We start from the raw sequence: 72,089 nt of genomic DNA on the forward strand, positions 1-72,089 counted from the left end.
AAAGGAACGTATCTAAACCTCAATTTAACTTACTGTCTTGGTGAATGGACACTCAAGGAAGAATTAAATGGCAAATCTAAACACAAAAAGAACGAAAAATTGAAGTTATTCAGTGGACTAAACATGGCAAAATATGACTCATATTGTTGTGCTGATAACTATGGTCGTATGACGTTAACAAGTGCGACCAGATTCTGGCATACAATCATAAAGAAATCACATAAGTGTCAGTGTCAGTGTCAGCGTCAGTATTTGGTGTCATCTCGTCAACTGTATAAACATCTCTGGCCCTCCGCCTGTCTCAGACATTGCACTGCACGTTGAGGTACTGCTTTCCGAGCTTGGTTGAGGGTTTGTTCCAACACATCAAGGTTTTGTACCGGAGGATCTGTCTATAATATTCCAAACGTGTTCTATGCGATATGGACTCCTGGCAGGCCAGGGTAGAGTTTATTCTGACGTGAGAAATTCCCAACGACACGTGCACGATGTGGCCTTGCACTGTCGACCATGAAAACTGTCCTTGTGTTCAGTGGATGGTCATTGAAATCAACAACCCTGTCTAAGATACCATTCAAATTTTGTAAGATCGTCACAAGTCTGCAGGCATATGAGACTTAGTAGAGAAAACATTCCACTGAATCAGCATAGTTGACAGATCCAGATTGTAGATAACCTTATCAACTACGGCAGCATCCGACTCATAGAATCATGGGGGCGGTGCCTGATAGTCCAAAATGACTGAGTAACCATGGAAACCGTAACCGTAGAAACTGTAACTACGGAAAACAAGATTTTGTACTGGAAATTGTATGCTTTTGTTTGGCACGTGACTTGAACTATGTATATATATGCTTTTCAATTATATATGAAATGGTTTGCCTAGGGAGGGCATCCTCGATAATCTCAAGGGTATACGTTCCGATAAATCTCCACTGGTTCAGGATTTGGATCGTCTGATTCGTAGTCAGTGAAACGGATTTTATGAGCGCCTCAAACAGGTCACGTTGGTCGTTCTGTCATTAACGTAAACCTGGACGAACCCCTTGATCAATTCCCGAGGTTCTCGCGATATCCAATTATCCGGCCTATCGGAGATCGATTGAGAATTATCGATTGGTGACCTGGAAAACAATTACTATGATAACTGTTATCATTATTAAAACAACCGATTAACATACCGAAAATCAGTGTCTGAAATACGGGTGGCTGATGCCTATTGCAACTGTAGGCATCTTTGGAGATATATAATGAGAATGACGGTATATAATCTAGTACCAATACAAATAAAAAGTAATAACATAACAACAAAACAAATACCAACCAAAACAGCCCTAATACAGCTCTTCGAACCACTTCTGCAAATGTGCAAATTCAAAATTCCTACAAACTGAATTATTCAACCCCCGAGACTATCTACCTGTATATTGTATATGGTCTCTGTTAAACCCTAACGCCCCATTCTGTGTAGTTGATAGTGTTCGTAGCAGTGTATGTGCTTTGACACTTTTGGTAGATCTTTCGTTTTGGTAGGTTTATGATTTCGTTTTTGATGATGATGTGTTTGTTTAAGTTAACTTCCGGGAGTTTAAATGTCGCTTTGCCTGCTTGGTCGGCATGTTTGTTACCAAACACACCAACATGGTCAGGGATCCATATGAACTCTACCTTTTTACCTTAGGCGTATAGATCCCGAGTGGTTTTAGTATTTCGTTTATTAATTTATCTTCTGTGTTCTTTATGCCGAATAATAAGTTTGTTAGACCCCTAGCCGCGCTACTATATCACATGTATCAGTGAAGACAACTGTGTCTTTCGTCTCTACCAACCTAATTAATATTGAATTTCTGCTCAGTATCAGGATGTTCTACCCATAACGTTAGATCTTGCACTCGATAACTTTCATTTTATATATATCATAATGTATGATCTGTGATACCTCTCATTTTTATCTATATGTATGTGTCCTCCTCCGTGTCTCATAGGCCATATTGGCCGGGCACCGTATATCAAATTGGTGTATTTTTATTGTCATTGTGTTACAGTGCGTGACACGAAAATAAAATAATTTTTTTCTTCTTCTTCTTCTTCGAACTTGTCTATACCCGATTATGTAAACATATACTGATACTTAACTGGTATGAAAACATCAGTATAAGCGAGTAACACCTGCCCGACTCTAATTTCTATGACAACATTGTGCTGTAGATCTATGCGATCCTCGTTATGACACGTGGAACTATGGGAACAATGGAACGTTGTTTATATTGTGTTTAACTGGATAGAAAATATACGTTATAAAGGTGTGTAGAGTCGCACTGTTGTAATCAGCTCGCCTGGTGTTAAACGTGGAACTTCACCCAGGAAATGCCACACACTTAAGACAGCCCCAAGAAGGATAAAAGATTTCTTTGAACTACTGTATCAGCGGAAAGGTAAAATCTCCAAATCATCAGCGTCACGATTCGATCAGCAATCGTATCACAGGTTGGAATCTGTCCAAAGAGAGAGTCATATGGAAGTCTTATCAGGTATGCTGACATCTTTGATGCCAATAGTAACAAAATGTCAACTGTAAACTCATTCTTGGTGAAGGCAAGGATTTTATGGATGTCAACTTCTTCATTGTGATGGACACGGCGTTTCTGGGTATAGTCTTACTCCTTCATCAGATGAATGGTGAACATACTCCGAAACATCGTGTCCATCAAAATTAAGAAGTTGACATCCATAAAGTTCTTGCCGTTCTGTGTATCACTTCTACAGTCCGTTTGGCTCAAAAGCGGACCGATGAATTGCAATCTAACTCGAAAACTAATAAACATAACATACTCAATGAAACGCTGATCATAATCAAAACATCATACCCACTCTGTAAGGTTTTTGCAGAATTTTTGTCCTAAAAATAATAATGTTGTTTAACAAACTATCATTAAAATATTGACACAGTTTACTGTTTGTTGCGAGGGAGGAGTGCAGAGAAAGTGACAGCCAGGTGTTCGAGAAGCACGTTCACAGACACAGTTATTTATTCATTAACCTGTACTGTGCCGTCTCCATCCGTTCTCGAACACCTGGCTGTCCCTTTCTCTGCACTCCACCCTCGTAACAAATAGTGAACTGTGTCAATATTTTAATGATAGATTGTTAAACAACTTTTTTATTTTTAGGACAAACATTCTGCAAAAACCTCACAGAGTGGGTATGATGTTTTGATTATGATCAGCGTTTTATTGAGTATTTTATGTTTATTAATTTTCGAGTTAGATTGCAATTCATACGTCCGCTTTTGAGCCAAACGGACTGTAAATGCCGTTCAAAGACTGATTTTTCAAAATGTATTTTATCACCTATACGTTCGACAAATGCATTAATTTTTTTGTATATTGCTTGGCAAAACACGTAACATCGCAGTCTGGGAAACTGGCACTCCGCAATGACGGACCCAACAACTGGTTGTGGGTAGTGTGATCTTACTATTCACACTTTGCTAAGGATCAAATCATGGATTCAACAGACAACTTTGATGTGGGGTCAAATTGGATTTAAATATCTAAGCTTATTGTAGGCATGGATCCTAGGCTTCAGTGTGTCATTTCATCTTGTAGATCCCATACCTGCTATTGACAGGTGTTGTGTACTTGTCAATGACTAGTTCCATGATTATTTTGCAAAATGGTTGATTGGTGCCATGAAAAGCATTTTTATGGTTTTTATGGTTACAGTGCATTAGGTTAGATTAAAGTGACTGTTTGCCTAAAGAAGGGTTACCAAATTATTATTATTTATCCAGTTTTAAATGGATACAATTTCAAATTATGAATCTACGTTTAAGTAAACTTGTGAATTTCTGTGATCCTCAGCAAAGTGTGAGTACTATATATCATTATGTATATCACATCAACTCAAAACGTTTGCAAATTGCACTAAACGCTTGTATTATTGCGTAAAAGGTATATCAGACTCAAAAAGGATTCTTCAAGGTAAGAAACTAAGCAGATCTCTGACTATAATACAAGCAAAATTTGTACGATATCTGTATGTATATAGATGTTCGATATGTGATACTTACGTTTACAAAAACACATGAATAATTCCAATCGTTGTGTTCATATCGGATATCTACAGATAAAAAAATAATATTCAGCGCTATATTTAGACAAACTGCATTATTTGTTCATGCATATTTTCTGAATTTCGATTTCAAATTTATCCATACGAACATAACAAAATGTTTTAATGTCCTCTAAGGCGCCATAATTCGCTGTGCATAGTTAACGCGTGAAGCTTACGATCGCAGGTTCGAATATGTATCAAAATTATATTTCTTAATTATTTATTACAGGAGCTGCTTTACCTTAGCCCACCAACCACATCCCTGACCTGCTGGAAGACGACAACTGAGCCTGTGTTAAGTCAGCGCCGTAGGCTGGCATCCGCTTTGGTTGAGAGGACACTGAAGACATCGTAAGTCGCCGTGTGGCTACTTTCAGCACACATACACCTTCACGTGTACGGATACGCATTTGGTCAATTGCCAAGCTACTACAAACAGATTTTACTTCAGAAGAACGATTTCAGAAGACTTTGTCTATCTCAACAGTGGTGGTTTACTCTGATTCATCATGGCGAAGGTCATGATTTAAACGTTCCGGTGAGTTCAAGAAGATAGGGACGGCGTTGGAAGGAACTGTGACGTTGCCGACTTTAAAGGTGGAGGAGACAGTCATCTTTGTCATCAATGTGTAGTTTGAGGACACTGAACTCTTAGAATAAAATCTAAGTATTATCTATATTTGAGGAATCTTCACTCTGGATGCGTGGTTGATGAAGGACAAAAGCATGGCACAAAGCAGTGAAGTTAGGAGTAGTTCTGTGGGCAGTAGGATTCACATAGCGATTGTCAGCGCACCACAAACTACACAATCAGCTGAAAAATCTTTGTTTTTAGAAATTTCCCATGCATGTCTGAGAGAAATAGACAGTTACTCCACTACACATAAGGATTCTAGGTTTGTGGACATTTTAAACGCCAACTTAAATGTTATACAACTGCACCAGTCTGTCAGGATAGAAGAACGTATTCGCGTTACAATTTCAAAAGTTAAATCAAAATACAAAAAGCTGACTGGTGTGAAAAAACAGGCATACGTAAAGCAGAAGTACAAGTTAAGATTGTTACAAGAAGAAGTTGTTAATGTGAGGCAAATGAGAGAGACTGTTCAAACCCTCAGTCAGAAGAATACTAGTCGGTTCTAGACATGTTTGTACCCAACGAGAATGGCGAACTCGTACCTAAAATCATGTTCATATTCGTATCTGTTTTGAAGCATTTTGGTCGATCTGTACCAAAGTCAGACGATTCGTACTTCAAACACATGCTCATTTTGCATTTCAAACATGTATTTACAACATAAACAAATCAATATCATATATTCATCTGTTGCGCAAATGTGGCGAAATGATTTGATAGTAAATTATGATATTTGGCGGATTACATTTGACCACTGAAAGGCAGTGTGTGTTTTTCTTTTGATGGAGATGTGACAATGAATGACAACAAAAGCCATTCCCTCTTTAATATACTTGTAGTATCCGGGTCAAATAAACCGGGTTAACGCATTTGCCCTTGGTAGCGCATTGTTTGTTTGAATATATACTGACTGACTGAGTTTAGTTTTGTTTGAATATTATCACGGCGGGGACACCAGAAATGGGCTTCACACATTGTGCCCATGTGGGATTGGACCCGGGTCTTCGGGTGACGGCCAACGCTTTAACATTAGCTACCCCACCGCCCCTGTTTGTATATATTTACATGTAGGCTTGATCTTGCTCGGAGTAACAAGACGTTAACATCCGTGATTGGACTATTCACGTGAAACAAATCAAAGTCCTCCATGTTTGTGGGGAACCATTTTTGGTCATCCTCGGTGATTAAGCCAGATGAGGGAAGGTGTAGGGCGAACATATCGGGGTTGATATTTTTCATGCGATGCCCTAGGGCAAAATATCACTTTGTCATGGTGACGTGACGTCATGAACAATGATATGACGTCACATTTCTTCTATGACGTTGCTTTCTACATGCAGCGACGGCAGGTAGACAGCCTATGTTTGAAAGTAGATTTGGGTTTATTTTCCTCAATTTGACGACTTCGGAAATAAACAGAATATCATATTCGTGCCCATATCATACTATGTCTACGACACTCGTGCCTAAGTATCGGTATATCTCACTCTCTCGGTCGGGAAATACCAACATTTAGGTACTCGTGTCGTAAACATAGTATGACATGGGCACTCATATAATATCCTCTATTAACGTCATGTTGGAGAGTATTTCACTTATATAGCCACCTCGAAGTACGCGTGTGAGGGAGTAAGGAGTGTGAGTGAGTGAGTAAGGAGTGTGAGTGAGTGAGTTTCGTTTTATGCCGCACTCAGCAATATTCCAGCTAATCTTCCAGCTAGTCTGGCAGCAGTCTGTAAACAATCGAGTCTTGTCAAGATAATCCAGTGAGCATCGATCTACGCAATTGGGATACGATGGCATGTGTCAACCAAGTCAGCGAGCCTGACCACCCGATCCCGTTAGTCGCCTCTTAACAAGCACGGGTTAATGAAGATCAATTTTAACCCAGACTATCACGGGTGCATCCATCTTGAATTCTGGCAAGATTTAAGCAGCAGCATCAGAAAACTTGGGAATCGAACGTCTTCTTGGTCAGGATAAGCGAACACTTTATCCAGTAGGCCACCCCACTGAAGCATCTGAGTTGTGGGCTCGTCGCACATGGGTGGAGATGATTCCCTCTCTTGACTTGGGGTGGATGGTTGGGGGTGTAGTGAAGGTACTGGTCTGTGTGGGTTGTTTAGCGATATGTCGTGGTACTAAGCTTGTCCTTCAGTATCAGTACATCCAGGAAGGACAGTTGGACTCTTCTTCCATGGTGATACCCGTGAAGATCCGGTTAGAATATTGATCTTCAGTAACCCATGCTTGTCGTAAGAGGCGACTAACGGGATAGGGTGGTCAGGCTCTCTGACTTGGTTGACACATGTCATCGGTTCCCAATTGCGCAGATCGATACCCATGCTGTTGATCACTGGATTGTCTGGTCCAGACTCGATTATTTACAGACCGCCGTCATATAGCTGGAATATTGCTGAGTGTGGCGTAAAACTAAACTCACTCACTAACTCTTCCATGGTGAATACGTGGGTTTTGGGAGTTGAGGTGGACCAGTAGAGGGTTGGGGTTGTTGTCGGGGCATAGGGTGACAAAGGTATCATCCACTTTTCGAAACCAGCAGAGGGGTGTTATGAAGGCTGTTCCCAGGGCTTTTTCTTCTATTACTTGCTCTATAATGATGTTAGAACCTATACCGAAACGTCGCTCTGACTGTAATAATGAGATTTTTCATCCATATATTATTATCCTTCCTTTCTGCTCCAACTTCTAATTGCCTCTCAAATAAGGGCGTGGGGGTGCTTGTTCTGGTCAGGACTTATGGTATGTATGATGCTAGGAGTGAGTATGGTTTTACGCCGCTGTTAGCAACATTCCAGCAATTAATGGTGGGGACACCAGAAATGGGCCTCATACATTGTACCCGTGTGGGGAATCGGACCTGGGTCATCGGTGTGATGAGGGCGGTGGGGTAGCCTAGTGGTTAAAGCGTTCGCTCGTTACGCTGAAGACCCGGGTTCGATTCCCCAAATGGGTACAATGTGTGAAGCCCATTTCTGGTGTCCCCCACCGTGATATTGATGGAATATTGCTAAAAGCGGCATAAAACTAAACTCACTCACTCACAATTCGGTGTGACCAGTGAACGCTTTAATCACTAGGCTACCCCACCGCCCACTACAATACAAAGACTACTAGGACTGGCTGACTGAGTATGATTTTACATCGCTTTTAGCAATATTCCAGCAACATCACGGTGGGGGACACCAGAAATGGGCTTCACACTTTGTACCCATCTGGGAATTCGAACCCGGGTCTTATTCGGCGTGACGAGCCAACCCTTTAACCACTAGGCTACCCCACCGCCCCAGACTACTAGGAAAGTATATTTATGAATCATTTCAGATACTGTTATATAATTATCTATTTGCCAATCCTCACCACCTGATAACAGATAATTGCATAATATTACCAAGCATGATAAGAGGTCTTCATGGCTTGTGTCAATAAAATCTCATGGTTCCATCATACCTGACTACATGTGTGGGGAGGTGTTGAACAGACTCAGACTATGTGTTCACAGTAGGGTGCAGCAACACAGCAATATAGTAGTGTATCACAATACAAGGCTCACCACACACCACATCCACTTAAGTTACATCACTATTGGACAGTTATCATACAAAGCTAAATAATCAAAAACTACAAAACAAGTATAATATTATTAATCATGGTAACTGTGGTTACCGTTTTATTTTCATGATGACATTTTCATCATAAATATGAACATGAATGTGGATGATGGAATGTATAAACAATAACTGAACACAGGAAAGGAGATATAAATAGCTAGCTGATTATTGCAAACATCCTCTGTAATGCGTTTACAAAACAGTTACAACACCTACCTGTTGTAACCTCAGTTACCTTCAAATGAAGCTATTCTTTCACTTCTTACATTTACAGATAAGTCAATACTCTCTTGAAAACATTTTCATTTGAAGAAAATTGACTTTGAATAAACATGTCCTTCTTAGTGGAAAAACAAATATGAAATTTCATCACAATATATTTGCACAACATATTTGGTTTGTCACATGGAGGATGTGGAAAACTTTGTAAATAATTTATGTGAAAACACTGTATCTGTAACAGCGTAGGGAAAATTGCAGTCTTTTAACACAAATACAACACTATGCCTGACAAAACAGAGAAAACATTACATTGAATCAGAACAGCTCCAGGTCGCTGGAAACCTTATCAACTGCAGCATCATCCGACTCTTGAATCATGGGAGAGGTGACTGATAGTGACAATGACAACAGAGTAACCATGGAAACCGTAACCATAGAAACTGTAACCATGTAGAACAAGACTGTATAAAAGCATAGAGAACCACCGAACATGTGTATAAAATACCTTGATTATCTATACATATATCAAATATACATAACAGTCGTCGTGAGTTGTTTTTCTTCAACAACTCGGCAAAGTGGTTTAAAGCGTTGCTATTTATTGGTGCAAAATAGGCGACTTTGCTTACATTGTTGCAATAAATGTACACATATATATATAAATACTGTGCAATAATGCAATACACACTACAGTATAAAATAAACATATGGACTTTAAATAGAACCACTTTGGTAAGCCATAGCAATCATGGAGGTGCATGTTTTCATTCATAAACACTCAATGGGTTAATTTACAGTTTTCTAAATGGAAAATTCAACGTGAGGTTTTTTCAATATTGCATGTAATTGTAATGGTATTGTGGTTCTGGGCAGGTTAAATATTCAGTGAAGATACACAATGAGTGAGTGAACTTAATTCATTAAAGATGATATCAAGTTCGGATCTGAAAGTTTGTAAATCTTCACACATACAACTATATGGATATTCCTGCAGTATATGTAACTTTCACAAAATATGTTTTGTTTTTGCTTACAGCTTGCGTTTCCAATATGTTTACTCAACTTTTGAGAGAGATAGTCCTATTAACTGTTCAGTATAACATCTCAGTATCCCTATCAAATGTTGACTATCATATTTGGAAAGTAAGAGGAAGGGAATAAAAACAATTATTATACTGAAGTTCAAAAGATATGTGGCTATTCCAATGGACAAGAGCTTTCATTAACTCTGATGTTTGTACAGTCTCCTAACAGAGTCTACAGTCCGTCTCTATGAAGTCAATTCTCAATATCTCTCTCTCTCTCCAGGGCCTCAATCCACAAAGCGATCTTAGAGCTACGACTGTCATAAGGCTATGTTAAAGTCTGGCGTTACGATCGCCTTAGGTTTACGATCACTTTGAGGAACAGGGCCCTATTCCTGAACCTGTTTGGCCCTGAAAGTTTGGTCGTAAGTCATAACACAGTAAATACCACCAAAATTACACACTTAAACAAAACATTCAATAACAAAGAGTAAATAAAAGGTCTCCTACACAAAACAAACATAACCGTGATTTTCTAAACATTATTGAAAATCAAACAAATAAAATTCAATATTAACAACAACACCATAACAAATAGAAACTCCTGACCTGGCAATATTGAGTGAGTGAGTGAGTATGGTTTGATCCCGCTTTCAGTAATATTCCAGCAATATCATGGCAGGGGACACCAGAAATGGGCTTCACACATTGTACCCATGTGGGGAATCGAACCTGGGTCTTCCGCATGACCAGCAAACGCTTTAACAATTGGGCTACCCCACCACACCTCTGGCAATATTGGGAATATCTACATAACTTAACCCACTCAATTTGGACCATCTCTTCTGGAAACAAACAAAAGTGGTTTTCAGTCATATTTTACTTTGAACAAGAAATTGGCACTGGACACTGGAATAAATTAGAATTTTGGGTTTCCTTAATATTTGTGGCACTGTAAAAGTTAATTATTGCACATTTAACATAAAATCCTTAAAACTCATCCAAAACTGTAAAATTCATAACAAAACTATTAAAAGCAAAAAACCTTCTAAAACTGAAAAACGTTGTTTCATGATTTTTAAGGAAAATATCGTAAAATGTTTTTAAAACAAAACTAAGAGGTCAGTGAATACCAAACATATTTTTTGTTATCAACCAACATACAAAATATACAATATAGGAAGTATTCCCTACAAAGATAGACCTGAAGTGTCTAACTGAAAATTCTTTTAAAAAGTCCTTGTCTCTAGAAAAACATACTCTTGTTCTGCCATTCAAACTACATAACTATGTGCGCTATGTTTGTTAAGCTGTCAGATAGTGATATTTAACCTATGAGATGCATAATTACAAGTTCATGGATGAATAAGTCTGAAAAAAGAGAAACTGCAACAAAAACTAATTGGTTCAAACAGTTGATGACAATTTCATCAAGTTTTTTATTGCATCCATTCTTCACATCCATAAGCCAATCTCAAGCAAACTGGATCATAGGACCACCCATTCATCTCTGCCATAAATAACCATGTGAATTCTCTTCAACAACTTTGTCTATCCCAGTGAACAAGATCAGCATAATTACTTTAATGAGTCTTTTAATTAGCTATGTTAACACTGAGCAAAAATAGACAAATCCTTAGACATCCGGTGAGTGCAGGGAACCAACATTTTCAAATGATATTTTCAAAAATATATTATTGATGAAGATATGTTAGAAAAAAATATTTGATAAAAATATAATTGAAACAATATAGCCTAAAATATAAAATATTCAAAAGTGTGTATCCAAGAAATAGCCGAGTTTAATGCCAGTCTTAAATAGTAGTTTAGCTCCATCATGACCTAGCCCTTGATAGACAAGTGAGTAATACAAAAAAACAATTACCTTTCTAAACTGATTTTGCTAATATCCTGTAACATACATTGATGTATTTTCAAAATGTATATACCTTCTTAAACCATTGAAAATTTACCATGGTCTCCGAAAATTGAGATAGGCTTGACAGAGTAATTCCCTTTTACTTGACGGAGTAAATCCCCTTTACATTTGTTATCAAACCTGTGTCAAATGACATAATAGGAAAATAATTTGTCAAGTATTCAAGCTGTAGCTTTAGCAAAATGATGCATTCAATGAAAAATAAATGCTAGTAGAAATATTCATAATACATATACACCTGTTTAACAGTCAAGTTTTCAAGTAACAGTATACAACCTTGTGAATTGTCTCCTGACATTTGTCTAGAAGAATGGACACATGTTCAACCAGGTCTTAGAAAATATAACCCTGACTATGTCAGGTCCTCAATGATCTTTTCATTTTCATTTCCTTTGGAGACACAAAACAGGAATGATTCAGAATAGCAAATATGTCTTGACAGAACTCGAAATAACACTTAACATAATTGGTAATATAGTGGCAAGACCTATATCAATATATAAGCCTATTTCTTAATAAAATATCAAAAGCTTCTCTTTCATGGGTTTGGTAGTTATGTTTGGAAGTCAATAAACAAATCGTGCTTATTTTTCAGTTGTAGTTAGTTGTGATCAGATTAGTTGAAGTATTTGAAAAGTGATTGGAAGGTCGAAATCGTCGAAATCAAAGAAACCAAATGCAAATCTCCATAACCAAACAAAACTGATTTGGTTCGGGTATAGTGAGTGAGTGAGTTTAGTTTTACGCCATACTCAGCCATATTCCAGTTATATGGCAGCGGTCTGTAAATAATCGAGTCTGGACCAGACAATCCAGTGATCAACACCATGAGCATCGATCTACAAAATTGGGAACCGATGACATGTGTCAACCAAGTCAGCGAGCCTGACCACCCGATCCCATTAGTTGCCTCTCACTGGTTCAGGTATATGCTGCTACTTCGAGTAAAGAGTGAGGAACTGTGCAGACAGCTTACTTATTGAAAAATAAAGGCTGAAATAAGTTTTTACTGGAAATGTGACTGAAAAATGGCAAAATGGCACCAGTCAGTTAACCTGGACAAACAATCATTTGGCTTGATCCAATCATCAACAATAAAACTAAAACAAGCCAGGTGAATTTTATGTACTTTCTTTTTAAACAGTTGAGTGACACTAAATTTGTTGTAATAAAATACCCTTTTAGAAAACAAGAGATTTTTTAGACTTTGATTTCAACAGGGTTTCTCAAAAGACATTTCTGCCAAACATCTCCTTTTGGCCTCCTACAGTTTTGTCATTTTGATAAAGAACAACCGAACAAGTAATTATATGGTTTGGTCTAAGCCAACTAATATCCTGCAGATATCTGAACAGTGATAACTGTGACTGTAAATGCTATATAAACTAAAACAAACAGCTGGTCAAAATGAATTCATGAATCAAATTATACCCTGTGTTTTACACATTGAAGTATTAAGTGCTTAGAATCTCTTGATAATCACAAAAGAATACAAAACTCACAGCAACACATGAGAAAATTCATGCCTGGACCACAGACGGCCTAGAACCACTGGATTGTATCTGAATTTGTTCTGGTCCAAAAAACAACAAATCATCTCCGGAATCGCTTTCAAAAACAAGGCTTAAAAACACATGACATTTACAAAAATATCTAAATCCTAGTATCAAAAGATGAACACAATATTGGACAAAAAAACATGACAAAAAATGTTTGTGGTTTCCTCGTGATGTGATCCAAGGCATCCACACATCCAGATGACCTTGAGGAACAGCTAGGTGGGCATTTTGAAGGTCGTCATTGTATGACTCACCATTCAGAGATCAAACATCAATGAAGATTCAAAAATCAATCAATCATCTTGTTTCTGTTGTAATAATGCCAAAATATACCTCTTTCATTCATTAAACTGCCTCTAGATATCAGCTAGGGTGTCAAGCAAAGAATGCTGAATCAGCAATTTGTTCATCTGAGACTGTTTGCCCTAACATTAACAAAGACACTAAATTATAACCATCATTATTCAAGTGAGTTCAGTTTAGACAAAGCATATCTTTTCTAAGAACAATGTACTTTTATAATGAGTCTCAAAGTCTCCATGGTGAAGTATATCTATCAGTGTTATTCAGACCTGAGGTAATCAGGGTTTCCCACAATTAGCAAAATATCACAAAACATGTTACAAAAATCAATACATACAGGTAAAACGTCGTCAAGAAGGAATGATATCAGATGCTGAAACAAGTATTTCATTGGTTTGTATCCATTAAGCAAATAACATGACCAGAATGCTTGTTGAATGTAAACAGCTCTGTACCACAGGGAGAAGGATACACCACCCAGACCCCAATATGTCAAATAGGAGATATTACTTTTGTCGAACATTTTACATTTGGCCACACCTTTAGAAATGTGTGTTAACATAACTGCAGTACTATATTAAATGGGACATCCATATCAATGTCCCATTTGTACCCATTGGAATCAAACCTATTGGTTTTGTTACTGAATACCTGTACCACAGCACCACACTACCCTAGTCAGAAGTGCTCCAGACAGATTCAAACAGTGACTGATTTAAGGTCAACCTTTTAGAATTGACTGTTTATAATAATTACAAAACATCAACAATGACGTCATGAGCACCATGATGTGTACACACTGCATAAGCCAGAAACATCATCGACAACACCCAGTGAAATATCAACAGTCTCGTGTAACAATGAATCCCTGTCCTGTTGGCCTGTACAGAACACACTGACATCAGAGATATAAACTCGGACGTTATTCAAACAAAAGATGGTATTGAGTTTGAAATAAAGCATGATAGTCGAGTTTGTTTCAAATAACCCCAGATTCAAACCTTACAGACGTCACTAACTTCCATTACCTTTTTGGTATTTAACATACTTAGTGCCCTGTAGTGCCCTATATACTGAGGGAAACAAATAAGGGAACATAACTTCATGGCAATGTTCCTTTATCTATTCTCAGACTTCCTCCCACAGCGCTTTCAAAGTTGGTGATGAAAACTTGAAAATATTTAAGGAACACTTGAATTTCCTTGTGTTCCTTTATTTGTTTCTTTCAGTATATTTTTAAGACATTAGTACATTTCCTGGTTTTACTGACTGCCAATGGCCTTAAGATACTAACCCCTTATAATTATTTGAGGATGAACCATTCAAATTAACACATGTTCACTGTGACATATTGCAAGTTGTTCATAATAAGCCAGCTAGTTTTAGCAATCTGTTTTTTCTTTACACTCTGTGACTTCAACCAGATATCAACTACTAGTATATAGTATATACATGCTGTTAACCAATCACATCAAAGGTCAGACTGACCTCACATACATCAACCATATACCATAGGTACTTATCCTTGTTTAATCTTCACATCAAAGGTCAGACATACCTAACATACATTCACCAGGTACCTTGATGCATCAAAGGAACTTGACCATGTCCAATCTTCACACAAAAATAATAAAAATTGGCAGGTAGAGAAAATGATAACTGAGACACATATAGGATTCCAACCAATGAGAAGCAGATCCTCGCTAAAGTATGATAATTTTCTGATACCCTTTGGCTAACAACTCCATGCATAAATGGTTGGAGTATATAGTAAATCTAATCATGTTCAGGGCACTAAGTATCTTAAATACAGCATTGAAATCCCTTACTAATGTCAGCAGTGTTAACCATTCTTACAAAAGAACCACAGTTGAAAACTGAATAATTATGAGATATATGATTTCCTGATTACAAACATAAATACATATTTTCTTTACAATAATCACAAACGCGTATTTAATATCAAAAACCATTAATGCCAAATGAAACAATACCTGGAGGTGTAATAAATGAACTATGTACATACTGTAGACTTGTGGTACATATTAAAGTATCTGCTTAGCATAGCTTACAGAGTATTTGACTGGACACCCTTGGTAGAGTAACCATGGCAACCAGATAAGGAACATTTCATGAAATCTCACCTTTGGTGCTAATAGGCACTAATAGCAGCAATAACCAGAAACACAAACACATGTCTGCCAAATAATCAACATGTTGTATCCCAAGTCATGAAATAAAAGTCACAGCATATTCATTTTGCATGACAAAGATGATACTAGTAGTTCCATGGGAACAGCATATCAAGTGGGCAACAGTTTCTGACAGTTCTTTCTCTGTCTTTGCACCAGGTGCTTCATGTAATATCTATGCACTAGATCAGTCCTTTGTTAAGTTGAGCAACTGTATTTCACATATACCTTTTCCAATTTAACTTTAATATGTTAAAAGGATAAAAATTCAGTCGTGTGTTCCAGGCTGAACATGTTAAAATATGCCATCATTTGGATGTTTACACTCAGTTTGTTTCACATTTGTTGACTCTCATGTAAAACCCTTGAATCACTTGATCAGCAAGGTCAGGCTGATGGATTGGACCCATGAAACAACACCTCTAATTTACATCAACTGTACATATAAAGGACAGTTTGGTCCGTTCCACAGGTACACATCATACATTGAAGTTAAGCAAATAAAATGGAATATGCCTTGTCAGAGACTTCAGGGCAGCTTGACCTTGAAAATCAGTGATGGCTTGACTCGATTCCATCCTTCTAGTCATGCTGGTGGAGACCTTAAGGAGCAACTATGCCTTGGCTCAATTCAATCCTTCAGGTCCTTACCTTGAAGTCTCTTTTGTGTGCTTGACCCTCTTCTATCCTTCTGACATGACTTGAAGAAACATTAAAGCAGTTGCCCTTATTCCAAAACTCAGATCAAGCTGACCCAGTTCCATACTCTCTGAGGTCAAGCTGACCTTGATCAAACCATGGCCATAATTCCAACTCATGCAGCATCACACCGTGTTGGTATTGGTTGATCACATCATACACGTCACACCGACTGTAGTCATTCATCCCCTTGTGTAACCTACACATGCTGTTAACCAATCACATCAAAGGTCAGAGTGACCTCACATACATCAACCATGTACCATAGGTACTTATCCTTGTTTAATCTTCACATGCTGTTAACCAATCACATCAAAGGTCAGAGTGACCTCACATACACCAACCATGTACCATAGGTACTTATCCTTGTTTAATCTTCACATACTGTTAACCAATCACATCAAAGGTCAGACTGACCTCACATACATCAACCACGTACCATAGGTACTTATCCTTGTTAAATCTTCACATGCTGTTAACCAATCACATCAAAGGTCAGACTGACCTCACATACATTCACCAAGTACCTTGACGCATCAAAGGAACTTGACCATGTCCAATCTTCACATAGTATTAACTCAGAATATACAGATCAAACCAACAAATATCCATTACGTGTCTCGAACCATCAAAGGTATTTGACCATGTCCAGCCTTCACATGCTTTTAACCAATCACATCAAAGGTCAGACTGACCTCACATACATTCACCAAGTACCTTGACGCATCAAAGGTATTTGACCATGACCAGTCTTCACATGCTGTTAACCAATCACATACACCAGTCAGTGTGACTTTACATGTCCCGCTTTACATGTCCCCCATCACTGTGTTCTGTACAGCCCCAGACCACACAAACTGTTGCAACATCATCACTCAAGCTGGTATCACATTCTAGTACACAATGTACAAATACTGACGAAGAATTTCACAGAGACTTGGCCACAGGAACAAGATCTAGCTGAATGTTGGGTGAACAAGGAGCAGTAAAACACCCAGGCTAGAATCCACTGATGCTCAATATCAACAAAATAACTTCATACAATCAACATACAATAACATGGTCATGAGAGTCTGATATGTAAGTTGAGTGCAACTCAATCTTCGAGTAGACTACTGTGACCCGCACATCACATGACACGTCAAAAAGACTGTCAAAGGTCACACGACTAGTTTGTACATAGTTTCTGATCACATGACATTTAAATGATGCCACACTTGGCAATAATCGTCCTCATGTTCTTTACTGCATATATACCATGCAAAATCTTCATTTGAAATGTCATTTATGCTGCTAAACTTCATATAGAAGCATCTGAAATTCACTTTATGAAACGTCTTAGTGGATGCTTAGCAACATCTTGAAATTGTGTCTCTACTAATTTGCATTGTTTTCGATCGTCACATGACTATTTGGCGACCGTTTCCGTGTATTGTTGCGATGCCAACAGTAGCCGGTACCTAAGGCGTAGATTACGGGATCGAACGTGTGAGTTCATGATTTCTTCTGTGTAGCATGCTGGGAACCAGCCCCGTTCACCGTCACGAATACGCTCTCCCTCATACCACTCTGTGTCAATAAAAAGAATTTGTATAAGTAAATCACATATAGGGAAAAAAGTGTGAGAGAGCTATATTCACATGTTTCAGTCAAACCTCAGAGTGTTTTAATATAGCAGGGAAAACACAAAACAAAGCGGTCACACATTAACACTTTGGCAGAAATGACGTGCACCAACATGGTGCTGATAAACCAAAATACTTGGACCAAATCAGCAGAGTCAGGCTTCCACGGTGCACATCAGTATACTGTCATTTGTCTCAACAACACATACAGACTGTATTCAAAATAGAGACCTGGTAAGCAATCTCATGCTAGTCCATTTGTAAAAATACAATAGTCATGATAATATTAGCATGAAGAGAGACATATATTTTAAACTCATAAATGCTCCAAAATTAATGATTATAGAATTATCTTTATCATTACATTAATAGGTAGCTCTGAATATATCATTGAGAGGGTGAATATTGTGTTACAGCACAATCAGGAACCTTCCATGGCTACAGTTGCAGCCTGTAAATAACCCAGTCTGGGGAAGTACAAGGGCAATGATCAACTGAGATATCGAGCCAAAACATAAACGTAACCCATAAAGTCACCTCTTACTACGACCATATATTTCTGGGAACTATTCAGAATCAGAATCCCTAGGGTGTCAAAGATGTACGATGGGATACTCACGGTCCTCAGTCTTCTTGTAGACGTTGACCACATCCGACTCCTCCAGACTCAACTCGTCCGGTTCCTGGGCTACATACTTCTTCACACACTGCACCTGGGGGGCAGTCTGCAACACCACAGGGGAGTGAGTTAGGTTTAACATCCCTCTGTACATAACAGTTACTTCACAGCCTGTCCACTATATGGTTTCAGGAAAGCCAGAAACAATACAGGTCTAAAGATAATAATAGTAATGAGAATATTTATAACTCCTTTTCCAGGCTAGGTATCCTGCTCAAAGCGCACAATCTGATCATTATTACCCCGGATAACCCAAGCTGCCTGTTAGGCGCTAGAAGGTTAATAGTCTCACGACTTATTTCACCGGGTACCCATTTCCTGCTGGGTGAACAAACTCACTTGCCTAAGGTGAGACAACATGTATCACATGTGCTTCGTTGTGGGGCAGTCCTACAAAACTCTCAGGAGTTAAGCTGCCAACATGGTCACCAATCCAAAGGCTGTCTGAGCCCAACGTTGCTTAACTTCAACTGATTTGTGACCTGAGCGCTATGCACAGGACAACGTGCCACCACAAAGATACGCTTTTAACATCCCACTGAACATAAGTAACTTCACAGCCTGTCCACTATATGGTTTTAGGAAAGCCAGAAATAATACAGGTCTAAAGATTTTAAAGCTTTTATACAAATACAACAAGAAACATGCTATGTGATTCATAGACTTCAGAGTTGCCTAAGGGATGCAACTCTGTACAGCGAATAGCTGACCATGAAGGGCTGTGTGACTTGAACTCCCCTGTGAGCAGTGTTTGAGCTTCAATGAAGTGTCAGCTGTGTATGGCAGGAGCCATAATCAGGATTTAAACCCACACTTTGCACAAGGGAGACAACTCTGAATGTTCCTGCAACTTTCCTCTGTCTTCGTCAATACAGTAGTACTCTCACCAGAAAATGGCTTCACCAAATGTATGGAATTGGGGAACTAAAACATGCCATCATGCAACAGCTCACCCGAACATATGTACAGAGGTCAGATCTGTCAAGCTGTACATACAAAAGAAGAATCAGTCAAGCACCTGCAGCCTCCATCTCCATGGGTTACATGGATAATGATTGTTCACACACTGTTGTCAACTTCACTCTGCAATACTGAAACTGCCTTATGCAGTACCCCATCAGTGTCATAAAGCTCAAACAACTAAACCATTCTACATCCCAAGCGTAAGTCCCAAAACATTCAAAGTAAATTTAAACATACCATTATTTTTAAGCGTAGAATATGTGTTATTTTAACTTATGGCTAAATTGTCTAAACTTGCTGACAGCTGAAGGGATGGTGTAAATCCAGCTAGGGTCCATGCAGGAAGCAAATGTACTGTAAGTCCCCATGGTCCCTAGTATGGTGATCTACCTTCAGTCGTTTGCAATATACAGCCTGTTTTTATATTGTATTGTCATTTATAGTTCCAATATTTTAGATTTAATTGCTAGTTTTAAATGGATATCTGTGATACACTAGTAGTTTTACTGTTCTTCCTCAACAGGTTTTTTTAATTTCTAACTTTATTCATCTTTAATATAATTATAAAATGTTCTCGTCACGATATGGCTGCAATATTGCCGATGTGACGTTAAATAATAACTCACTCACTCACTCACTACATCCCAAGCACCTGCAGCCTCCATCTCCATGGGTTACTCATAATGATGTTCACTCACTGATGTCTGCCTCTACACTGCAGTAATGACACCGCAGAACCCCATCCATCACACCTATACAACCCTCCACCACCCCACCCCTGGACCCTTCTCATGCCAACGGGTTACACTTATGATGTAAATCTCACCATTGTTTTCCTTTACACAATGCAAAACTGACAGTGACTTTAACAGTACCCATCCATCACCTCTGTACACCCCTCAACCCCTACCACCCCACCACACCCCACCACCCTCCCCACTGCAATGGGTTACACTTGTTATGATGCCAGACTCACTGTTGTCCTCCTTTACGGACTGCAATACTGACATGGCCACAGCATCTAGCTAAAGAAGATACTGTACAAGCAGATGACTTTCGTCTATTGTGAGTCAGTTGGGTTTTATGCTGTTTCAGCAATATTCCAGAAGCAGGGACACAAGAAGTGGGTTATACACAGGCCTACCATACAAACGGTGAACATATCATCAAGTCTAAAAACATCCCGATATCAAATTTACAAGATTAGACTCAAGTGACGAAAAAACAATTATGTACCAAAGCCTATTCGTCTCCCCTCGACGCCATCTTTGACGATTTGTATGCCGTTTCGGGATGCTATGACTGCCGTGTTGGGATGCTATGAATGCCATTTTGTACGCTCGGCGACCGTTCTCGCGCGCTCTTGAAGCTGATACGCGAGTTTTGTTTCCATTTCAAAAGATTTGTCTTCCATTACAGATGTATTGTTTTGGTTTTAGAGGATATTGTTGCAGTTTTGGTGGTTTTTGTTCTGTTTTGGTGTATATGAGTTCAGTTTTGATGATTTGTTCACCGTTTGTATGGTAGGCCTGATACACACGGGAGTAAAACGAGGTACACTTTATCAGTAACTCAAACATATCACACCAGGAGCCACTGAATATGGGCCCTATTTTGGAATTAAAGGTTGATCTTAAACAAGACAAATTTTCAAGACTGATGCAAAGTCAGGTCTGATAATTTATTGTATTGACTTGAGTCAACAATAGATATAATTTCAAATGCTTTTCCCCAAATGTGAGCAAATCCGATGTCTCCTATCCTTCGTACCAGTAAACTATATTGCAACAAACAAATTTGTATGCGTGTTGAATCTGCTTTATGTCTCTTTATATAATAAAACAATCACATAGGCCTCATGTTTGGTCAGTACTTGACTTTACTGAGTTTAGTTTTACGCCGCTTTTAGCAATATTCCAGCAACATCACGGCAGGGGAGACCAGAAATGGGCTTCACAAATTGTTCCCATGTGGGGATTCGAACCCGGGTCTTGGGCGTGACGAGCCAACGCTTTGACCACTAGGCTACCCCACCGCCCCACTTGACTTTAAGGAAAAGATAATAGGGCTATCAGCTGAGGACTTTGTCCTCATTCATTATTGGAGTTGGGTTTGGGTTTTTTTTCAGGTAAAAAAGACTGGTTTTGACCCTTATAGAGCCTACTATTGCATACATTTAACTGCTGGGCTTCTGTCCTAAGGTGGGGCAGAATTAGGAAAAGGACAACTCTGGTTTAAGTCACTCACCCCAGTCTTCATAAATTCTTTCTGTTTCCGATGTCTGTACTGGAGTGACTGCATCAATCCACCGAGTCCTGTCGCTCCTGGAAACCAACATGGGATTAGAGGGTTTAACATATAGAGGATATTATATGAGTGCCCATGTCATATTTTTGTTTACGACACGAGTGCCTAAATGTTGGTATTTCCCGAGGGAGAGCGAGAGATATACCGATATTTAGGCACGAGTGTCGTAAACATAGTATGATATGGGCATGAATATAATATTCTGTTTATTACCGAAGTCGTCAAATTGAGGAAAATAAACCCAAATCTACTTTCAAACATAGGCTGTCTACCTGCAGTCGCTGCATGTAGAAAGCAACGTCACAGAAGAAACGTGACATCAAGTCACCATGACAAAGTGATATTTTGCACTAGGGAATTGTATGAAAAATATTTACCCCGATATGTTCGCCATCGTAGGTAATAAATCGTATTATCTCACATTAACATATGTTGAGACAGAAGCATGTTTGTGTACCTAGTAGCATTATCATGGAGTTTAATGTGCTAGCCAACAAAGATCCCCTTAGTTTACCATGTATTATCCACTCGGACACAATATATGGTTCCATGCCGCACAGTCCTTCTTTTATCTCCTAAATGAAGAGTGCTAGCCAGAGTAACAACAAGTACCATCTTTTAACATGTTTTGGTATGACACAGCCAGGAACTGAACTGCTGTTCTACAGCCATACTATCTCGATGCATTAAGCCAATGTGCAGGTCTATCATGATACGATGCCAAATACAGTATTTTATTATTTTATTGTACCTTTTTTCTTTTCTTTTTTTTTTTTTTTTGGGGGGGGGGGGGTTGTCTAAGTCTAAAATTGTTATGATACATGCTAATTTTAAAATAATCAGTAGCTGGTAAGATATTAAACATAGTTGTCACGTTTTGCCTCTTCATCAGAGGTGTTGGAAAACAAGAAATGAAGACTTTATAAGATTTCAGTTCTAATTTCTGCTATGTTCCACAAAGGAGTAGTCACCGTAATATAGCCCAGTGATACTATTTCAGCAATGGCCGCCAACTTACGCTGATGGACATGCCAGGACCATCTCAACCTGCTTCTTCTCGAAGTTCTCCAACATGACAAGCAGGAACAGGTTCTTGCAGCCATGGGGCACACCCTGGGGCAGCAGGCGACACTTCTCTACGTTGTCTATTGCCTCCACGTGAAGAGAGTTCCGTTGGCAATAATCAGTCACAGAGTAAGAGTTGCTGAAAACAGAAACTATCTGTTGGACAACTGATCACAATTAAGTTACTGAAGCAAAGCATGAGAAACATATGGCCAAGTTCGTTAGGATTTATGGTTGAAATTACATAGAGTGAGTGAGTGAATGTTGGTTTGCTGTCAGCTGTAGTCAGACTGTATGTGTGAATAACTGACAGGTAAAGATGACACCAGATCAGACAAGTATTTATTTTGTTGTTTAATGTTTCATTTTCTTTATTCTTTATTTGTTTGTTGTTTAACGCTGTATTCAGCAATATTACAGCTACATGACGTCAGTCTGTAACATCCGAGTGAGTGAGTGAGTTTAGTTTTACACCGCGCTCAGCAATATTCCAGCTATATGGTTGCGGTCTGTAAATAATTGAGTCTGGACCAGACAAACCAGTGATCAACAACATGAGCATCGATCTATGCAATTAGATCATATGATGACATGTCAACCAAGCCAGCGAGCCTGAGCACACGATCCCCTTAGTCGCCTCTTATGACAAGCACAGGTCATACGAAGTAAAAGAAAAAGTGATAGCGTAACGTTATACACCTCAAACAATATTCCAGCAATATCAAGCCGGGGACACTCCAACATTCTTCATACATTATGCAGATATCTTGTCATTCAGGATAGCGATACATTAGATACATTAACCACTATCACTACCAAGATTAGACAATCGCCATGACAACAAAACAGAAATCCATCCTACCCTTTCTTCTTGGTGATCATGACCATGTCGTTGAACAGAAACAGGTACATGTTCTGCTTGCTGGGTCCTCTGAATGCCTTGCCAAACGGTATGCGGCTACTGGCGTCGGTGCTGATACGGGTAAGCTCCGCTTGTTTTACAATATATCGTGAGGATGAGATGAGTGGGATTTCCTGCAGAAAAAACACAACATTACCTAACTTTGTTTGGTGAGGTGAGGTGAAATTGGGTTTAACGTCGTGCTTGAGAATATGACGACATGCATGTGTGTGTTTGTGTATGTGCGGCTGCTTGTACTAGCCCAGACTTAAGCTGATTTTATAGTGCTAGCTCACTGAGATACCATGCCGCAGTTAAGCATGAATACCCCACTCAGACACAGTATACTGACTCCGAGCCGACCAGTCCTTGTTGTACTCATTAATGCCGAGCGCCAGGCAGGGACCAACAAGTACCATATTTTAACGTCTTTTGGTATGACGCGGTCGGGGATCGAACCCGCGACCTTCCGCTCTCCGGGCGGACGCTCTAACCACTACACCACGGAGGCAGTCAACTTTGTTTGGTGTTCAACGCCAAAATATATATTCCAGCTACACGATGGGTGTCTGTAAATAATCAAGTCTGGACCAGACAAACCTGTGATTGATATCTTTAGCATTGATCTACGCAATTAGAGGATACTATGACATGTGTCAACCAAAACTGTCATAAACTACAATGATACTTCACTGATCCGGTTGGTAGCATTCTAAGTGGGATCACCCTGACTTATATACTTCCAGATAACACATTAAGAGCAATGTAGCTACATATAGTTGTCCTCAATAAAGACTGGAGGGGTCCAGTTTAATGACGATTGACTGTACAAAGAAATCTAACATCAACAGCAAAGAATAACCACTCTCTATTATTTGCCAGAAAACATTTTTAGGGTGTTACAACACGAAATAGCAGTGAAAACATTATATGAACTAAAATCAGTGATTAGACCAGAAAGACAAGCAAAAACAGCTTCTATCATACTGACCTTGACCTTGAAGTCTAGCTGTGAAGCCAAGATACACATCTGCTCTGTCTGTTGCATCTTTTTCGCTCCATCATTGCACTTCCGCACCACCTGAACAACAGAGTAAAATAAATGAGTGAGTTGGGTTTTATACTCATCTTAGTGATCGAATGCCTGATGCAAAACAATGATTTTGTACATGATTCATGTTGATCACCTCTTAATCATGTTAAAAAGTGAGTGCTAGTTTTTAGTGGGAGGAAAGCTCTAATTGAGGCAGATTTTACACATTTGCCACCTTGGGAAACCCAAGCACCCTATGGTGCTGACAGACCTAAAAGCTTAACTGTTTGAACAACATTGCCACCTTGGTGAGAAACCTGAATGAGCACTGTTATGGTGCTGACAGACCTAAAAGCTTAACTGTGGTGAACCAACATTGAAACCCCATGGTGAGAGTTTTGTTCTGAAAGGGAGACAACTCAGCTTAGCAAACTGCAGCCTAAGACAAAAGGGGCACCCATACCCAATCACCTAAAGGTTTCCAAAATCCCCAAGGGAGACAACTCAGCTTAGGGAATTGCAGCCTTAGACAAAAGGGGCACTCATACCCAATCACCTAAAGGTTTCCAAAATCCCCAAGGGAGACAACTCTGCTTAGAGAACTGCAGCCTTAGACAAAAGGGGCACTCATACCCAATCATCTAAAGGTTTCCAAAATCCCCAAGGGAGACAACTCTGCTTAGAGAACTGCAGCCTTAGACAAAAGGGGCACTCATACCCAATCACCTAAAGGTTTCCAAAATCCCCAAGGGAGACAACTCTGCTTAGGGAATTGCAGCCTTAGACAAAAGGGGCACTCATACCCAATCACCTAAAGGTTTCCAAAATCCCCAAGGGAGACAACTCTGCTTAGGGAATTGCAGCCTTAGACAAAAGGGGCACTCATACCCAATCATCTAAAGGTTTCCAAAGTCCCCAAGGGAGACAACTCTGCTTAGAGAACTGCAGCCTTAGACATAAGGGTCACTCATACCCAATCATCTAAAGGTTTAAGGGAGACAACTCTGCTTAGAGAACTGCAGCCTTAGACAAAGGGGCACTCATACCCAATCATCTAAAGGTTTCCAAAATCGCCAAGGGAGACAACTCCTTAGGGAACTGCAGGAGGGGCACAACCCAATCACCTAAAGCAAAATCCCCAAGGGAGACAACTCTGCTTAGCGAACTGCAGCCTTAGACAAAAGGGGCACCCATACCCAATCACCTAAAGGTTTCCAAAACCCCCAAGGGAGACAACTCAGCTTAGCAAACTGCAGCATTAGACAAAAGGGGCACCCATACCCAATCACCTAAAGGCTTCCAAAATCCCCAAGGGAGACAACTCTGCTTAGCGAACTGCAGCCTTAGACAAAAGGGGCACCCATGCCCAGTTACTGAGGAAGTACAGTGGAATACACCCTGACTCATGGACATGTCTGGTATCTTTCTGATATATCATCTTGTATCCACTCACCCTGTGGAGATTTTCCAGAGCCCTGGCAGAAGACTTGTGTCGATCAGAACCTGGTTCGAGACGGTGACAAATGGCATCCACCAAAAGTGGCAGTCTGGTGATTCTCTGCATCGGCAGCAACAGGAACGACGACATTGGCAGTGACTGGCACTCAGGATTACGCTCTAGACGACGCACAGCATCTACGTACTCTACGCGTTTCCTGAATGGATATACATAAATTGTTAATTTCAGTCAAAATGTTACTGGTTAGCTCATATAAAAACTACTCTTCTGTCATCTGAATGACCTGCTTTAGTAAACATTCACTTGAGAATGGGAGTCAGTAGTACCATAAAAAATTCTTTTATCCGGAAATACATTATCAAAAACAATGTCCCGTAGTCACTGCTTGTATCTGGTCCAGAATGAATTGTTATTGTCACTAGAGTCTTTCATTGACATGTCCTCAGTAATACAATACAAGTAACAAAGCCATGACCAGAATGTGTGAAATGTCAGGAATATGTCAAATAAAGGTGTGTATATAACCAAAGAGGGAATCACAGAAAAGCTAGAAGCAATTTCAACCTTTCCATATTGTTCACAAAAATCCAAAACTACCAGTGTACACCACCAGATCTATGTGCAAGTTTCCTGAAGAAATAGTGAATGGTTTTACTGGTATACGGGCGTACATACGGGACGGAGTCCTACCCATAAAAGTTCTTCAGGGAGTGATTGTAGATGATATCACAGATGTCATTCATCACACAGTTGGTCTGCCACCTCTCCTCCAGGGTCAGCAAGGAATCTGCATCACAGTGGTCTGACCTCTCCTGAGTCAGCAAGGAATGAGCAGCACAGTGAGTGAGTGAGTGAGTGAGTGAGTGAGTGAGTGAGTGAGTGAGTGAGTGAGGAGAGTGGGTGGGTGGGTGGGAGGGAGGGAGGTGGACAGGTGGGGAGTTGCGAGGGTGAGTGGGTGAGCTGGTAAGTTGGTAAGGGGGTTGGTGAGTAGTTTGGTGAGTTGATGGCTTGGTTTGGTTTCACCGGACACCATGTTATATTTTCTACATGAGACTAACTAAACATTCACTGCAGAACTACTCCGCTTTTCTATGTAAAAACATAATTGTACAAAACATAAATAGCTTCACATACACCTAATCAACATTCCTGAGGCTAATTATAAAAGCAAATATGGGCTACGAACTACACCCCTGCCCTTAACCAGTCACACAACACAGGCTTATCAGAGACCAATACTATGCACTCAGGTCTGACACTGGGCTCCATATAGTTGACTCTAATGACCAGTTTGGAAACAGAACCAATTCCAAAGAAGATGTGCCATTTAAAGGGTCATTTTAGTATACAACCCTGATATATATCAACAAAAAAAACTCATACATACTTTTCACTGGCATCTCTAATAGCACCGATGTTAGAGAAGAGCACTTGGCGCTCCCTCTTAGTCACAACACAGCGGTCGGAGTGGTCGGCAGAGAACTCGGGTGCGATCAAGAACACCGTGATGAGGATGTTAAGGCTCTTCAGATACGAAGCCTCCGATGTTACTATCTCAAACATCGCCTGTTGAAACACAAACAGAGCATAAAGACATGACAATAACAAAGTGTGTGTTAACCAATATACTCAAACTTTCCCGTGGTGGCATTCCAGTTATCACTCAGGAAACATTAATGGAAAAAGATATCATTAGAACTTGTTGTTATATGTCACTTCAATCGGACTGTGTGACATGTTGTCAGAGTGTGCTTTGGTATGTTATTAATAAGATAAAGGTTAATAACACTGCTCACCTCTTGCAGTTTCCTCTCTTGCGGTTCCATTGTCTCAAGCACCTTCTTATCCTTAACCTGTAATATAGCACAACATATGAGGGTACCATTTTGTTTTTTATGCCATGGTTAGCAAATTAACAGGAAAACCCAGAGACCTGTGAATATAGGGGCTTAGCCCCCGCCACATACTTTTTTTCAAGACAAAACCATTTCTACCTTATCATAACTACAATTTCATTTTGATTTTCAATACTTTTCATAAAATTAGCCCCTGGAATATATGGGCCCGTCAAACCAGTGTTTAATGTTATGATGAGAGTCCTATGCTTTAAGGGTTCAAGGACGACAAGCCATCAACAAAGTTCCTGACCACTCAATCAAATTAGTTGCCTCTTAAACACATGCAATCCCCAAAGAGGTCATGTCATGATAATACATGTTCGCATTACGATATTTCAAATTCATTAAACAGAAATTTCAATGTGAAACACAGATGTCTAAGAATGGCCGATAAGTGACTGTGGTCAATGCCACGTTGCTCAGTATGTCCTTTATTTATCACAGCATGTCATTATTCAGGTCATCTCAATACAATCAGCGTTCGAAATACCTGCCTGCCTGACTGCCTGGGACAGGTTATTTTCTACACGGACTGCCAGGTTCTCAAAGTCACCTGCCCCACGTTCGGGTTAAAATTTAGACATGTATATGAAGATATTCATCATATTTCTGGATAATAAATCATTATTAATTCACTCGTAAGAAAGCAAATGATGAATTCCAATTGGATGATAGACCATGTCGCTTATCAAACTTAAATTATTTGCGGGCTGGTAAGTTTTGGTCAGGGCTGGCAAGTTTTACGTCTAACCAGCCCTGTGGTCTGGTTGAAATGTTTGGGAGTTGCAAACCCTGACATAGTGGAATTGAAGTGATCTATATTACACATGTTAAAGTTTCTGATGACAAGCCACAGGAACCATTTTCTCAACACAATCTCTGTAAAGGTCATGAAAATTCAAGGACACACTTTTACCTATTCAAAACCACAATTCAGAAACTAAAACATTTGAACATCCTGACACCTTACCTCCGGCATCTCACACCAGAGGGCTCTGTGCAGTGATCCTGTTCGTCCGAGGACTTCCAACATGGTGGAGCGTTTGCTTGGCGAGATGTCCTCCGCAGATTTGGCCTCCTCCTCTGTCAGTATCCCATCTTGCATCATCTGCTCCACATCTTCGTATATTCCCCCTTCTGCAACAGCACATACTTCACCATCAGCATTTTCAAGAAATTTCATAATTGGTCAGTTGACCTGTGAAACACATGAGCTTGGTATCGGAAACGCAAGTCGACAACATAGCAGCATCTCCTAAGAATCTGAAGCACTCAATTTTCATTAGTAACCAGATGTGACCGAATCTAAAAGTCCCTTCATTTTAAACTAAATTAAATATAATGGGTCATATAACTCAATAATTACATCACAAATGTGTGTGTTTTACTTCAATATTGGTCACTCAAGTGGATAATATATACGTCATCAACAACAGCAACAACATCAAGACTACTACTACTACTACAACAACTACTTCTTCAGATACTCTGATATTCTACAATAGCCATGGCACCATCATATCTACCATGAGGTGTCAACGTCAACTGAAAGAATCTCCTTGTCAAAATGTTTAGGCTACAAGATGACAATACAAGCAGTTTGTCCATGTCAGTATTGCCATGCAATGTATCAGAACATAGTTACAATGTCAAGTATAAGTGAGTAGAAACTTAACGTAACATCTGTATTATTTCAGCCACAAAGCATACAAGGTATATAAAACAAAATATCAATGCTTGAACTGAAAATTCAAAATACCTTAGAACAAAATCATGACTAACAAATTTTCTTACATTTTTTCAAAGTTGTGAGTATCATAACATTAACTGGAACCCTGTGTCTATAATGTCACATGCTTATTGTACCAGTAGGTATTGGTCAATGGTTAACTGAAACTGAAAATACTACATGCATTTATTTTGCTTTAACCACTGAAAATTTCAAATATGATTCTTTCTTATTTGTAAGCAACTGAACTAGCAACAAGAAATATCTGATACTCTAAAACAAACATATATCACACATGTGAGCTATAACAACAGATATACAACAGCACTCTTACCTTTCTTTCTCTTTCTCTTAACAACTAGCAAGCATAAACCAAACAGAACTTGCTCATCAATAGGTAGATTTGGAGGGAAAAACATACACTGGGACCAATAACTATCATCATCCTCAGTCATCTGTAATATTTATTTTTAGCTAATTAATTAACACTTTTTATTTTCTATTTTGATCCAATTTGGGTAAGAACATGTTTCATCTTTACAGGCATTCTCTCTCCCACAGAGGTTACTTGGAACCTCTGTTCTAATCAAATACCATATTTCCGGTTTCGTAAAATCCCCTTTGCAAAAAGATGCAACAACTAATTATCTCCTTCTTTCTATCCAATCAGCTTTTACATCGACTTAGATTCAATTTGACTAAAACAAGCAAATGTGAGGCCACAAATATCCCCCATCTGCCAGGGACTTGTGTTGATGTTACACACAAGACATTTAATGGCTAGCTTGTCCGTTGTCAAAGCTTGGCGATGGAGAGCGCCACTGATCTGCCATAACATGACTGAGTTCTGTCTAGAAGAAAGCGCTTCGCATCGCTGCAGGGGAAGAGGTTTAGTTTTCCTCGGCATATGGAAATTACCGAGGCCTGCAAATGATCACTTTTGTGTCCGCTGATTGCACAACTAAATCTGATTGCCTCCAATCCCGAGTCTTGAACGCTCACACCATGAAAGGGCCATTATTAGAACAGAGGTTACGTGGGAAGATATGACAGGAGTAAACTCTGTGGGAAGAAGAATGCTTTACAGGTAGGATCTGCCAGAATTTCCTAATCTTTCATAGGTAGGTAACAGCTTTGTATTTGAAGCCTCACATCACAAGCAATGTCATAAAATCATGGGGTGAGTGAGTGAGTTTGGAATCTGGACCAGACAATCCAGTGATCAACAGCATGAGCATTGATCTGCGCATTTGGGAACCGATGTCATGTGTCAACCAAGCCAGCGAGCCTGACCACCCGATCCCGTTAGTCGCCTCTTACGACAAGCATGGGTTTACTGAAGGCTCATTCTAACCCGGACCTTCACGGGTCATAAAATCATGGAGTGACAGTAAGGTTTTACACCTCTTTTAGCAATATTGCAGCAATATCAATGCAAGGGACACCAGAAATGGGCTTCACATATTGGACACGAAGGAAACTGATCCTGGGTCTTTGGTGTGACAAGTGAATGCTTTAACCACTAGACTACCCCACCAACCCTAAACCTTGTCATCACAAACAGTATACAAAGGAATTGTTTGTTCAGGAGAGCAAAAATGTAGACACAGGTCTGAGACAATCAGATGTGAAAAGATCATCAATGTGACCCAAATACTCACCATTATCATCATCACTAATGGCCTCCTCCATCTTCAGTTTGCGGTTAGCTCGGATGACGTTCTCCTTCGTGTAATACTGATAGAGAGGCTCATTGACAAACTTGCTTGTTTTTATCTTCATCTCTTTACCCAGTCGGCCGTACACCTGATCATCATCCTGCAAAATCAACACCATGTGTAAAGGGAAGCAACTCATGCAAGGGAGATCACTCTACAGCAAGGGAGATCACTCCATTGTTACTTTTAACATTATAACATGGTTATACTGATAATATTTGTGAAATCACAAGCTTGCGATATTGTAAGTGAGGAATCCAAACTGGGTGAACAGTCTTCCATAGCACCACACAACTACAACACAACAGGCTAGCTATTCTCGAAACGTTCGTATCCCTACGAACTTCTTAAGCCCAGAGCAGTAACTGTACTAAATATTCAGAAGTACTATATCAAGTCTGGTCCTCGAGGTATTGCAATGATTTAAACAATACCGAAAATCATCAGTATAATTTGCAAACCTAAAATGTAAGTATTTTTTCATAGTCATGTCTATAGTTCACGACACATTTTTAGTCAACATTTAACATTTAACTGGAAATTGAGCCAAAACGTAGTGTGAGGAAAGTAGCGTCATCTCTCATCCTCCTGACTTACAAGATCTTGGTATAGAGACTGTCCCTCTACTCCAGCAGGACTCCATTGATCAGTTTCGGGGTAGATGTACCCAGATGATGAGGTGCTAGATGCTGGCCGGTCATCAGCTGTGGCAGTTTTTCTGAAAAAGGCCACACCAATGTCAGTACAGTGCCTGTTGAAGCTTGTTTCACAACTCGCATGATGGCCACTACATATAAAGATTAATGAGAAACAAGCATGTCCTACCAACTGTTAATCAACTAAGGTGAGTTGATTTGTGGTGTTTGTGCTATGATCAGCTTTTTTCACAGAGAGAAAAATGAAGTTGAAATACTTTTGTTTGTTTGTTTGTTTGTTGCTTACTGCCGCCCTCAGCAATATTCCAGCTATATCACAGCAGTTTGTAAATAATAAAGCCTAGGCTAGACAATCCAGTGATCAACATCATGAGCATCGATCTTCACAATTGGGAACCGATGACATGGTCAGCAAGTCAGCAAGCCTGACCATCCAATCCTGTTAGCCGCCTCTTACGACATGCATGGGTTGCTGAAGATCAATTCTAACCCAGATCTTCACGAGAGACAAGCGCTGATACCATCAGGATACTATGATGCACATTCAAACACTGTGACCACCCAATCATCCTCACAGCCATCTCTTGTGACAAGCAACTGGTATGCTATGTAACCATGGCAACTATTTTCGTATGAATGTTTTTGTGAATGAAAAGGCACATCACATTTGATCAATAAAGCCGTTTCAGTACTAAAACATAAAAATCAAATAATTGTAACAGCATTATTTCAGCTGTATAAATTTTTCATCCAATACACAATAATATAGCTGTGTGGCATCAAGATTGATTTCTTTAGGAACAATCACTCAATTCCGAGTGAGTGAGTATGGGGTTTTATGCCGCTTTTAGCAATATTCCAGCAATATCATGGCTGGGGACACCAGAAAAGGGCTTCACATATTTGCCCCTGTGGGGAATCAAACCCGGCATGATGAGTGAGCGCTTTAACCACAAGGCTACCCCAAAGTTGATATCTCATTAACCAACTGTAGGAAAATAGTTACACAAACTCTATACAGTATTGACCACTGTAGAATTATCATAGAAGCATTTCTTGTTTGAACAAACATAGGCAAAAATGTGTCCTGGAGCAAAGGGTACAGACAACACATGACTTTACTATAGTGAGTGAGGGAGTGAGTGAAAAGTGGATTTATGCTGCAGACAACAAGATATAAGCAATGTTACAGTAGCCTCTTAATTCATGACGGTTCAGCAAAACAGTGCTTGACAGCTTTGAGTGATGGGCAAACACTTTAACCACTAAGCTACTGCGCTGCCTGACTTTACAAGGAAGGTAACAATCTTTGAGGGTGCCAAACCCCTTTTCGTATGCCATATATTGATCCTTGCTAGTGGAATTCCAGATGTCATGATATGTAGGACGCTGTAGTACCTCAAATACAAGGATAAGAACCCACTGTCATAGGTTCCTGGCACGGCTAAGGGATGCAACTCTGCCTACGAATTGTTTCAGGAAACTGGACAACTGATTTAACAAATTTGTCTCCAGAATTCTGACAGTTGTCTTCACTGAAGAGGACCAATCAGGTCATACCCATAAGTGAGTCAGTGAGTGAGTGAGTGAGTGAGTGAGTGAGTGAGTGAGTATGGTTTATGCTGTTTTCAACAATGTTACATCAATATAACAGCAATATGACATTTAGAAACATCAGAAACATGCTTCACACATCATGCCCATGTGAACCAAAACCCTAATTTGAGGCATGACTGGCATACACTTCAACTACAAGCCTACCCTACTGTTTGCCATTAGTATGTTGTTTTCAGTGTTCACATTACACATTTGTAAAGTGAGTGAGTGAGTTTAGTTTTACGCCGCACTCAGCAATATTCCAGATATATGGCGGCAGTGTCTGTAAATAATCGAGTCTGGACCAGACAATCCAGTGATCAACAGCATGAGCATCGATCTGCGCAATTGGAAACCGACGACATGCGTCAACCAAGTCAGCGAGCCTGACCACCCGATCCCGTTAGTCGCCTCTTATGACAAGCATAGTCACCTTTTGTTGCAAGCATGGGTTGCTGAAGACCTATTCTAACCCAGATCTTCACGGGTCTCACATGTTTGTAAAGAGTTGTGTCTACAATTTCAATAACCTAGAGAACAAACAAACTGTGACAACAGATCAAGCTCATGCCGACAGAAGAGAAAACATCAAGAAAATTCTCAAATTATAAATCTCAGAACAACATCAACATGCGAAGGATGGGTATTGTGTAACCATGGCAACACAAACCATCATCTGGTGAAGAGTGAGGAAAACTAAGCTCTTTGTAGCCATGGTGATGGATCCATCTTCTATGGCAACATGCTTGATTGCTAGTGAACAAAGGTTACCATGGCAGCAATGACATTGCCACCACAACATGCTGTAACTGACTTGGTTACCGTGACAACATCAAACTGCTAACACTTTTAAATACTTACCTGAAGAAAGATCCTTTCTTTTTCTTCACAGATGTCTTAGCAAAACTGTGCAAAGATTTATTTTTTTTTGTCAAAATCTGTTGAGACTTAAATATGATGCTTGGATTTCTACAGTATTTTATACTGATACTCTCTTTGGGGACTTCTATCATTGTCACAATTCCATCATTTGCAAAAAATCAATCAGATTTGCTGCAAACCACACCAAGTTCATATTGACAGTCCCTGGAAGTACTGGTGCCAAAATTCAACAACATATTGTCTGAGATGTTACCCGTGAGGAAAATGTTATCTAACGATAGCTATTTAGGGACCATTATTTCTCTGCACCAGACCCACATACAGGTGCAGTAGATAGACTGTGGAATGCAGAGATATCAGAGGAATACCTATCACAAAATTATAATTTCATACATGCACACATCATAAATCCTCGTTATTGTATTTCCTTACTTTGATACAGCAATCCCAGAAACACATGGAAATAAGGTCTTCTTTTCTGATAATCATACTTCTTACCATACATAAACACAATATTCATGAAATACAACTGCTCATGGAAAAGACAAGTCAAGATGACATTGGGTCACTGTGACCCAGCAAATGTCACAGTGACCTATTATGACTGGTGTGGAAGCTATTCTGATAACATAGTGTACATGTCTCCAAATTGTCTATCATAACTAACATTCTGGTAATTAATCAGCTATGAAGGCTTTTCAAAAGGCATTAGCTACACATGTAACTGGTCAGAAGGAAGTGAGTGAGTGAGTTTAGTTTTACGCCACTTTTAGCGATATTCCAGCAATATCACGGCTGGGGACACCAGTAATGGGCTTCACACATTGTACCCATGTGGGTGTCAGAAGGAAGACAACCCTGACAGAATATTACATGTCATCCTTGCATATCCACTCGTCATTTTGTGCTGATAAATGTTCTCATGATGCGGTACAATGTCATGATACCCCTTATGTTCAGTGAATTCTTAAATCCTTTTTTCACCAAGAAACTATCATATGCCAGCATGAATGAGTACAGCCATACAACAGTAGATCATATTGCCCTTGAAATAACTGAGTCTTGACCAAAAACCAGTTAACTGCAAAAGCATTGACCACATGTAACTTTCCATTCCTTCACATCGCAGATGAATTCAACGTTATTCTTGTTGGTTAATACTTAAGTCAACAGTATTACAGCTTTATGACATCAGAGTGTGAATTGAGTGAGAAAGTGAGTGAGTGAGTGAGAATGGTTTTACGCCGCTTTTAGCAATATTCCAGCAATATCACGGTGGGGGGACACCAGAAATGGGCTTCACACATTGTGCCCATGTGGGGAATCGAACCCGGGTCTTCGGTGTGACGAGCAAAGGCTTTAACCACTAGGCTACCCCACCGCCCCCAGTGTAATTAGTCAGGCATGGACCACACCAACCAGAGATTGACAATGTGAGCAATGATTCACACCAACAGGGAACCCAGTCACTGAGTCTGGCAATCTGATCCACTTAGTCACCTCTAACAACCAGCAGGGGCGGTGGGGTAGCCTAACGATTAAAGCGTTGGCTCGTCACACCGAAGACCCGGGTTCGAATCCCCATATGGGCACAATGTGTGAAGCCCATTTCTGGTGTCCCCCGCCGTGATGTTGCTGGAATATTGCTAAAAGCGGCGTAAAACCAAACTAAGTCAGTCAGTCTAACAACCAGCTTAGGTTGATGAGTACAATTCTTACCCAGCTGGGTTTAGATGAATTTTAGAAAAGTCCGGCAAAAATTGTTTAATGTTAAACTATATCATTGCAAATAAGACCCATGACAGAACCAGTTTGTTTTGTTGTTTAATGCAGCATTTAGCAACTTTCCTATATGCAGTGGTCTGCAAAAAATCGAGTATGGACCAGACAATCCAGTGATCAACATCACACTGATCTACCCAAATGGGACACTATGACATGTGTCAACCAAGTCAGCAAGCCTGACCACTTGATCTCTTTAGTGGCTTCTTACAACAAGCATGTGTTGCTGAAGACCAATTCTAACCCAAATCTTCACGAGAGACGAGCGCGCGCTGATGTCATCAAGACCAATTCTAACATAATCCACTCCAATATGGTCAACAAGCAGTCATCCAGTTACTATCAACTAATCCCTGTCCCTCTGGGCTCCTACTACAACTTTTTGTTTGTCATTTACACTCAGCAATATTCCAGCTACATTCACAGAAACTTCAATATTTTTAATCAGGTCGACACAAATCAGTAAAATACAGGATCAACAATCAACCAATACACCAAGCCACTAAGCTCTTTCTTTCAACAACCATAGTTGTCCGGAGACAAATTCAAACCCCCATTCTATCCTAAGAATCGGCTACTGGGAACCTATTCTGCAGCAGAAATGCCATTACAGAAGAACAGCTTGAAGAATGACTGGTAACAATAGTAAATCTTCAGAAAAAGAAACGCATAATATTTCATGCGAAAATTTTACACAGGAAGTTTAAGTAAACTGGGAAGTAGATGCTGGAAGGAAGCAAATTAAATATACTCACTCTCTCCTGTCGACAGATTCTGTCTTGCCAGTCCGCCCAGTGGAAGGGTCATAATCCACATAGCCATCTACACAAAGTGAACGAGTGAGTAAGTTTTGGTTTGGTGTCACTTTGAACAATTTTTTAGTTATATCACAGCATGTTACTTTAATGTGCGATGGTGATGTGAAATACATTGATTTCTTTCAGACATTTTTTTCCATTTTGCTCAAAGTTGCTTCACCCATATTTATTGATAATCGATCGATACTTCCTGACAAGCATTGATTTCTATGATCCACTTCAAGATCCATCCCTACTATGTAGTATCCACCTTTGAATTGAATGACATATCAGATTATCCCTTTCAAAAGTTGAGTAGTGTATAATAAAACCTGACTGCACATGAACTACCTGGAAATTCCTCGCCATTGCCATCTGTGTGGTCCATGGAAGCAGGGACGTCTCCAAGTGATGCGGACTTGAGATGTTGGCCATGGAGGTAACTGTCCTTGCTCACACTCAGCTGACCTTTACGACGAAGGTCACCTGTGGAATGAGACGACGGCGCCCTTTCCGGTGCCGGAATGACCATATCCAGTGTGGGTCCGGATGTCGACTGATTCCGGGGAGGAAGTGGGGGCGAGTTTTCGATGTTTGTTTGGTTTAGAACCCGGGACGATCTTGGTGGGAGGGGGAGGAGGTGTGGGACAAGACAGTCCCTCGTCCTCTGATAACTTGGACGAGACTGTCTCACTGAGTTCTTTCTTTTGCCTCTTTCCACTGCTCCTCTCACTGGAGCTCCGTGAAAGGGACGACACCTTCTCCAACTCATCACCAAGTGCTTCATCTACAGCTTCCATATCAGAATCAGTTCCGGTCGAAATTGATGGTGGTTCAGAACCTTTAGTTTTACCAATCTTACCAAATTTGTTTCCAATTTTGTTCAGAACACTAGTGGCCTGGGCTGATATGTTGACCTTGGCCTTGATTTTGTCACCAAGGGATTGCGAAGGACCATCACGCTTTTTCCTCGAGTCTTTTTCCTCAGTCAAGAAGTCCGCCTCTTCGTACAGACTCTCGCCCGGGATTGGTTCATAGGTGGTGCTGTTGCTGTCAGTTTCCCAGTCTTCTTCCTCTGACACGACCTAGTGCAAGAGGATGTAAGCGTTGTTTCAGAACAACAAAAAGAACAATGATACTTGAGTAAACTGCACTCATAATAGACATGCTTATAACACATTGACAGATATAACAAGCTGTTTTTAACCATCTGCAACACATTTTACATAAAGTGAGTGAGTGAGTGAGTTTAGTTTTACGCTGCACTCAGCAATATTCCAGGTATATGGCGGAGGTCTGTAAATAATCGAGTCTGGACCACACAATCCAGTGGTCAACAGCATGAGCATCGATCTGCGCAATGGGGAATCAATGATATGTGTCAACGAAGCCAGCGAGCCTGACAACTCGATCCCGTTAGTCGTCTCTTACGACAAGCATATTTTACTTAAAATGAATTTGACAAATTACAGTTATGATAAACTAAAGTTATGTAAGTGTATTTAACTATTATTGACTCTACTGTCAATGCCAATAAGTTGGACCTGAACGGACCTACATAAATACTTCGAGTTATCCGAGGTTCTACACAACTGCAAATCATGACTTCATTAGGAATATGCAGGGACCAAGCTTTACTTCCGAGACAACAGCAGCTTCAACACATCAAATTTGACACAACAGTCGGTGCCAGATATTTTGGCACTCTTGTACTCTGAACAGCGAATACCTACTTACAGACCGTGGCGGTTCGCCTGGGTATAGTGTCTGAGCACTCGGAATACTCACGTTCCTCTCACTACTGGCTGTAAGGTCGGGAATGCTGGGTACTGAGGTTGGAAGTTTCTTACTGCGACCCAGAGAGTTTGATTTGGACTTGGTCTTAAAACTTGGCTTTTTCAAACCCTTCTGCTTCCTGTAGACAGACAAAATGGTGAGTGTGTAATTGGTTTTTAACTTTTTACAGGGACTGTGTCAAAATTGAAAATTGATTTGAATCTAAAAGTTGAAAGTATAAACTGCTGATATAAAAAAAATTAATTTTGGCTACAAAGTGCCATATTTGTCCACACTTCATTCAGCATGGCATATAAATAATGTCAATATGAGAATATTACATTGTCCAGCAATATATTTAATAAGCCAAACATAATCTGAACATTTTAACAATAGTAGGATTGAAATGAAATGATAAAAATTGTCAATGAGACACATCATCATCATCATCATCATCATCATCATCATCATCATCATCATCATCATCACTGTGTGAAAAGAAACCTGAACAACAATCCAGTATCATCAGAACATATACTGGCAATCAGAACCTGCTTCAAATATTGAGACCTTCCCTCAAAGCTGGTGGTAGACATGTTTACAGTGGGCATTCCAGCCTTCAGCATTAATAACAGGTGGAATATATACAATGTCAGTTTGTATATACACAGTAAAACCCATGTTTAATTCAGCACTTGAAGGCTGAAGCGCCTATAGATTTAAAGTGGGACCACGTGATATATTTCAGGTGTCAGTGAAAGTTTCACATTTATGTTTTCACATTCACAATGAATAGATCTTGACACACTGAAATTCAAAGAAACTGTTCAGAAAGAATACCACAACAATGAACCCTGTTAAGTTCTCATTGAGTGAGCAAGTGAGTGCTAATAGAGTGAGTGAGTGAGTTAAGATTTAAAGTCACATCGGCAATATTTCAGCCATATCGTGACTAAAACTAGTTCTAAATTCATAATACATACATATAATATATAAAACCCTGTCAGCAAAGGACAGTAAAACCACTAGATTATCACAGATTGAGTTAAAACTAGCTAGCATATATCTGTAAAAGTAGAAAACTATTTGGACAATACAATGTAAAAATGGGCTATAGATCGCCAACAACTGAAGGTAGATCACCATACTAGGAACCATGGGGACTTACATTACTTTTGCTACCTGCATGGATCCTAGCTGGATTTACACCATCCCTTCAGCCGCTGGCGATTGTAAGAGTACTAATAGAGCAATATTCCAGCAATATCACTGCATAATCGGGGACACCAGAAATGGGCTTCACGCATTATACCCATGGAGGGAATCAAACCTTGGTCTTCCGGGTAATGAGACGCTTTAACTACCAAGCTATCCAGTTGTCCCAATCAAGCAAGTGAACGTTGTTTTTTTTTTTGCTAAGTCAGCAATATTCAAGCCATTCCACACCTGTTAATTATTGAATCAGGTAAAACAGTGGTCAGAAGAACAAGCACCAGTCCACAACCCTGGACAGCACATCACACACTATGTCCACCTGATTCCCATTTTAGTTGACTCTAATGGCATGCATGGAAGCACCTGTCCTCATGAGGTGAAAGACCGACACTGTTGAATGATCCATGCAGTGCAACATGAGTTAAGAGTATGGTCCTAATCGACTTTTTAGCTTCCAAAGTCAAGTTCATCCAAATATGGCTGAATTGGGGTCGGTGGTGGCACGGGTACTACAGATGTGTACCCCAGGTTTGTTTCTGTATACAGAAATGTACCCTAGCCAAAATCAGAATACAGAAACGTACCCTGGGACGATTCCATTCTGCATTGTGCCGTTTTCGTGATCAAAGCTGTCATACTGTTGTATAAGATGCATTTGATTCCATTATATAAGAGCATACACAGTAACGAATATTTCACAGTGCACAACGTACACCACTCGCAATCAGCTTAACGGGAATAACTACATACGGTTTCAGTGTTGGGTTGCGGAATATGGACTTGTCCGTCATTTAGGGTACCGGGTACGTTTCTGTAGTTTGTTTTTATTAAGGGTACATGTCTGTATACAGAAACGTACCTGGGGTACATATCTGTAGTACCTGTGCCTACAACGACCCCTTCAGCCCAAATATGTTTCCTTTGGTACCTAAACATTATACAAGCTGAGTAATCTACAAATAACACACACATGCAAATCTACTTCAAAATTTGTTTCTTCATAAAATTTTATGGACTTATTACATTCAATATTTTAGATTTATTCTATCTCAAATATAACACGTTGCATCTTAATGATGACTCTAACTACTTTGAGGTGATCTGTTTGTCTGGTAAATACAAACACAATGTTAGTTTTATTTGTATTTCTCCCAAACTAAAACAATAAGATAAAACTGACATTACCGACTCAACAAGCAGACTATTTAACATGTCCTGTAAATGCTGCAGATAGGTGTGCATCAAGTAGCACCAAACATGCCATCAACAACCTTGACCTTGTTAACTGACTGGCACTGAGGTAAGGAAGTTCCTCCATGGGTCAACACACCAGGCTGTCCTCATCAGCGGCATCAGCAGCTGACACTAATATGATAACAGACAGACAACTGACTCCCTGTGTAGGTTAACTGATTGGCTTATATAATCAGTCTCCTCTGGTTACCACACTGTAAGCACACACCCTTCCCTTTGTTTAGGAGAAGCAAGAGAACTTGATAGTATTGATGTTGAACATCAGTATTTCAAGTGAGTCAAAAAATGGGAAAGACTTCCGCCCGTATCCCCCCCCTTAAATTTCATTCTAGTCGAATCATATCACCTGAAAATATATATTCCTCATCTGGTAAGGATGAGTTTTAGCATGTTTCTTTAATTGTATCTTCACATACTGAAAGACATATCCAACTTTTAAAAATGCCACTCAAAGAAACTTTTCCTCATGGTTAAAATTTAGGGGGGATACGGGCAGAAGTCTTGCCAAAAAATGTACTCACGGCCACCTCTTCCAGCGACAAGGCACTGATACAGAGGGCTCTGTCTAAACTGGCCTCTGATAAATCTGGTAGTCTGTATATACTGACATTCATTTCAACTGGTCATCAATGTACTGCCATCTCTTCTAGCCACAATGGATTGATACAATGGGTTCTGTCTAGATTGGACTCTGATAATTCTGGTCGTCTGTTTAAACTGACATTCATTTCTGGTCACAGCAAAGCTTATTGTAAATATTAATAAAAGTCATTAGGTACATAAAATTAACACAAGAATAAAAACACTGACTTGTTTTGACCAAAATGACATGACTACCCCACAAAAGATGACAAAACTGAAACTCCACTCAAAAAAAAATACTCACTGCAAAAGAAAATCAACAATAAATCTAATAAAACCAAGTTTCTCGTTATATCCAAGTTGCAGTGGTCTACAGGACTAATACAGAAAATAGATGTTCTTTTCTTGAAACATCATAACATATTTCACTTTCTTGTTCGTGATATTCCCATAAAAAGGTCTTTTGACAAGTGTGGGTACTGGGGACATCATTTCATGACCCATAGTCCCCACAGGTGCTTGAACATAAGAATCAAACACCTTACCTACTGTGCCACCTCACTGCTTTCTTCAACTACACAGAATAAGGATGGAAACATTCCAAATATCATATCTGCTATTCATCATTATATTATTGGCACATAACATTCAACTTTTGCCTGCTGTGTAAGAAAAAATACACATAAAATCTGGTACACTAAACTAACTAACAAGAGAAGAAACTGAAAGGTAAATGATGGATAGAGATATGTATATATGCACAGTAGAGGACAGTTTAAATAGGTGCAGTTGATAGTATAATGCTGATCAGCAATACTCTTATTCAAATTTGCCTTTTCGAAGTAGTACAGAATTAGTTAAATTAGGGTTCTCTGCCACTTTTAGCAATGTTACAGCAATATGATGACAGAGACATAGAGGACAGACTTTGTTCTCATGTGGAACTAATTTGAGAACTAGAACCCAGGTCCAAGATAGTCTTATGGAAATAACCTTCTTTTTTATTAGCCTCACAACGTTTCGGGACCATTCCAGATCCCTTCATCAGGTGAACTCATGAGGTGAACCACAACTCGTGGTTGTGAGGGAAATAAAAAAGAAGTTTAATCCATAAATCTAAGTACAACTTCTAAATGCCACTGAAAGACATAGAACCCAGGTGTTTAGCTTCAACACTTTAACACTCAGCTACCCCACCAACCCTCATACTCAGCATGTGAGTGTTGCTTTCAGCCACATTACAGCAATATTATATCAGGGAAATAATCATTGAGAGAACAATACAAGAGTTGACCAAAAACTGATGAGTACACGTATCAATTCATAAATATATCAATTAAAGAGTAAGACCTGGATCACATTTGCCACAGGTGCCTCCTGATAAAAGTAGTCTACTATTTTCCGTATGGCTTTTTAGGCATCGTGTGTGACCGCGAGCTACGACGTTTGTGTTCACATTCTCTATGGGCATCAAGCAATTTCCTTGGGGACAGGCAGAGGCAAACCTGGGTGGGTGGTCAGACTCGCTGACTTCGTTGACACATGTCATCAGTTCCCAAATGCGCAGATCGATGCTCATGCTGTTGATCACTGGATTGTCTGGTCCAGGCTCAATTATTTACAGACCGCCGCCATATAGCTGAAATATTGCTGAGTGCGGCATAAAACTAAACTCACTCACTCACTCTCTCATGAACTGAGACAAATGATAGAAATGCTAGGGATTGTCAATGTATATACCAATGGTAAAAATGATTGGCCCGTCGAAAGGCTGCCAAGGGCCATCATGCGGTTGCCATGGGATGACTGCACAATGTCCGTGCAATGGCACTGACGATCACCATACGAGTTCCTACGATCACCATACAAGTTTTTGGTGCCCGTGCAGTGCCCGTGCGATGCCACCTACGGGCTATGGGCTTACGATTTTTTTCAAATTTTTCAAACTTCACGGTTTAAATTAAAATTGTAGAGGCTACGTTGCCCGTAGAATCATGCGATAATCATACGGCGACTGCAGGAAATGGAGCTACAGGCAGTTTACGGGCGCCGTAGACCCATCGCAGGGCAAATGTGAACAAGGCATTAAACAAAATTTAACTTTCTGGGCAATAAATTCATGTGGGGTTGCCTATCCATTGAACATGCCTGTACAAAACTCCTAAATATTTATTAAACATGACCAATAACTAAAATTAAAAGTTTACAAAAAGATTCTGGATAACTATCAATGTTGACAAAATAACAAAATAGCTGTGACGAACTAGAAACTATCTTGATATTTTACAACATACAAGTGGGCATAAATTGGAGGAAATTTTAGCACTAAATACCAATTAGTCATTATGATTCATAACAAACCATGGTTCAATAATCACAATCTAAATCATTACTGATGTATTTAGAAGAGCATTAATGATTCCTCTTTCAAACATGCAGTGAGGTTATAATGCCAGAAAAATCACAAGGATATTTCATCCATGGAAAAATTATAACATATTGAAATTATCGTATTTCTAATAATTCAGTAACATCAGCTCATTAACCAGCATGCAACATGCAGAAATGTTGCTGTTAATTTGTTTCCACTTTTTGAATTAGAATCAAAGTTGAAAATGCAATTTGGTCTAACTACACAAACCATTCCACTGCTGACCACATAACCAGGACGGTCAACATCAGCTTGGAGGGAGCGAAGGAAGAGAGTGTGGCAGACTCAGCTAGTGTTGTATAGATACTCTACAGATACAGGATGGGTGGAATAAGTTATGCTAAACACCGCTTGGAACAGTATTTCAGTTATACGACGGCTTGTCCGACTGAAGCCCTAACTGATGCATGTATCAGATGTTTATCACGCAGGTTATAACTGTGACAAACCCCCAAACAAGCGAAGATGGTATTACATCCAAGATCATAGCTCTCTGACAAGCCCAAAGGGCGTGACAAGAATGAGCTGGTTTTCCAGTTGGTTTAATTTAGTTCCAGTTATATCACTGTGCCTCATCTGGATGTAGGAGGTCTCACACTCACACGCTCATGTGTATGATGCTGACAAACCAGGAACATAGTCTGACTCAAACTCAGTATCAGAGGCTTCTGGCATGGCTAAGGACTGCAGTTCTGCACAGCAAGTTACAGAACCTTGGGCCTTATGTTTTGGCCACCTATACCAGTGTATGAAATAAGCCAAAAACCCAGCCACCCAGCCAAAATGGATTTAACCAGACCAGACACAAAGATGTGTTGGATTCACTCAGATGTAAGGAACACGTAAAAGTTTTGTCAGACCATCAGGTTGGCAAGCTGTAAATCTAGACAGAAATCTAGCCCATCTCGGGCGGTCGGACGGGCCTTATTTCATACACTGTCTATACCCTGGATGCAAAAAGACTAAAAATCATGACGATGAGCACGATTCGGATCACTATGTGTCAGCTTGATGTGAGAGAAAAACCTGAAGCGATGCAGGACTTACACCAGTACCACTTTGATGAAACCCTTGATCATAGGTATTGTGCTAACAAATCCAGAAACATCACTGAAGCAGTTCTGGGGGTCAAACCCACAAGCATAGGTTCCTTGCATGGCCAACAAGCCAAAGGGAAGCAACTCTGCATGGCTTATTATTGTGCATGAGATGACTGGGCACACATTATGCCAGGGTAAACAGGTTGTGTCACACATGGGTAGAATGAGTGAGGGAGTGAGTTGGGTTTCACACCACTTGTTCAGTATTCCAGGTTTATCATGGGGTAAGCTCACTATGAGAATATAATCCTGAAGTCTTATGTCGTATGGTGCTGATAAACCTACAAACACAATAAGTCGCGCTGATATGCATGCCTTAAATGACCTGGCCACCATTAGATGGGCTGACTGTCAGACAGGTGACAAGCATATGCATGGAGGTGAAGTGGAGTTAGATGAGGAAATGGTTAAGGGCAGATAGGGTTGGTCATGATGCCTAAAACTTATCATGCTACTTACAACTTGGCCATTTTGTTGGCAAAACTTTTCATAAAGTAGAAAGTGCTGTTGAAATAATAAAAACGCTTAATATCAATGGTATGAACATAAAGATACAAACACAAAGTCTGGATATGAATATTTGGAAGAAAGAGTACGTGCAACAGATGGTCATGATTGAATATGTAGACAAAAACAAACAAAAATGTCATATTTAATTCAAATATGGTTCAACAAATAAATCAATGATAAATAATTGTTAAAAATTCAAGATAACTAAACATAATCTTTGGAAATACTAAATAATGAAAATAATCAAACATAACAATACCTGAAACAAAATGTAACATGTCACATGTCATCGTCGTTTATCGGTTACCCTCAATGTGTTACTCATACAACACTCGAGGGCTCTCATCCCAAAGGCACCATGGTTATACTGTCATATTAACTCCAAAGATCCTTGTTTTGAGAATTTAATACCAAGAGAAAACAGAATTTCTATTTAAGAAATATGTTACCACACTGCCAGATAAGTACATTGAGATTCCAAGTACATTGACCCTTCTAAACTGACTTCACATGTTCCTAAAATGTTTATCAAATTTGTATTAAGTTTTTAATTCCAAATAGCCTGGCTATAGTAACCCTTGACTTCAATCACCCCTCGCCAAATTCTGGACCATTCTCCAGGGGCCGAAACAGCTTTTTGAGAAAGGGGGGCTGCACACTATTGAGGAAATGGAGGGTGCACACTTCATTTTCACCCGATTTTCAATGGTCATTTAATATACTTTCATTCCAAAAAGCCTGGAGGTAACCCTTGACTTCAATCACCCCTCGCCAAATTCGCCATGTTCTCTCAGTAATTGTTAGCGCCTAATAACATGGACGAAAACTAATGTATCAATTTACATTGTATCGTGCATATTACCGATATTTGCACAATAGAGAGAGCAGAAACAAAGTAGGGTGGTGGGGTAGCCTAGTGGGTAAAGCGATCGCTCGTCACGCCGAAGGCCCGGGTTCGATTCCCCACATCGGTAAAATGTGTGAATCCCATTTCTGGTGTCCCCCGCCGTGATATTGCTGGAATATTGCTAAAAGCGGCGTAAAATCAAACTCACTCACTCACTCAACCACTCAAATTTGAATACAAATTTAACTTGCATATGGTAATATTAGTCTCCCCCTCCATCTGTTTTCTAACACTCAGTACCCTTATTACTGTGAATATGGTAACTGATTTAAGATAAAAAAGGAAGTCAAAGTTGGTCAACCTGAAAAAGGAAGAAACTCACTATTTTTCTCACTCCTTTTCCATTATATTGTCATAATGATAATTATATCATATCTTCACTTTGACAGTAAAATTCTATCTATAAACACAAACATGTTAACAGATAACTAGATGGACAAGCCAAATAGCACAATGTGCGAGAGACTGACGTCCCTGGTGATGATAACATGTAGGCTTGTACATCCTTGATAAGATAAAAAGTAGTTGTGCTTCATCTCTTATCAATTCCTTCCTAGTTTCTGCAACACCCATTCATGCCACTTTTCATGCTATTTGCCTGACAACAAACGATGGGCAAGGACAGATAAGATTTACCTGAGGCATATCGTTTATATAAGTTCTGATGTTGGGTGGTGCAAGAACACGGAAATGGTTTACAGTAATCCATAAACATCTGAAAACTGAAACTATCAAACAAGTGCTTGAGGAGAAGAAGGCGTGTTCACATGCGCACTTCAGATCAACAGCTGAACAGAAAAAAGTTGTTTGAATTTTGAAGAGATTTATCATAAATCAACAGTATTTGCAAGTGCACTTAAGTTCAAGACATGGAGTGTAAAAGTTGCTAGGATGGTAGCATGTGTTTCTTGCATGAGATTTATCAAAGATCAACACTGGTTCCATGTGCAGTTCCAGTCAAGACATGAAGAATAAAAGTTGTTAGGATGGTAGCATCTATTTCTTGCATGATAATTATCAGAGATCAACAGAGAGAAGGACTGTCAAGTTGTTAGGAGGGTAGCATGACATGTCACGTCTTTTGTTTATAGGTGATTTATCAGACATCAATAAGGTGTTTGCATCACTATCCTTCAATTGTCACATGCAAGCATGCCTAAAGAAACAGATTTTCTGAAAGTTCGAGAAAAGTAATTTTGATAATCAGGATCATAAAGGAATTATAATAGCCTGTTCGAAATATCTCCTTACACAGTTTCATAATAAAAAAATACCAGTAATCTCAAGGACAGGTTATTCATGCAGCCTTCAAATAGATTCAGTCAGAAAGTGAAATTGAAACAGTTTGATAAAGAAACAGTGTTTCAAAATGCTCCTGTTATGATTAATGCAAATGCACGTATTCCACGGTGATGACTTTCAGGCCTAACATTACAAAGGACATCATTGGGCTTATGTGTAAAGCACTGTGAGATGACAACATCGGTGTTGGGCTACCACACTGGACAACAGCAGACCAGGGAGTGCTTCCTGCTGACAGCAAGTAGGAATGAGCAACAACAATGCTAGGAATACAAGCACCACTCAGAACACACACTGACAAGTGGTCTCACACAGTATGTTTAGTGGCAGTCAAGTAGGTGGCACTTACAACGGGAATCTAGGAGGTGCCTATCAGTAAATTGCTTGTCAGGGATGATTAGCATAGCATTGGTCAGCCTATTGTTAGAACATTTATTGCATAAAAATGTTCAAAATACTTTGTAGGAATGAAACAATATGACCAGTATTACCATTATGACAAGAATATGTCACTTATTGACAAGTCTATACTGTATAGTCTACTATACTGACAGTGGAAGTCATGGAGGACTGACTGACTGAGTTTGGTTTTACTCCGCTTTTAGCAATATTCCAGCAACATCACGGCGGGGGACACCAGAAATGGGCTTCACACATTGTGCCCATGTGGGGATTTGATTCCGGGTCTTCGGCGTGACGAGCCAATGCTTTAACCCTTAGGCTACCCCACCGCCCCAAGTCATGGAGGAGACTGTGTTAAGGTACAAAGTGTGTTGTGAATAATGTCGCTCAAAAGTATTTCAGACAGACAAGTTTATTCAGTAAAAGGCCACAGGCCCATCATAAAGTCATTTGCATATGATATAGATAGTTTAGTGCACATGCTGTGTAAGAGGAATATTCCTAACGCGCTGAAGTACATGATACAGAAAAATACTGACATCTTTATGATACAATCATAATGTTTATATTTCAGTACTGAAAGTATTACAGTGGTGTTATATCACGCCTTATAGTCACGACAACAGTGTAAGACTGCAGACAAATCTCGTGTACATGGTGACACTGCACATATTCCTTGTCACTTGAGCTTTGGAGTGAAGGGAAACACAATGGGGTATACAATATAACTGAGTTGGGAAGATCATCACTTGGGTAGGATTTCAGTCTTATCAGGCCATGTCCGCATAATGTGGTAGAAGTGATACTGAAGACGTGCCTGAGACCACCATATGAAGGGAGTGGGGAGGGAGCTGGGAGGGGAGGAAGAGAGTCGAGACATGTCCGGTAAGGGAATTTGTGTATAGGTAAGGCAACAGGGATGGTGGGTGTGATTGTGTTCAGTGAGGTATGTTTGTTTGTTAAAAGCTTCACTCTACAGTAATCCACATATATGGCCGCTGTCTGTAAATAATCGAGTTTGGACCAGACAATCCAGTGATCAACAGCATGAGCATCGATCGTCACAATTGAGATACTGACTGACTTAGTTTGGTTTTACGCCGCTTTTGGCAATATTCCAGCAATATCACGGCGGGGGACACCAGAAATGGGCTTCACACATTGTACCCATGTGGGGATTCGAACCCGGGTCTTCGGCGTGACGAGCCAACGCTTTAACCACTAGACTACCCCACCGCCCCTGAGATACAATGACGTGTTAACCTAGTCAACGACCCTGACCACCCGATCTCATTAGTCGCCTCTTACGACAAGCATGGGTTGCTGAAGACCAATTCTAACCCAGTTCTTCACAGGTCATGTTTAGTAAAGGCAGATGGTAGGTTGTATTTGGTTAGAGGGGTGGGGTAAAGGAGGGATGGATAGAAAAGAACTGAAATAGGGAACAGAATTGTCCGAGGGTTTTGGCAAAAGGTGAAGGGTAGAGTGTAAAGGTGCTTTAGGTCATAATGTTAGAGGGACAAAGTTGGAAGGGATGGACAGAGATTGCAGGGACAGAATTTGATAGATTATGGACCATAGTTGGTGCATAATTCAGAATTCCAATCTAGAGAGAGGACATTTATTGTAATTATTTCCTCACAAGACAGATGATCACATTACATTTAGGTGATCATAGTTAGGTGAAGACAGAGCTATATATTATGGGCTGATATCTCTAAGAGCACATAACAAACTGATGTGTGTATTTACTTGGGCTGGAGCATTAACTCTAACAATCCTACCATACCCAACAGTCACATATACAACAGTTCAACAAACTAAACACTACTTAGTGAAATCAGTTTTGATTCAAATGGGAGTAAAAGCAGCTCATACTCTACACTGATTTATTCTCATGTTAAAATATCCATGTGTATCTCTGGGTGACAACAGAAGATTTTAAATATCGCAACAGAATTGTAACAATACGATATTTATGTATGTACCTTCCCATAATGCCTGCTGACATGAATACCATATTTCAAATATTTAAAAGATATCATTGGAGAAATTTTAACTTAGGTTAGGATTACAGCAAGAGAGAGTGAGTGAGCTGGGATTAAGGTTACCGGTATTATTTAAGTTATATCATGGTGTGTCAGTTTAATGTGGGAGGCAAGAAAGTGAGTGAGCATGGTTTTATGCCACTTTTAGCAATATTCCAGCAATATCACAGCGGGGACACCAGAAATGGGCTTCACACATTGTACCCATGCAGGGAATCGAACCCAGGACTTCAGCGTGACGAGCCAACGCTTTAACCACTAGGCTACCCCACCATTCCCGTATGGGAGGCAAGCCCAACGTGACATTTATATCATTGTGAAAATGAACAAGGATAAAGATGTGACAAATCATGAAATCCAATCAGAGTGAACTGGGATTTGAACCAACAAGTCCCTAAGGTTCATGGCGAGTTACTTGCACCTCATGCACAGTCTGACCTCTCACAACATGCGTTTAATGTTACATCACCGGGGACACCTGTCAGTGTGGGACATACTCCATACTTTCAGTTTGCTACCTTCAGGACACTGGGGTTAATGTAACACTCCATGCAACCTGACACACGGTGAGATGAGGCATTATTTACCTGCCTCTACAGTGACCTGAATAGAGTAGGTGATATAAGATTAGAATAAGTAGTTTGTGGGGAGGGGTATACCTCGAGAGTAGGTGGGGTCAGGTATACCACAGGGAAGCAGGTAGTACATAACTAGGGTATACCATAGATGACACAGGTAGCAGGTCGGGAGGGTAACACCTGTGTCCAAAGGTAGTAGGTAGGGAAGGGTCTACCGGAGAGTAGGTGGGGTCAGGTATACCACAGGGAAGCAGGTAGTACATAACTAGGGTATACCATAGATGACACAGGTAGCAGGTCGGGAGGGTAACACCTGTGTCAAAAGGTAGTAGGTGAGGGTCTACCAGAGAGTAGGTGGGAACAGGTATACCACAGGTAGTACATACATAGGGCACACCATAGATGACACAGGTAGCAGGTCGGGAGGGTAACACCTGTGTCCAAAGGTAGTAGGTAGGGAGGGGTCTACCTGTTTCAACAGGCAGCAGTTTATCTGGAAAGTTTACAGCAAAAGCACGTTTTCTCAAACATGTGATAGCAAACATCACATGATTTACAAACAAATAAAAAACCACAGCCAAGTACTTAAGGCTGCCTATACCAAAGGTCCGAGGTCAAGACTGAAGAGTCAGGTGAAATACATACAACACATTCCAGTGGAGTGAGACCTGTATACAAACATGACACAGGGTAGATCACAGACAAGAAGTGATAGGGCAGCATGCACATACCTGTAAACACCATACCTGCGCCCCTTGCCCGCGATGTCCACATTGTTGTCAAACTGTTCATCATCTGGAATGAGAATGAAGTACAAGGTCAGAGATGACAGTTCATCTCATTACGCACAGACAGGCTCGTCGGATAGCTGGACACCAGACAATAAAACTGCTTGTCTTCACTGTATCAAGAATCTATGAGTGAGTGAGTGAGTATGGTTTTATGCCGCTTTTAGCAATATTCCAGCAATATCACGGCCGGGGACACCAGAAATGGGCTTCACACATTGTTCCCATGTGGGGAATCGAACCCAGGTCTTCGGCGTGACGAGCCGTGACGAGCGAACACTTTAACCACTGAGCTACCCCACATCCCCCAAGAATCTATGTTCATGTTTTCTTTGAAGTTAATGACTGTGTGGCAAGAGACACTTGGGAAATAGTTTTAAAGTAAACCATACAAATATAGAACACACTTTATGGATAACAACTTCTTTTTATTCGTGAGTGCGACGTTTCGATACAGATTCTTGTACCGTTGTCAAGCTTGAGTTGAGCCCCATAGATAGGGACAGTGGGAATCTCGTTAATCCATTCATGCGCGTCACTAATTAGATGACGAGGCATTTGGCTACCTTAAGAGAGTCATAGTTACTCCCGCCGTTTACCCTCGCTTGATTGAATTTCTTCACTTTGACATTCAGAGCACTGGGCAGAAATCACATTGCGTCATCACCCGTTGGCGGCCATCGCAATGCTTTGTTTTAATTAGACAGTCGGATTCCCCTGGTCCGTGCCAGTTCGCACTCACGAATAAAAAGAAGTTGTTATCCATAAAGTGTGTTCTATATTTGTACAAGAATCTGTATCAAAACGTCGCACTCACGAATAAAAAGAAGTTGTTATCCATAAAGTGTGTTCTATATTGTACTTCCCAACTTCTAAAATGCCACTCAAAGAAGAAACCATACAAAGGTGAAGACTGTAAAGATGATTAAACAATATTATAATCATCATCATTATGAAACCTTTACAGGGCTCGATTTAGTACTTTGTTACTTGCACTGGTGCAACCCAAATATTACAAAATGCAATCTAGCTATTAGCTGAGCTTGCACCTGATGCAACTCAATTTTTGAGTGGGTAAACTCTCAATAAAACATCTAAATATTTAAATACCATATTTCTTACATTACATATTGCAATAAAAGAAGTGCAACTGGAATTTGGCTGGTGCAACTAGGTTTTTATCTTAGGTTGCACCTGGTGCAATTAGGTTAACATCTCTTAAATCGAGCCCTGCTTTATGAAGATAAGGACAATGTAAACAGCCATTCTCAGTTAAAATGTACAATTGCTTGTGGAAACTCACGCCTAAAAAATGGTTGATGTTTGGTAAATTGCATTACTTTTCATGAAGTACAAGTATTAGAGACTCTGTTACTAAATATTCAGCACTCAGGCACAGACAATGACCTTGTAACAGCTCTTTATACTACTGTACCCTGAAGTTACAATGAAATTTACATGATGACACCCCAAGTCACCAGCTGCCTTTCAAATAGCAATACATTGATATTTAGAAAAACAGTGGAATAAGATAGACAGTTTCACATGTCATTTGTGTGGAAAAGCAATTGTAACATCTGGGCTTGTATTTTTTATTTCAGATCTTTTTATACTAGGTATGAAGGGAAATGCCATTGTTTAAATTGATATGCTTTCTCAAAGACAGTGCTAAAACAAAATTGCTGAGTTTCATATTTTATTATCAATCACCAGTCACTGTGATACTGTATCGTCAGGCAATAATCACACATGCTGGTCCCTACAATCTTAACAGTCATCTGTGTAACAACTCAGTCTTTTTTCTTAAGTGATGTATATTACAATTTTTCATTAATTTTAATACAAATAAACAACCCCAAAAGAATAACAGGTAGCATAACAGGAACGACAATTGAATTATCATGTCTAGTGATGTTTGTGTTTGTTTCTTTCTCATCCATGATTTTTATGTTCGTAAACATAAAAGCTCACTTTGAAATGGTATATGCTGGTATATTACATTGACTTCTCTTTGGATTATTATCTAGCAATCATTGACGGCAATATCTTTTGCCGACAGCAAGAAAAGCAAAACCAACTGTAAAGGAACAGTGAGTTTCAAATATTTTCTCAAATGTTTGTGACTATTGTAGTTTACCATAAGGCCAGACCAATTTTATTTCTTGTTTTACGGATTTTTGTCCTCAGAAAACCTAAAGGCAGGAGGGAAAAAAAATACTAAAAGTATTTTTTGTCAATAAAAACATAAAGATTTTATTTTTTGAGTGGGGAACGTTTTTGTTTTTTCCTTATTCTTGGAAAAACATGACTGGTGGATCCGTAAAACAAGAAATAAAATTGGTCTGGTCTTAACTTCTATTACATTTGACTATTGAATACTGTTGATTAAATATGAAAATCAGTTTCACTTTAAGGACAGCAGGGGCTGTAATTAGTCCGAGAGCATTTGTACTACTTAACTGAGAAAGACTGTAAAATCAATGAAGACAGAGTTGATTTCTGCTACTTCTTTTTTCAGTGCAATATTTCAGTACAGATTAGCACTGATACAGAACGCATTGAAGAAAACAAAGATGTTGGAATACACAAGTCCACTCTATCACCATTATAACTAAACAGGAAAATTAAATACTCAAGACGACAATAGATCATCAAATTGAAACAAATAAACATTTATAAAAGTCATAAGCATTGTATGAGAGGAATGTAATTGATCAGTTTAGACATCTTAAATAAAGATGATAAAATAGGCATGAATTGATTATATAGCCGCTGTGTACTGTGATATACGACATTGTATCTCACACAAGGTCATTGTGACACAATGTTGCAGTGATGATTGACAGGTTATGTATCCTTGACCTAACTTTGGATCATGTGTATTTGGATATAGTCTGTCTCACAGTCCCTGAACCACAATAATTTCCCCTACTGCCATGCCCTATCTGCAGTGCTAAAGCCCTAAATAAAGCAAGTCTAGATTTCCTAGTCTGTCTCACAGTCCCTGAACCACAATAATTTCCCCTACTGCCAAGCCCTATCTGCAGTGCTAAAGCCCTAAATAAAGCAAGTCTAGGTTTCCTCAGGTTCTCTGGTCTCCCTAGGGCTCCTTTTCAATATAAATGGGCTTGTTTGTTACTATCAAAAGTATATATATTCAGAGACATAGCCTTAGTCTAATTTGGATATTGTATCATGACCTATGATGTAGATCATATTATTTAGTTACAATGGACATATCGATCAGATCATAACTGAAATAATTTGGAGATCCATTATAATTGTGACCTCATGATGTAGATACAGACCGTATCTTGACCCTGACAGTGGAGATATGTATCATATCATGACCCAGGGCACCAGATTTTTCAACATCAGGAGAACGTACTCCTTATTTTTTCAATATAGGAGTAGTGGAAAAACTTAAGAGTACATTTAGAGTACTGAATGGAATTTAATGAAGTATCAGTAATCTTGTGTTTCGATTTCATATGCACACAACTTTGTTTGCTGGCAGGACTCAAGTGTGTAAACAGGGTCAAGAACAAAAAACAATACTCCATTCAGATAAATACGCCTGTAAATGATTCTAAGAACATACACCAGTGCTTTGTGCGATGAGCACAGCTTCCTAAATTTTTCTTCCGTATCGTGCATATTTTGTATCCGTACATACACCGATACGGCCCTTATCTGGAGCCCTGATGACCTTATGAAGAAGCATATCATATCACAACTAAGTGAAGTGTTACAGCAGTAGTGACATGTTGTCTCAAGCTTTAAAGTGAAAGGGGAATTGTTCCCTGGACATTATCAGGATTATCATGACCGGGTGACTCACTGTCCACCACGACCAGCAATCAATCACATTTCATGCCATGTCCATAGGTCAACATGATTGGTCACCGAGGGGTTCTACAGCGTCCACTACTTCCAGTCACAGTGCTACCTATGTGAATCTGCGTTACTGACATTATGACATGATATCTGCTGTGTTCCAGCTTATACACCAGTACAGATTGGTGGTTGGCAGTGGGTAGTGTCTTGTTGTGGAGGTACATTGTCAGACAAAGGGGATTAAGCTATGTAACTTATTGATTGTATCTTGCAAGATGTTCCATCATTGAAACACTGCCCACACATCTGCTGTAAATCCCATCGTTAAGTGAGTCGTCCATCATTCCTACCAGCCAGTGCTCCGTCATACACACCCACCCACCCTCATGTTCAGCCACCACCCTCATGTTCAGCCACCACCCTCATGTTCAGCCACCACCCTCATGTTCAGCCACCACCCTCATGTTCAGCCACCACCCTTATGTTCAGCCATCTTTCTGCAGTGTACTAATGTATACTGACCCATAAACTCTGTCAACCCATTCCCTTCCGTACACATACAGATCCAGTGGGGATGAAGAGGGGCAGCTCTGTTCTTCAGTAACCCAACACGTGCCAGGCACTTTCATTCCCTGTCTTCAACATTTCCACCCTCATCACGTAGCCCATCCCTATCCACTCTCATTACCTGAACACTCCCTTATCCACCCTCATCACCTTAACACTCCTTGTCCACCCTCATCACCTGAACACTCCCTTATCCACCCTCATCACCTGAACATTCCCTTATCCAGCCTCATCACCTGAACACTCCCTTATCCACCCTCATCACCTGAACACTCCCTTATCCACCCTCATCACCTGAACATTCCCTTATCCACCCTCATCACCTGAACACTCCCTTATCCATCCTCATCACCTGAACACTCCCTTATCCACCCTCATCACCTGAACACTCCCCTTATCCACCCTCATCACCTAAAACGCCCCTTTATCCACCCTCATCACCTGAACACTCCTTATCCAGCCCCATCACCTGAACACTCCCTTATCCACCCTCATCACCTGAACACTCCTTATCCACCCTCATCACCTGAACACTCCTTATCCAGCCTCATCACCTGAACACTCCCTTTATCCACCCTCATCACCTGGACACTCCCTTATCCACCCTCATCACCTGAACGCCTCCCTTCCATCCACCCTCATCACCTAAACACACCCTTATCCACCCTCATCACCTGATCTCTCCCTTATCCATACTCATCACCTGAATACACCCTAATCCACCCTCATCACCTGAACACTCCCTTATCCACCCTCATCACCTGAACGCTCCCTTATCCACCCTCATCACCTGAACACTCCCTTATCCAGCCCCATCACCTGAACACTCCCTTATCCACCCTCATCACCTGAACACTCCCTTATCCACCCTCATCACCTGAACACTCCCTTATCCACCCTCATCACCTGAACACTCCCTTATCCAGCCTCATCACCTGAACACACATTTATCCACCCTCATCACCTGAACACTCCCTTATCCGTCCTCATCACCTGAACACACACTTATCCACCCTCATCACCTGAACACTCCCTTATCCACCCCCATCACCTGAACACTCCCTTATCCACCCTCATCACCTGGACCCTCCCTTATCCACCCTCATCACCTGAACACTCCCTTATCCACCCTCATCACCTAAATACACCCTTATCCACCCTCATCACCTGATCTCTCCCTTATCCATACTCATCACCTGAATACACCCTAATCCACCCTCATCACCTGAACACTCCCTTATCCACCCTCATCACCTGAACGCTCCCTTATCCACCCTCATCACCTGAACACTCCCTTATCCACCCTCATCACCTGAAACGCCCTTTATCCACCCTCATCACCTGAACACTCCTTATCCACCCTCATCACCTGAACACTCCCTTTATCCAGCCTCATCACCTGAACACTCCCTTATCCAGCCTCATCACCTGAACACACACATTTATCCACCCTCATCACCTGAACACTCCCTTATCCGTCCTCATCACCTGAACACACACTTATCCACCCTCATCACCTGAACACTCCCTTATCCACCCCCATCACCTGAACACTCCCTTATCCACCCTCATCACCTGGACACTCCCTTATCCACCCTCATCACCTGAACGCTCCCTTATCCACCCTCATCACCTAAACACACCCTTATCCACCCTCATCACCTGATCTCTCCCTTATCCATACTCATCACCTGAATACACCCTTATCCACCCTCATCACCTGAACGCTCCCTTATCCACCCTCATCACCTGAACGTCTCCCTTATCCACCCTCATCACCTGAACACTCCCTTATCCACCCTCATCACCTGAACACTCCCTTATCCACCCTCCTCACCTGAACACTCCTTTATCCACCCTCATCACCTGAACACTCCCTTGTCCATACTCATCACCTGAACACACCCTTATCCACACTTATCACCTGAACACTCCCTTATCCACCCTCATCACCTGAACACTCCCTTATCCATACTCATCACCTGAACACACCCTTATCCACCCTCATCACCTGAACGCTCCCTTATCCACCCTCATCACCTGAACACTCCCTGAACACTCCCCTCCATCACCTATGAAGCATACCCACAACATCCCCTACAATATCTTGTATTATCTGAAATTTGTAAACAAAACTCAGCCGCAAAAAGGAAGAGATTATGAACTTATGAAAGACATGTGTGAGTACTGTAGCGGGATACAAATTGTTATCTCACTCATATCATCATGATAAATATTGTATCGCCACCTCACCATATTGTTACACCTCTACTACCCACCCTGTTTACCTCTTGATGTTCTTACCCACCCTCATATCATCTGATCCCTTCTCTTCCTATCCACCACCCTCAGGTCCTCGCATCACCCCTCACTACATCCACCTGTCCCCCAGCTCCCATCAATACACCATTCAGTATCTGCCCAATGATGCTGACAAGGCTAATACCATGCCCTGATGCTTCTCAAGTACCTCATCTTCAGTCAGCACAAGAACATTAGTCATGGAGACTACAGACTGAAGCCGATTACAGGATCAGGAGGGAATCAAGTGAGGGCCTCAGTTCTGTTGTCTGACAACATGGTCTGCTGGAATACGGGGCTTATCACACCTCAATTGTTGATCAAATGAGGTAAAAGAATTATGGACAACGAGTGACCGCCAGATAGTCAAGGCCGGGATTCTTGTTGAGTTCATCATTGAAAGGCAACTGCTCTTGGATGAGATCATGAACAGGTTTAGGAATGAGTAAGTGAGCTGGGCTTCATGTTGCTTTAAGCAGTATTATATTTATACCACAGTGTGTCATTGTCGTGCTTTAGTAATATTCCAGCAATATCACAATAAACACAAGAAATGGGCTTCATACTTTGTACCCAAGTGGGGAATCAAACCCAGGTCTTTGGCGTGACAAGCGAATGCTTGAACCACTAGGCTATCTCACCGCCCCAATTCTTGCCAAAGGTGCCACAAGGTACCAGACAGATAATTTACATGTGCCTTTGTGAAAATAAGCGTGCCCATTCCTTTTGATGATCCAACTGAACTTAGTACATCACAACAATTGCGTCATTTCAGCTTATCTATAATAAATCAGTAAACATCATGTAACCTTCTAAACTTGAGATCCGTATTTCCTGAACACTATCATTGCTGCATCTTAATTTGGCCTTGGCTCATAAATTAAACCATAGACTATGTTATCATCCAAAATGTGATTTCCTGTTATGCACTCTGACATAATTATGGCCACGCCCATGTTAAGCTGTGAGATTGAGACTGCCACTAATAAATGGTTTGATGAGGTGCAAACATAGCTTTTTTGAATCATCGAAATTGGTCACATTTATTGCATTTTCCATCAAAAGATATTCTGGTATTAATTTATTAATTTTAGTCGAGACGCCAGGGCTCAGTGAAAAAATTTCATCTGTGCCATTTCAATATTTACAGTGCCATGGCACACAAATTTAGTACTATTTCGATCTGTGAGTGTAGCAGGATGTAATTGTGATGCTTCCCACAGAGTGAGTGAGTGAGTGTGGTCGTACGCCGCTTTCAGCAATATTCCAGCAATATCACGGCGGGGGACACCAGAAATGGGTTTCACACATTGTACCCATGTGGGCTTCCCACAGAGATTCAAAACCCCAGCGAATAACAGTATGGGTATGCTGCTGACTGACCAAGGATCATAAACTGTATAATGAATCATGGTCAGCAGATCCTTGCTGCAAAGGTACACAACTCTGCTGAGTGATTTCCTGTTGCTTAGATCTATGAACCATCAATAAACCTTGTAATCGATCACATAAAATGTAGGATGTTTTTAGACATAGTGTAGCAAAAAACAAATAAAGGCGCTATCCCTTTCCGTTAAAAAATATCTCACCAATGAAACCAATCAGGAAGTGATTTCTGAAACTGGCGATGATTGGCAGTTTGTCAAATATGTTCCACTAAAAATTGAGTCACAGAAACAAAATCACATGATTTCATGGGGAAGGGTTTGGCAGTTAAACAAAAGCACAGGAGTTAAATAAATGCTAACTAAATTATAATTATAAATTTCCATTTTTTAATTCTTTTTCTCAACCATTGCTACATAAAATCCCAATTATACTACATGCCAACATTAACATGAGATTTACATAGAAGTTCCAATTGCAATCTACATTTCATGAATTGAATCAAAGGTCACCAAGTGAGTGTGAGTTAGTTAAAATTTAACATCATCTTGGCAATATTTCAGCCATATAGAGGCGAGAAATGTTGTACATACACAATAAATAAAAGGTCACCAAGACCTGAGTTACATCACAAAATGCACCTTCAGATGGATAACAACTCCACAAATGCGGAACAGTAATGAAAATTTAGCATGCAATACGTTGTTTTTTTACTTAACGTAAGGACAATTTCAGGCGCAGTAAAGGTTGAGGAGGAAAAGTGGTTTAATAGTATCAATTATTGTATCAGAGGTTCAACATAAATGCAGGAAATGTTCCATTTATCATCATAAACTACATCTACAAGGTTATTGGTGTATATTAAGCACAGGAATACAAATTACTCTGGAATTTGTTCGACTATTTTACCATCTAATCCACGAAAAACCCAACAGGCAACAGTCTCCAGAACAAAGCCTTAATGGCCCTTCCCATAATGGGTGGTCCAACAAACTTTGATTACCATAATTATCATTTTAAAATCAGTTTAAGTGGACATGTTTTCTTTTGTATTCCAAAACAGTTAAAATACATTTCTGAAAAACGATTCAAATTCAGTCAATATGTCTTGAAAGATGAAAATCGATTAAAGAATAAATCTGTTTTTGAGATGCCCCCTCAATTTTATTCCACAGCTGGGTGTGTGATAACCAACATATAGACCCAGTCCATGGTTCACTGAAATCACATGTGCCAGGGATTAAGACAGGTTGGAATATAAAATATGCTGAAAATGGTACTGAGATCAAGGAACTGACAGTTACAACATGCCGTGAAAATACAAGGGGTACAATCATGTCTGGTTCATTACAGGATCAATGAAACTCTGCAAGGATTGACACTGAATCCCTGACATTGAATCATTGTCTGCTGAACATTTGTTCAATGCTCTCTGTGCAACCGTCAGTGGAAATCATTGATCACATCAAATTTTCATGTTTTGGGATGGTTATCAAATATGCATTCCAAATTAAGACAAATAAAATTAACATGTTCGGAACTGTAACGGGAAAAATAGTCTCTGCTAAATATCTGATGACACCTCATTACATTTTATTCAAATTCCCATATCCAATTCCAGACATTGTAAATCTAACCTGCAAAAGGATTAGACATGGTTTTGCATCACTTCCAGCAATTATTTCTTTTTCCGGTATCAAACCTGTTCTTATAAGGCATGACAGTGAAACACTTATCAGGCTATATCACACCCCTACTTTTTTGTAACAGTCTAACTCCAGTGGTCATGGCTATAATGATAGCATATAACAAGAGAATTGAAAAAGTATAACCAGTCTACGTGAAGTGGTTGACAGAAGGAGCAATGATTCAAACATATATTACCCATCAAAAGTTAGACTCACTTAAAGCACTCACTATATGTTATGATATATATGTGGTTGCATCGAAGATTGATTTCTCCACTAACTTGGGGGAACCAACTGCAAACCTTAAGCAGATGAATTGCATGAGGATCATGCATTAAATTGCTGAAAAGCATGTGCAAATATCGTGCATGTGAACATTTGCGTTTTGGTGTAAAGTTTTGTTAAGAATTTGCCAATTTTCACTGAGTTTCATCATTTATTGAACTCATAACAATAATCTTTTCAATGTTACAAATTTGTTTCAGTTCATGTGTAAACAGTACCTTTAAACAGTATGGAATATTTTGCAAAATCTAGTTTAGAACAGCTGACTGAAGTAAGTGGCTACATTTACACTAGTGAGTCTAAACTTTTGATGGGTGGTATATGTATAACACAAACAAGCTTGGTTGGTTTGTTTGTTGTTAAACGCTGCACTGAGCAATATTCCAGCTATACGGAGGCGGTCTGTAAATAATTCAGTCTGGACCTGACAACCCAGTGATCAACAGCATGAACATCGATCTACGCAATTTGGACACGATGGCATGTGTCAAGCAGGTCAGCAAGCCTGATCCTCCGATCCTGTTAGTTGCCTCTTATGACAAGCATGGATTACTGAAGATCAATTCTAACCTGGATCTTCACGGGTGACAAGCAAGCACTTCTTGGATCTTACAAGAAGTATTGGCTACTTGGTCTACTGTTCCCAAGATTCACTGTAGCAGCAAGGACAAAACTAAAGAATTTAAGTCTGTAATAATGGTTTTAAACATGATAGAAAAAGTGATCAACATCTAACCCCCAGAAACCTTTATCATCATTTAAGTTAGCAAATGTTTCACTTTTCAATCAGACACACTGAAATGCACAAAGAGCCAATTCTTTATTTGATTCCCACACAGGAAGTATTGTCTGAGGCTTAGAGAAAAGCAAGGGTGGTAACACTCATCAATATTATCTGTTAACTGTTTGTACTCATAATATTCTCAAGAAGATAACGCAGAGTTCATCGTGATAAGATGTATCACTTTTCTTTATCCAGACATGCTTTGCAATTTGTCTATCTACATATCTGCAACACTTTAACTCATAGAGCACCTGCAGTCTCTTTATTAAGCGTATGGCCATGGGAAAGTACTCCATAGGAAAGTTATTTGCTGACAAAGGAAAATACCAGCACTGAGGCTGAAAATTAGACACATGTCAAGTCAAACTACTTCAACACTGAAGGATGGCTTTATTGAAGTTGGAATATAGAGATGTTAATTTCCTATTGATAACAACTTTTTATGACTTTTATAGAGTATATTAGGTCCAAAGGCTACTTTTTGACAGCTTTGACTGAACTTGTTCATGTTGATTTACATACATGCAGATAACATGTTTGTTATATAGAGCGAATATTGTGGACACTTTTAATACTGCAATAATTGCAACATTATCATAGTCGTATTGGGACAGGTAAAAATAAACAGTATCATTCTTATTATAAAGATGCCTGGGCATTGTTCAACATAACCAAATCTCCATCCGTAAATCCACCAATTCCTACGTTTAGTAAATGTTGAGGTGAGGTGAGATGAAATTGGGTTTTATGTCGTGCTTGAGAATATTTCGCTCATATGACGACATGCATGCATATGTGTATGTGCGGCTGCTTGTACTAGCCCAGACTTAATCTGGTTTAATAGTGCTAGCCCACTGAGATACTATGCTGCAGTGAAGCATGAATACCCCACTCAGACACATGATACTGACTCCGAGCCAACCAGTCCTTGTTGTACCCATTAATGCCGTATTTTAACGTCTTTTGGTATGACGTGGTCGGGGATCGAACCCGCGACACCACGGAGGCGGTCAGTAAATGTTGACGTGATGTTAGTGACTATTATTCATACTTGGCTACTTTCTATTTATACACTGTATTACGTCTAGTCTGGACCAGACATAACCAAATCTCCATACGTAAATCCACCAATTTCCTGTGTTAAGCAGCAGGTACCCCCGATCTGTTTCTGATCATGCTGATGTAATATTTTTCATAATATTTTAAAAAATATATTTGTATGGATCTTATATACTATCTGGCCTCATAATTCCATGGTGTTCAGTGAAACAAAAATAATATCAACAATAACAATAATAAATGTAATGCCTCTGAAGATGTTCAGATTCCATGCTCACAGAGCTGCAAATAAACATAAACAAATACTATGACAGTAAGATAAACTCACCATCTCTGGCTGCCAGACCCGCTTCAGGTACATGTTCATATATTCCATAATCCGATCCGCTATCCGATATATCACCATCGTTGTCCCCAACCTCGAGGTACTCATTTTCCTGCCCGTCCTCCATCATACGAGAGGAACGCTTGAGTCGTGACACACCAGCTTTCCATTTTCTCCCAGCGTTACAATTTTTGTTCGTCTCCAAATTATTTACTTGTTCTACGAAATCTGACACCTTCAAACCACTGGCAAATATAGATTCCTCTTTGCGTTTAAAAGAATCTGTTTTTGTGAGCTTAGTTGTCGTAGGTTGGGATGCTATTTCCGAAACACGATGTTTAAGTTCAATATGGTCAACCTCTGAGCCCCTTCGCTCAAAACTTTCCGTAGGAACACCACGTTCAAAATCAAATTTCAACCTCTGAAATCGCTCTGTGCTCATTTTTCGAGATACCATTTTCCTAATATCTGCTCCCGGGCCCGCTACGTCCAGTTTTTCACCTCCAGACATCTTCCTTGGTGGAGGTTTGCTGGCTGATGTTCTGGTTGCCGTGGTTGATGTAAGCATGTTCTTTCTCTCTTGGATCATACTGGCAGCAGAGCGTTCACTTGGTTTCGACAAATCCTTCTTTTTTGTGGCATCACTTGTCCTCTTTGTGAAATCACTTGTCCTTTTAGTAATTTCAGGTTTGGCCACAGTGACAGTTTTTGAAGTCTTAGGTTCTTCCTTCTTGGTAACCTTGACATCGACCTGTCTTGACCTCCTTTCAGGTTTGACCTCTGTTGTTGTTTTAACTGAAGGCACCCATGCCTCTATGCTTGATGGAGTTTTCTTATTGGAGTCACCAATCCTCTGAATGGGAATCTCACGCTCGATCTTCGTCTGTGTCTTTGTGTCATGTTTTGACTGAGAGGATGACACAAAGTTACTTAAAACATTCCTAGCATTTTTCTTTTCTAACCAGCTCGGTTGAGAACTGGAGGAGTCTGTTTTAAGTTTGACATCTTGTTTTGAATCTAATATACCACAAACTTTGCCTTTGTTCTTATCAGACCATGGAATAGGAGCATCAACTGATACCTTAGATGGCGATCCCACCCTCCGTTCGGACTGCGTGATTTCCACCGTTCTCGTCCTGCTTGCGAGAGGACCTTTAACTTCAGTAGAATACTTAGAAACAACTGTCCTATCAGCAGAGTCACCAAAACGGGATGTCTTTGACACAAATGTTTTATCCGTACTATCACTGAACCTAGATGTCCCACTTGTTTTGGACACAGCAGTTCTGTCGGTCGTGTCCCGAAACCTAGACCCACCACTCCTTCCTCCACCACTGACTGCACTCAGCTTCGTCTCATTGTTACTGGAATGATGGGCAACTGGAATTTCAACTCGTATACTGCTATCTGCAGTATCCGAACGAGGACTGGGTAAGTATTTTGGTTTTGCCCGACCAATCAGCTTGGGGCTACCGCTACCTGTACTTACTGGACTGGCACAGTCGCTTCGAGATCGTGAACTGTCATCTTTCGACGATGCACTGTCGAAACTTTCCACAGAGGTCACTCTGTCCAGGTTTAACCTAGGAACACTGAATTCTTTAGGCTTATCATTGGCACTAAACGAGAACACACTAGTTTTGGAGGACTGAGGAGACTTGTTGCCAGCCTTTGACAGGTCTGGTGAACTTTGGCTCACAGTTCCAGCAAGCGTTTCACTTTGTCGTGGTGTGTCTTTATAATATCCTGTCCTGTTAGCTCGATATTTGGCTAGAAGATCAGAACTGCTAGATGATGTGTCCTTTGACAAGTTAACATTCCCAGTGCTGCCACCATACTCTCTTTTTAAGTCTGTTTTTGTAGAGGTCAAGGACACAACCTTGATTCCTGAATCATCCTTGTTGCGTGACCTTGGACTTACTCCAGAAGCAGACGTAGAAGTTGTTTTAACCAGTTTGGTCTCTGTTTTAGTTTTAGATGTTTCTTTGTCATCTTTTGAATGATCAAACATCGCCTTAAGATCCTTCACATTGGCCGGTTTTAATGGTGTCCTGATGCTGCGTGTTGTTGTAGTTGTAGTCCGAGACGTCACACCCCTCCCCATCGCTCTCGCGCCCTCCATTTCTGTCGTCTTAAGTTTTACTCCAAATCTACTACCTGGATCCATATGTCGCGAACCTGTACGCAATCGCCATAATCCTCCTTCTGGTCATAACTGCTGAGTAATCAAAATTTATACAAACCAAACGTCACAGAGACATTCCAAAATGTTTATCAACACGACGTGAAAAACAGTCTCGTAACACTGTGAGTCAACATTGGTGGCACCTCGCACCAATCCAACAAATTCCACAAAATCAGCTGATTCAGCAATACTACACACTGTCCCACTATGTAATCATATCACCATGGTTCTGCTCATGCCTCACATCTCTGCGTCAACTTCATCGCAGATCTTCTCTCATGGTCCACATATTCTGAAACAAAGAGAAACAGTTTTAGCAAATACAAAATGCTCCTGATTAAGGAAGTGAGACTTTGACATTTAAACACTCTCTAGTTTTTCAGCAATACAGTACCCTGGCCACATGTTTGTAGTACCTGTGATAGGCCAGATAAATAAAAGATGATAAAATACAACCTTGCACAGCACTTTCCTTATATAGAGAATGATCCCCAAATTTGAAAGCAACACATTCAAATGTGTTCAAGTTATGGGTTGAAGAAACTTTTTAAAGTTCAAAATCCAAAATTGCTATGATTCTTATAATTATAATAATTATAATATCATAACCAAAATGTGAAATTTTGTTATTTTGAGTGACCCTGCTTTGATTTGTTAGCAAGACGGGCAAGAGAGTAAGTCAGGGTTTAAGTTGCTTTTAGCAATATTCCAGCACTATCATGTAGTGTTGGGAATTGGTTAAAATCTCATAATTGATGATTGGTTCATTACCACCAATCAATCATCGAAAATAACTGGTTGGCGTCATTTATGAAATTTGTTAATGCACAAAAAATAAGGAAAAAAACATAGTTATTTTTGGTCTTTTCGGCAAAATTTGACATCTTTAAAGGATGACTAGAATGTAAGGAACATAAACAGACAAAACCAACCTTGTGGAAAATATTGTTGATGTACAAGTGTTCCAGAATTGTTTGTGTTCGATTATGAGAAAACATGATCGATTGCTTGGTCGTTCAGTCACTGTGACCAATCTTCGATTATTTCAATTAATCGGACCACCACTACTATCATGACAGGAGAAACCAGAAAGGGCTCAAAACACTGTACACATGAGGGAATAAATGAAAGCTAAAAACTATCCCACTGCCCAAAATAATCATGAAAACATATGACATAAGCATAAAAACTCTCTGCATGAAGCTACCATGCTGGGGTATATATCATAAGTATGTTTTCATTTATCACTATTTAATTAACCGCATAATAAAAACATTTTGCCTTACAGGCACTCCTCAGGCACATTGTAGCAGTGATGATACATCATCTGCACTGGCAGTCAATTTATTGCTTAATTGGAGCTAACATACAAATGATTAAACACATATGATCCTTCAGCATGTCATCCTACATGCTAAATGGGATCTCAGATGGCTGGGGTCCCCTAGGTCATCCTGACCTCTAAACAAAGATCCTTAGCCATCTGGGTCACCAGGGTTGGATTTACCTAGATCTGGTCAGAGGCTGATATAAACATCATACACACTGTCTACAGCACATCTCAGGAAAAATTCCAAAATGGGAATTACAAATTGCCCAAGGCAGGTTATTATAGTAAATACTATTGATGACATAGTTTTAGTGCGTCTCCTGATGGGACTCAACCTAACAAAAGTACTAGAATAAGCACTTCACTGAGAAAGTGACACCCAAAATATAGCATACCGTAGGTTAAATTTGACCATTTTCTAAATGGCATTGTGTATTCGTGACTTGTATTTCACTGATAACAAGGAAGACTGAAAGTGTTAACCTGCAATACTTAATTTCACAATATTGTATTGAATGCAGTGTTATATACCATTGAATATAGCAACATAGTATGTTTTTGTAAAATTCACAATTTTTCAGAAAACAGTGAAAATTTCCCAATGTGACCACCAAGATCAATAGATTGGAACTCTTGTATCAGTTATAAGTCCTCCAACAGATATATGCTGTCATAAAGCTCAAATATTGCTGAGTGTGGCATTAAACAACAAAGCAAAACAAAGATCTAACAGATATAACCTTATAACTTCAGAACATCTGGAGGGGCGGTGGGGTAGCCTAGTGGTTAAAGCATTGGCTTGTCACGCCAAAGACCCGGGTTCGAATCCCCACATGGGTACAATGTGTGAAGCCTATTTCTGGTGTCCCCGCCGTGATGTTGCTGGAATATTGCTAAAAGCGGCGTAAAACCAAACTCAGTCAGTCAGAACATCTGACCAGAGCTTTCATAGTTCTTCTTAACAGTGGGAAGGTGGGGTAGCCTTTTGAATAAAACGTTCGCTCATCACGTCGAAGATCTGGGTCGATTCCCCACACGGGTACAATATGTGAAGCTCACTTCTGGTGTCCCCCGTTGTGATGTTGCTGGAATATTGCTAAAAGCAGTAAAAACCAGACTCACTTCTTAACAGCAGTCAGCAATATTCCAGCTGTATTACTTACTTTATTGTCTGTAGTGTCATTGGTCAACAGAAAATACAATGAATACACAACGCCATTTACTGAGAAAGTGTAATCCCAAATATAATGTGTTAGCCACAGCAATGTCTACCTGTGTCTGATGTTAACACAGTATCAACCAAGTCCCAATTACAACCCAAACTCCTCACTTTCCTGAGCTGCCATGACAAACACTCTGTAAGAGAGCTATAGAAGTCAAAGTCATACATGATCAGCATAAGGTGTCAAATATTCGGATATTTGTTGAAGAGCGTGACTTCCTGTCTCGTCAGTCATCAACATGTGTGTCCGGACAGCCGGGCCGTGATGATAACGGTACATCTCTGGACTTACCCAGTAACATACACAAACAAGCACCTGCAAGTCACGATGGTAGTATGCATGTATCAGGATTAGGCACATAACAAGTACTTCAGTGACAGTGTTGCAGTTCAATCTGTTATCAATGGACAACAAGACTAATGCTTAGTCTCTGAATATATAGAATTTTGATAATAATAAATAAGCCTATTTAAATTGAAAAGGAGCCCCACTGGGATGGGATATTCTTTCTCTGAACCTGAGGAATTAATGGACAACAAGACAACAAGACTAACGCTTAGTCTCTGAATATATAGAATTTTGATAATAATAAATAAACCCATTTAAATTGAAAAGGAGCCCCACTGGGATGGGATATTCAGAACCTGAGGAATTAATGGACAACAAGACAACAAGACTAACACTTAGTCTCTGAATATATATAATTTTGATAGTAACAAATAAACCCATTTAAACTGAAAAGGAGCCCCAGTGAGTGAGTGAGTGAGTGAGTTCAGTTTAACGTCGCTTTTAGCAATATTCCAGCTATATCATGGCAGGGGACACCAGAAATGGGCTTCACACATTGTACCCAGGTGGGGAACCCAACCCGGGTCTTCGGCGTGATGAGCGAACGCTTTAACCACTAGGCTACCGCACCGCCCCGAGCCCCAGTGAGACTTGCTTCATTTAAGGCTTTAGCATTGCAGGGAAGGCTAGGCAGTAGGGAAAATTGTGGTTTAGGGACTGTGAAACAGACTACAAGACAACCAATGGTTCACCTGAACGATAACAACTCTGACAATTATACAGTCACAAATGTTTTATTTGAGATTACACTTTCTTAGTAAAGTACAAATTTGAGAACATTTATGGGTTTGGCAGGATTTGAACCCAGATTGTAAGCCTCCTAATCACCAGCCCACAAGGTCAGCACAGTAACCGACTCAGCTATCAAGGCTTCAACATTAACGGAAGTCCGACAACTGGCAGTCCTGATTACATACTTTGTGTACTCTTCTGACGAGTGTAATGTGGCATGGCTCCAATGACTAAAAGCCACTGTGTATTTACTTCTATAGTCATTCTTGAGAGAGAGAACTGAAGAAACTAAACACACAGTCCCCATACACAGTGGATACAAGTCATGCTGGAAGTACACATTTAAAATATACACTAATGTATTTGGTAAACAATGAGTCAGTGCATCTATGGATAACCAGCCAAACAAAATGTCTCTATCAAATCTAAGTCTGGAAATGATTTTTGTAAAGATTCTTTCAGTTAACCTTGAAAATGCTAAATTTATGTGTCCAATGTATGAAGCCCAATTCCAGTCTCCCCACCGTGATATTGCTGAAATATTGCTCAAAGCCGTGTGAAACCATTGTCGCCCGCTCGCTAGCTCCCTCACTAAATTTGTTTTTCAACAACTATTATAGCTATGCACTGGTATCATGTATTTAACTGATAACACGTTTTGATAAGTTTTAGGTTACTGTATTGAATGCAATGCAAAAATCAATGAGATTTACGCCGCTTTTAGCAATATTCCAGCAACATCACGGCGGGGAAACCAAATGGGTTTCACACATTGTACCCGTGTGGGGATTCGAACCCGGGTCTTCGGCATGACGAGCCAGTGCATTAACCACTAGGCTACTCCACCGCCCCTCTTTGTGATCAGAGTCTGATTGCCAAAAGATAACAATCCTATTTAGAGCACTGCAAACAAGCAACACATTCCTATATACATGTCTAAGTAGCATGGTCAGAGGAACTGTTATGTGACACATCTCAGCAATCAATCTAGGATCATGGCTATTGCAATTTTTCTAAGCACGCTTTTGACTTGTGTACTTGTAACTGAGCATTCTAACGTCTTAATAGCCATGTATTGAGCAACAAAAATACATCTTCAGGATAACACAATAAACCATGGCTTTGCAAATATATTTTGAAACTAATTATAACTTTGAACAAATTATTTTAAATTCACTGAAACAAATGAATGCAATAAATAAAGTATCTAACTTAATTTAAAGAAACTTGAAATGACCAGCAGAGCTACAGATAACTTTTTGGGTAATTGAGTTATGTACTCGCTTGTGTTCATCTCAATTGGCTATCCTAATTTTCCTTTGAGTAACCAAATAAATTGTACTCACCTCACTCAAACTCAATAGGGTATTTTGCCGTTTGCCATTAATTTTAAAATATATAATAAAGTTAAAAAATGTTTGTTATTTATATTTGATCTGTGATATGAGAAACGATAAGAAAGACTGCAAGTTGTCAAGTTCATGTCCTGAAAGAGAACCTCTCAGTATACCTCAATTATTTTATCTATCAAGATTTGACATTTGCGTGTGTACGCATGTAAGATCACTTTTATTGAGTATTTACCAAAATTCAAGCGTATTTGTACGCAATAGACTTAATAGGATTTGAGTTTTCACATAAATATTTGCTTAATTTACGCAGATACGCAGCTTATCTGTACCTCTGGACCAGTTAGCTGTATCTTCCACTAAACAGCTGTAATAAGAAGCAA

The 72,089-nt window shown here is 39.9% G+C and overlaps 2 protein-coding genes and 1 long non-coding RNA gene across 3 annotated transcripts in view; all 3 read right to left on the reverse strand.

Annotated features, from left to right (window-relative positions):
- Positions 1 to 14,502: 14,502 nt before the first annotated feature.
- On the reverse strand, positions 14,503 to 38,300 carry LOC124257111 (ephexin-1-like). The gene is given in 19 exon segments (XM_046691101.1): positions 14,503 to 17,893; positions 18,569 to 18,668; positions 18,670 to 18,674; positions 21,839 to 21,915; positions 22,917 to 23,102; positions 23,826 to 23,998; positions 24,856 to 24,945; positions 26,351 to 26,552; positions 27,047 to 27,129; positions 27,131 to 27,143; positions 27,744 to 27,922; positions 28,153 to 28,209; positions 29,225 to 29,391; positions 30,318 to 30,341; positions 31,645 to 31,801; positions 32,299 to 32,419; positions 34,815 to 34,859; positions 37,373 to 37,439; positions 37,766 to 38,300. Coding segments are annotated over 19 exon segments (2,343 nt in total). The 5' UTR covers positions 38,202 to 38,300; the 3' UTR covers positions 14,503 to 17,732.
- A 26,219-nt stretch (positions 38,301 to 64,519) lies between these two features.
- LOC124257112 (dentin sialophosphoprotein-like) lies at positions 64,520 to 66,643 on the reverse strand. Its single transcript, XM_046691102.1, has one exon. The coding sequence runs from the start codon at positions 66,641 to 66,643 to the stop codon at positions 64,520 to 64,522; it is 2,124 nt and encodes a 707-aa protein (XP_046547058.1).
- Positions 66,644 to 68,146: 1,503 nt separating this feature from the next.
- LOC124257165 overlaps positions 68,147 to 72,089 on the reverse strand; it is a 16,996-nt gene continuing 13,053 nt past the window's right edge. Inside the window, exons 2-3 of the long non-coding RNA XR_006893195.1 lie at positions 69,961 to 69,965; positions 68,147 to 68,158 (exon numbers count right to left, since the gene is read on the reverse strand). This is a non-coding gene — a long non-coding RNA (uncharacterized LOC124257165). The remainder of the gene's footprint in view (positions 68,159 to 69,960; positions 69,966 to 72,089) is intronic.

This window comes from Haliotis rubra, unplaced genomic scaffold (genome assembly GCF_003918875.1).
Source record: "Haliotis rubra isolate DU_JTF1 unplaced genomic scaffold, ASM391887v1 Scf65, whole genome shotgun sequence".
Lineage (NCBI taxonomy): Eukaryota > Metazoa > Mollusca > Gastropoda > Lepetellida > Haliotidae > Haliotis > Haliotis rubra.

Bases quoted from the DNA above. Each gene is read 5' to 3' on its own strand.
- LOC124257112 (XM_046691102.1), bottom strand. From the start codon at position 66,643: ATGGGGAGGGGTGTGACGTCTCGGACTACAACTACAACAACACGCAGC.